This window comes from Diadema antillarum, unplaced genomic scaffold (assembly GCF_040938485.1).
Source record: "Diadema antillarum isolate AM-2024a unplaced genomic scaffold, OU_Dant_1.0 seq00001692_RagTag, whole genome shotgun sequence".
Taxonomy (NCBI): domain Eukaryota; kingdom Metazoa; phylum Echinodermata; class Echinoidea; order Diadematoida; family Diadematidae; genus Diadema; species Diadema antillarum.
Genome location: NW_027272386.1, coordinates 153,312 through 225,400, shown reverse-complemented (window position 1 = coordinate 225,400; position 72,089 = coordinate 153,312). Strand labels below are relative to the sequence as shown.

General features: G+C 37.6%; 2 protein-coding genes across 2 annotated transcripts; both read right to left on the bottom strand.

Annotated features, from left to right (window-relative positions):
• Window positions 1-28,668: 28,668 nt before the first annotated feature.
• LOC139711716 (L-asparaginase-like) lies at window positions 28,669-38,832 on the bottom strand. The gene is made up of 5 exons (XM_071623575.1): window positions 38,757-38,832; window positions 38,053-38,158; window positions 36,289-36,625; window positions 29,549-29,734; window positions 28,669-28,818 (listed from the first exon to the last, which is right to left on the bottom strand). Exons 1-5 carry the CDS (start codon window positions 38,830-38,832, stop codon window positions 28,669-28,671), a joined length of 855 nt encoding a protein of 284 aa, XP_071479676.1.
• A 29,080-nt stretch (window positions 38,833-67,912) lies between these two features.
• LOC139711715 (L-asparaginase-like) lies at window positions 67,913-71,310 on the bottom strand. The gene is made up of 4 exons (XM_071623574.1): window positions 71,157-71,310; window positions 70,024-70,136; window positions 68,794-68,979; window positions 67,913-68,062 (listed from the first exon to the last, which is right to left on the bottom strand). The coding sequence occupies exons 1-4, from the start codon at window positions 71,308-71,310 to the stop codon at window positions 67,913-67,915; spliced, it is 603 nt and encodes a 200-aa protein (XP_071479675.1).
• Window positions 71,311-72,089: the final 779 nt, after the last annotated feature.

Here is a 72,089-nt window from a genome sequence, read left to right as displayed (position 1 = left end):
GAGATTAGCTCTTTTCTCCATCTCACGCACAGCCCTGCGAATCACTGGGGCTTGGTGGCGTAGAGCTTGAAACTCATTTAGTGATTCTATGTCTCAGAGTTGCAATGTCAGGTAGATGGATAAGAACACTTTGCTTTTGAGATAACCCCCCCCCCCCAAAAAAAAAAAACAAACAAACAAACAAAAACAAAAACAAAAACAAACAAACAAACAAACAAACAAACAAACAAAAAGGCACAACAAGTCAGATCCGGAGATCGTGGTGGCCAGTATCCATTTCCATTCATGTTGTTTTCAAAGACGAAGGGCCCGAGAAGCAAACCGTTTCCACAAAGTCCGGCCAAGATTTATTATTCAGCTTTTCTCTACGAAAATCGACGTCATGGTTAAATGCAGTCACTGAAACTTGGTCCCAAGTATACAATTTGATCCATGAGTGTCTAAAAAGAATGATAACTCAGTCATCCATGACCGTGTAATAATAAACAAGATATCATTGGAAAGAGGAGATATGTAGCTTTAAGACCTTAACACAATCTTCACAAATTCGAAATTAAATCTTGTTGCGGTTTTTTTTTTATACGCACTGTATATATATATATATATATATATATATATATATACATTTATATATGTGACCCTGCACCTCAAAACAAACAAAAAGTCGCCAGACATGAATTTTTAATCAAGACCATATTCTGAAAAAGCAGACTTTAAGCTTTAAAATGATGTATAACTCAAATCAAATAGACTCTCCTAACCTATCTAAATATTGGAAAGAAAGCACAAACTCAGGAAAAGTGTGAACTGAGAAAAGAGGCTCTGAAGTACAGTGTCTATTCAAGCGCTTAATCTTTACCAAACCGTGCTGGCTGTGCGATGAATGGGACAAAAAAACAGGAAGTAAACCACAAGAGTAACAACAATGAAGGGATTATCAGATTGAATTGAAATTAAGCGTGCCTCATTAACACATTCTGTCCATAATCAATGCCAACTTTCAAAGCAGTAGCATTATCCTTTCAAAAGTTATTAGAGTTGAAAGTGAAGAGTGTGGACAAGGTTTTTCAGAAATGAAAAAGGGATTCTAAAGACACACCTAATCACACTATTCTACCAAAATGTTTGAGATAAACTGCTACAAAAACACACTTTCCTGCCCGTTTTATGATACCAAATTTTGGCATAATGTAAAAGAAGACCCGCTCTTTCAGAAAATATGAAAAAGCCATGTTCGGCTAGGTTGACCCATTTCACCTATTTCCAGTCCTCACGCAAAATCAGTGTGTGCGACTTTATGTTCGTTTTGAGGTGCACGGTCACATATATGAAGAGTTCTATTGCAAAACCAGCTTGTCAAGTTGGGATATTTGTGATTAAAGCTGCAAAAAAAAAACCAAAACAGAGAAACTAATATTAAGAAACTATATGATATTTTTAATCATATCTTCTCGGATATTCATACTCATGTCACAAGTGAGGTATTACTGGGAAAGGTTTAATTTTGCTCTATCTGATGATGAACTTACTTTGAAACGTTTAAAAGTGGCGCTTTGGTCAATTTGCACTAAAACTCTCCATATATATAATAATAATGATTATTATTATTTATATATACATATGTATACATTATGTATATAATTATTGTAATATTCAAACTGGAGTTGCTCCGCGTGTTGGCAGTACTAGAAATAATAATGTCACAATAGATGGATGTATTAAATGCCAATTGCCTTGATTTTAATTCAAAATTCGAATTTTCGGGGGCCTCCCCCTTCGTCAGGGATGATTAGTTTAAGATCAAGTTTAAGTTTGAGTTCAACTTCATTTTCATTTTCATCAAATAGCGAAAAATCTATACAACTATGCCAACAATGCCATTTAAAATTAAAAAAGATATATAGAATTACGGAATTGTAAAATTATATTAACATCGCCCTATACGATTAATATTGCCGAGGCTTTCGCCAGTCTAAAATCTAATGGCCTACTTTATGCGGTTACTTAAAAATAAATGATAACATAATGATAAATTTACCATAGTAATTTTGTTTTACATCGGTAAACAAATATTACTGAGGTATTTATTACGACATTCATTGGGTGACAAAGGTGTCTTGAAGCCTAGGGTAGAGCTTCTTTAGTCACGTGACTAAGTTTTGTTGGTTTCATATTTCCCATACGATTTGGCGTTAAGTGCATGCTATGCTTTCTCTGTTATTATCTTAAAGGTATGTCGGGAAAATTACGATCGTTATTGCAATAGCCCAAAATTAAACAAAATTAATAAATTGAGGTACATGAAAAATATCTCTTTTGTGTATCATTGCATGTTTTAGTATGTGAATTAGATGGGTGGATGTTGACTAACTCACTTCAAGTGATTCTAAATTTGATTTGTGTTAATTCCAAGATAGCTGACTTGAAGTTAACTCGAAGATTTTATAGCTAACTTGAAGTTAATTCGAAGATGGCTAACTTCAATTTAACTCGAAGATAGCCAACTTGAAGTTAACTCTCAGATAGCTAACTTGAAGTTGACTCGAAGATGGCTAACTTGAAGTTTACTCGAACAATCGAAGATAGCTCACTTGAAGTTAACTCGAAAATAGCTATTCACGAGACATCTCAAGGTTAGCGATAGAGAAGCCGCGGGGGTCCCCACATGTAGTCAAGCATCGTGTGGACAGAACCGAATACTAACTTGGAGATAACGCGTAGTTTTGGGTGCAGTGAGTCTTATCCTCGAGGATAGCTACCTGCAAGGACAAGCTTCATCGTGTGAATGCATATCGTGGTGAGGAGGCCAGATTCTCGGAGATAGTTATCCTCGAGCACCGTCTGAACCTAACTTTTGTTACGCAGTTGCATTCTTTATCAGTTGATGTTATTATGGGAGGTTTCGTCATCCCAATTACACGCCAAATGTGGAGATTATTTAAAACAGTGCACACAAACTTTTAATTTCTGGCCCAGATGTTCTCATAATAACCCTTTAGCAGCTAAAGATTCTGTACATATTTGCCTATTGTACCTCGGAAGTTACAGCAATATTACTCTCATTTCAGAACTTTTAAGATAACCACTGAAAAAATAACTGAACGTTTACTTTTGTCTATTATAAATTATGTTTATTTGAAAGCCTATTAATACTTAGTCGAGTAATTGTGTGTCAAATAAATAATTTTGGCATACTTTTGTTCACTTTTGACCTCTTTCAAATTACGTAATTATATGGGTGAGAATTTTGAACGATGTACAATTGCCAATTTTCGTACCTTATGACATTCTTTCCCTTTGAACACGCCAGGATGATCTAAGAAACCAGATTTTTTCATGTCATCTCAAAGATTGGTAAATTTCCTTTCAGGAAATATATGGTTTGGCTGACTTTTGCCTGATATTTTTCATTTCACAAGGACTTAAAGCGTAAAAATACGGTAAAAATGCTATTTTCACAATAATTTTTGTTTTTCAAACTAATGATGTGCATTTTTAATGGTACGTGGCATCTAATATCTGACCATGTTCTGGATTTAACATACCATGGGTATGTACCACAGAATTATAAGAACTTTATGAGCACGTGTAAAATTACAGAGAACAATTAAAATATCAAAGTCCTAAACAGACGAACGTCCGTGATGCTTTTATTTCTATCGCTGCTGCAAATTCTACTTTGTTGTCCCAACTGTAACGTATACGAAAATTTGGTGTTCCACCTAATGAACATATCCTACAAAAATTGTACGTCTGCTGGCTGTACATGGGACGTAATATTCTTTTATGCAAAATTATACTCAGTTTTCGTCACGGACGTGCTTCCGCTATTTTCTAATAAAGATCGTAGCCCATGAAACGTTATTGGCGATATTGTTCTGAGTCGTAATCAGCTAAGATCTAGCAACAAGATAATATGTTTGTTTTGAGTTTCTGTCCATCCGTTGTCAAATAGGAACCGAAATTATATTTTTAGACGAACCTCCAAGAAAAAAAGAACGTCCGTGATGATTAAAACGTTTTCGAGTGGGACACCATCTTGCTTTGATGGCGAAGGTGCATTTTACCTTTGGCTCTCTAGCCGAGGAGCTGCATGCCATTTTTGGAGCGGACTGAGGTTCGTCCGCAGTTTTTGGACCATGCAATTCACCAAAAACCAAGCAAATAATTAATATTTTCTCTGAAAATTCACCTCCTGATCCCCCTCTGAGCAATACATATGTTGTAAGGATGTCAAATTTCTTATAATTTGCATTGACAATACCTTTTCAAATTTTTGAAAGAGTTAGGAAGGCTAGGTACTCTCTGCCGATTAGTTATCCGTCCTGGAACATGACCCTAGTAGTAGAACGAACGTCCGTGACAATTCCAGCGAACGTCCGTGACGTATGCAATCCCTCCGATAGGGATAACTTGTCTCAAAAGTGTCCTGTATTCTTTAAAACTTTTGGCTCGAATAGCGACAAATAAAGTTTTACAAAGTAAACAATGAGTTTAGAGCAGTAGTTTCAGAATTTTTAAGGCGGTATATGATTATGATGAACAAACAGCTCAAAATTTACTCGCAATTTTACGCTTGTTTTCCTTCTGATTATACAAAAAACAGCTAAACACTTAAAACAAAGTTATAGGAAAATGGAATTTTGCGTAATCTGTAATTTCTTTGCGTTTAAATTTCTTTCTAATGAGGTTCTGGAGACAATTTGTACTGTTACAGGTTCTGAAAGTTTCGCTCACGGACGTTCTGTCCGAGAAAGGAAATTTCTGACCATTACAAATATATCACTGCACATAAGATTAATGTTAGTTGAAAATATTACTAAATCACCGAGCCGCTCATACCCGAAAGTGAATAGCGTTCAGCACTCAATTTACCTGTAATAACGAACGGAAAACGTTTTATTCACGGATGTTCGTTGGTTGAATAAGTGAATGAATTACGTAGTAGGAGAAAGAAGAACAGTGCCACTTTTTAGTGACAGATGCTCCAAGTGTTTATCTTTTGAGTATGGTAGCTGCCGTCTCGAACAGAACACATCCAGTTTTGGTCTCCATAACGGACGTTCGCTGTAATTGTCATGATATCAAATGCCTTAATTCATTCTTATTTTTCTCTTCACGACGATTTTTCTCTCATTCCCTGAGTAGCCTGAACATGCTGCGACCAAACAGAAAACAAAAACAAAACAAAACAAAACAAAACAAATCCGAAAAGTGCTACGCAATCACATTCAGAATAATGACGGAAAAAGTCTGTAATGGGCATGCGTTGAAGAAGAAACGGAAATCGTTTCAAAAGGACGTGGAAGCAGTTGAATGAAAATGACTGAGAAATAGAGAAGGGATCGAGCTCCAACACACAGAGAAAAGAATTGCCAGTGCACTCTCGTTATACCAAATTTCTCTGGAGAAGTTTTTGTTTGTTTGTTTATGTTTTTTATTCATCGAAATGCCGTCACAAGCGAACAAAAATCATGCAGTATACAATTATTGTCTGATGAAAACACACACATCCTCCGCTTATCATCACATGGTGTTGTTTTATACTCATGAATGAAAAGCAATATTCATTTGTAATTTTTTCCAAGATTTTTTTTTTTTTCGTTTTACATTTAAGAAACAGAGAGATCGTCAATTTGTTTGTGCTTTTGGGCTTACTTTGAAAACACATGTTAAAAAAGTACTGATTAAGAATAGGTTTGAGGTTGCACTTTGATACGTTCGCTCTTCCAAAGATTCGTTACTCTGATGTCCAAAGGTCTGTTATTCCAAAATGAAAAAAAAATTGTAGTTAATTCAGGAAGTTTGTTATTACAAATGTTCTTCGAAAAATAGATATTAAGGATCATTATTTTTAGGTCCGTTCTTCTAAAAGTGGAATGGGCCTGATATTCGTTTAGGTGAAAACGGTTATTATGAGGTTTTGAAATTGGAGGATTTTAGTTGTTAACTTGTTTCTCCACATTTGGATAAGCGAACATAATTTTTCATGTTCCTATTAATAAGCCTTTCGGTTAATCTTCGGAGATTCCTATCATTTACCGAATAAATAAGCTTCATAATTATACGAACTCTATCAATTTTCGTATTGACAAACTGTATGAATAACGAGCCTCCGAAATGACGCGCTACAAAAGGTTTGTTATAACAAACCATATTGTGTAATATCGAAGTCACAAACATTCATCCAAGTTATATGGACTTATTGTGTCTTTTTATGACGAAACTTCGCAGTATCGAACCTATTATCATTTCTGACTAATATAATAACACAAATTCTCCTCGGTAACAGTGTGTAACACAAGGAGCAAACACAGAGGGATTTTTTCCTATAACGTATTCGTTTGCCCTCCCCAGCTAAACTTCGTATTTCTATAACGGAGCACATTTCTGTTGTTTTTCTATATTAATTCTTTGTCATAATTTTAGCTGTGACCATGTTCGTTATATAAAAAGCAAATTTTGCATTGTAGACTTTATATAACAAGTATAGGACCTGAATATTTACTTCATGATAACGAAATTTTGATAAATATATTCGTTCTCAAGGATGGACTACGTCACTGAGATTACACGTACGTTTGTACGTTCATTTAGGAGAGATGGAAAATTGTTTTCTTTGATTCCTCAGTATGAGAAGATAAACAAGCTTATATAATTGAGAATTGGTAATATCTATTCAGGATTTTGCAGAGGAGTTTGTTCTCGACATGAAATTGCTGTTTGTTGTGAGTAGAATGCGTTTCCAACTCAAGAGAGCTGCATTGTTCAATATCTTGTTTGTTCCGAACGTCCGTGAGCTACATGCGAACCTCCGTGATGAAAACTATGTTATGTTTGTTGGGTTATAGAGACTGCCCAGATGAGATACATCTTAAAAAGGTATAATATTATTTGGGGGTGAGGATTAAAGTATGGGATAGTGAAATAAGAGGTGAAAATATTGAGTTTCTGTAAAATGCGCGTAAAGTGGAGAAAGTGTTTAGCGGAAGAGCAATATTTCCACAGAAATGACGAATTTAATTAAATCATCAGTTGTCTACCATTACGTACAGGTTAAGAGTACAAGCTTGATATTCTGCAATCACGTACACATGTCCCTTAAGATACTTCGTTAGGATTTTGAACTGAATCAGATTTTTGGAAACAATGTTAAATGGTATTCAAATGTATGTGCAGTACAATTCCTCACGGACGTTCGCTGCTCTGGACATGGTAAACTTCAGCGGTGAATAAAAACTTGTTCCTCTGGCAAAATCCTAGTATAATTGGGTTCATATTAAAGCTTGAGTTATACTCTTTCAGGTAAGATGAATGATTTGGAGAACTTCCTACTTTTTAAATTTTGCCTTGTTTTGGCTCAATTGTACATCGTTCAAAATTCCGACCCATATATTCTTTATGAAAGCAATACAAATAGTTAAGTATAAAACTATTAACAAAAAGCAGACGGGCGGTTTCGGGTGTTTTAGGGAGTAATCTGACGGGCGGTTTCGGGCGCTTCAGTTACTAATGGGATTATATCATTAGTTTATTGGCCTCTATAGTATCGACTGTCTAGAAATTACAAACGCCTGGTCTGTGTCTATAGTATACTCCATATACAGATAGTCAAACGTCAGCTCTTCTTTCACGCACAGCGTTCAGTGTGTAGTTTGATAATCCCTCGTGCATGCAGCTCTGAGAGGATTGCGAACTCAGCCGTGAAGTTGTGGGAAGAACCAGACCGTCTTCTGTCATAGTTGTGGTATCTGACAGGCGCCCCCTCCGGTGACAAGTTGAAAGGCCAGAAGCCGTAAAGGTGCGTCTCCTCACACACGGATATGGCCAATGTCAGTACGTACAAACCTTAGCAAAGATTACCAGAAGACAGACAGCTTATACAGTTTAATTCACACTTTCGTAGAATCACGATACAACACTTCCCCTTGACCATTGTTGACATGAACTGTAAATGATAGGATGTATCATTTTTTGTTCTTTGTTAAACTTTAAATAGGATCGTGGTAGAATACTTCGTCCTGATCGGCTTCACTGTCAATGACAGCATGTATATAAATTTTATATAAAATCGCCAATAAAACTCTTGCTGGTTAGGCATATGATGTTTCCGATGTCAGTTTTTTGAAACCTCTTTCATTCTTTAACGCCCTATCTCATTCTTTCTCTGTTACTTACAGTTTAAAATGAAACAACAATTTGTTTCGAGCATTGCAGTTAATTGCCATAATATTCATTGCAGACGTGAATTAACACGTTGCCTAGGATATATGATAGTAGTGTAGGCAAGATTTCTGAAGGTGCCAGTGAAAATTGACACTCGGGATTTCTTAATTATCCCAGAAAGGGCGTTTTCCAATTTTGGTAGTCAATGATATGTTTGAATTTTAATTTTGATATGACATAATAAAAGGGGGAACAGGCTACATAGAAGTGTCTTATCCTGATATAAACGAGGCTTAAAGGGACTGGGGAGGAGTGTTGGAACCCAAAATGCAAAAGTACTATTTCATGAAGTGAAACAGGCAAAAACAAGGGCCAATGCCTATGAAAGGACTAAGCAATGAAAAAGAATCGATGAAAAATACGGCATTATGAAGATATCTATGATTTTGTGAAGAGCGTTACATGTAACGCTTGTCAAAATCACAGGGGGTCGGCTTAGAGGCTCTCCGTTCAAGTGTTGTTTTTGCCTCCCTCTTTTGTCCGATTTTGGCACAGCGTTGATTTATTGCCTTCTCCTCGGCGAAAAGCAAGCCCAAGATACATCGCCGCGATCGCGAGGCGAAACCCGGGTGCCTGTTCACTGGCTAGCGAGCGTTATCGGTGCATTTCCCGGCATCCGCCCGGCAGCTAGCTAGCACGGGTCCGCTCGAACTCTGCTGGCTGCGTATAGGCCTACTTACCGTACCACTCCCCTTCCATCCACACAACAATGGATCACAGCCGCAGGAGGAGAGCGAGAGATCTGTCTCCATGAAGAGGAAGACCATGAAAACCAGTGACAGAGTATGGAGATGGCGACAGAAAAATAAAATGAAGTCAATCCCAATTCCCCTCAAGACACTAAGGGGCTGAACGACAGAGATGTCATTTCACTTCTGCTGGATCGGTAATAAATTTGTGAAACTCGGAAGACTTCATTCAGTTCAGTGTGAGTAACAGTTAACTTCAGTTACGACCTACAATGTTAGTGTAACATTGCTGATAGAGATGTCACTTAGAGGATCTACACACACTATACTATTGTTATGAGTAGGCCTAGATTAGTAGTTTTGTTAGGTGTCCTATGCCACACCCTAACATGTTTCTATTACGGTAAACTAACAGATATATCACAATTTGCCTGAGATTTTACTCACATGTGAAGAAAGGCTACATGCAGATTCACATAGCCAAAGGTGTACCGGTATTCAGAATGCGATTGAGGTAGTATGGCAGAGACTCCAACTCTCCCGTTTTCGACGGGAGATCTCCCGCCGAAAACCCACTTTTGCAAAATCTCCCGTTCTCCCGTTTGAGATTTAATTTCTCCCGCCCTGGCTCTTTGTCTCCCGTTGGAAAGGATTTCTTACATATTTCTATCGTATGTTGAAAAAATAAGCCTTTCAGATAGCACCAGAGAGCATCTAGAACCCTGGGAATTTCGCGCTTTGCACACATCAAGTTGGAGTCTCCCGTTTGCTAGGGGTTTCAGGCGGGAGAATCTCCAGATCAGAAGGTACTTTGGGTTGGAGTCTCTGGTATGGTAGGTATCCTAGACCAATGTTCTACCACTCCTAGTCCGAGGCCCTTTTTCTCTGCCAATATATTAGATAACTGGAATTTTTTTTTTTTTTTTTTTTTTTTTTTGCGTAATGACATATCCCAAATTTGGCTCAACAGTTCTCTTATTTGAAATGTGCTTCTGGCAATTGCACAAAATCGCTGTTCACATTAAGAAATGGCACGCTAAAGTGTTTTGCATGTAAATACGCGAATTCCTATTTTACCATATTCTGGATTATGTTGCCCTATTCTACCTTCATGTCAAATTATGGGTCTCAAAATGTTGAAATAACAAAGTTACGACACTCATCAGAACTACCGTTTGTTACAAATCGGCGATAGGCGAGAAATCCAATTTTACGAAACGACACTGAATGAGTGAAAGTGTCAGCGAAGAGCTGCGTAGAGTGATCATCTGGTCACTCTCGGTTTTTACAAATAGTTTGTGGAGAGTCAACCGTGTATATGTTGTCACGGCAGCTATGATCGCGGACCAAAAACGTGAATTCACATGTTTGGTAAGGTACCTAATTATTGTCTCCGGTACACATGGCATTGCAAAAATGTTGATTGAAATGTATCTATTGTGCGTATACATAAGTGGCTAATGGCGCATATGCATTGCAGCGCAGTTCACTCAGTCCCTAGTGTAGTGGTTAATGGTGTATGCTTTGTAACACAGTAGGTGCTAGTTGTTGAGAAAGGTCTGTCAGATATTATTGTGGCAAATGTGGGTATCTTTTGTAGGGCAACAGCCAGCATCACATTCAAGGACCATCCTGACTAGGCAGCTCAGTGAAGCCCGTGACATCCCCTCTCGTCAGTTGAGACCAGCCCTCCCAGCTACCGAGCTTGATGTCAAAAGCCAGTGAAATTCCCTCTCGTCAGTTTCGACCAGCTACCCAGCTCGGTGAAGCCAGTGACATCCCCTTTCATCAGTTGAAACCAGCCCTCCTAGCTAACCAGCTTGATGAAGCCAGTGACATTCCCTCACGTCAGTTTCGACCAGCTATACCCAGCTTGGTGAAGCCAGTGATGTCCCCTCTCATCAGTCGAGACCAGCCCTCCCAGCTACCCAGCTTGATGAAGCCAGTGACATCCCCTCTTGCCCATTGAAACCAGCCCTTGCACTGGTACATAAGGTTTGTACAAACTGTCTTTAATTACCTGGTACATTTTGTTTTAATACATCTAGATCCAACAACTTTTTTGAACCTGCAAATGAAAATTAATGTTGATATTTAGTAAACAAAACATCAATAAATTGTTCGATTTAACTCTGTGTTCTCAAACGATGCTGTTATTATTCTTGGTGTAATAATTGATAACATTTTTTTTTTTGAACCCATAGCTGTGGCAGTGGTTAATAAGATTATGGTTGTCTTGATCATTACTTTTAGGGTTACAAGTTATATAGTTTGTACATTGCAGCCACATATAGGCCTCCTATATGATTGTATGTGGAATTACAGACCCCCAAATCCCATGCATGTGGCTGGATTTAAAGACATAGGCCCTATATGAGGTTGTATACATAGGGCCTACTTTGTAGATGCACAATGAGAGGCTGAGGTCATCCCGACGTCATGTGCAGTGTCAACTCATCAAAAATTTGGCTAGGGTCTGTAGGTCTTATTTTCCTATTTGCTATTTAACTTCTACAGTAGACAGTCTATTTCTAACATATTTCATGGAGTTTTCTCTGTTGCAAATATGTGAGCACTACAAGATATAGCTACCTGGTAGACTCTACACTGATATAAATGGGATAGCAAGTTCTGAGACTAAATTTACAGATTGGTGAAGAACTAATGGGACTATCCTAATTGTAAGTCAGTGTTAATGCCTTTCATTGTGTCTGATATACAGATGAACTCCAGTCCAGATGCCCCTGTGAAATGGAAAAAGGACATCTTCGTAAATGCCGTTGCCTTCTCCAATTAGTTTTGGAGGAAAATGCTACTCCGAGGAAAGGACTTGGGTCAAGTTGAAGTGGATCAAAACCTGGTGAGAGTGCTGACAGATACATGTATTGATTTTATCAGAGCCTGGGCAGATGTTAGAAGATAACAGGTTAGATGATGAAGATGTCCTTTTGGCATGCATATTTGGGAATTTTTATGTAAATATCATAAATAAAGTGGGCTATTTTCATTGGACTTTCAGCATCTAACATAATTACTTTCATCAGTACTAAACTTGTCATTGCTTGAATGATAGTCTTTAAAGAGAATATGTGTGTAATACTGAATAGTTAATTGAGTCTATATGAGTACAAATTTCAAGGTGTAGTAAAATAATTTTTCATTGCAAATGTGTAGTAGTTACTACCAACATCAAGTCATTAGATGAGAGAGCAATAGAATGTGCTTGTTGGCCTCTATTGGAGTGGAACAGCTAGCATCACATCCAAGTGCCATCCCAGATATCCAGGATGTTGAAGCCAGTCACACCCCCTCTCGCCAAATAAGACTGCCTCTTCTAGGCTACGCACCTCGGTGAGACCTGTGACATCCATCTCGCCAGTGGAGACCAGCCCTCTCTGCCACCAAGCTCAGTGAATCCAGTGACATCCCCTCTCATCGATCAGAACCAGCCCTCCCAGCTACTTAGCTCCATGAAGCCAGTGACATCCCTCTCGTGTTCTTCTTTGTGGCTGGCAAATGTTTGAAAACTGAACTTTGATGACTTCGATATCATAATTATGTTGAGTGCATCCAAGTGATGGCAATGATAAAAGCTCTGACACCAGCTCTTCCTGTAGGCCTACTGTCAATTTATGCCTTCATTGTGTATAATAGCAAAAGACATGTTAGTAATGAAAAAGCTGCACCTTTGTACCAGGATTGTTGGGGATTCTGATAAATGCACATTGAACATGAATAACGTCAATTCCAATCATTGACTACATTCATGTGATGGCAATGATAACTGATATGACACTACATTTATATCTCTGAACTCTCTATTTCTGTCTTTTCTGTGAGGTAACAACAAACGTGTTAGTACTCAAATGTGTGAATCAGAATGAAACAGTGAATTGATTGCCTAGAAAATTTGTTCTTGCCCCATGTGGCAAGTAGGGAATATAAATCCTGTAAACTCCTAAACTGCATGTGCTTAAACTGTTACTGGAAACTGAAAGGGCTGCAATATCCAGGCGCAAAGTGTTTTGTCCTTTTTTTCATTTGGTCTTTTTCCCCCCGTTGTTTCCCAGGTGTTTAAGTGGTGAAAAGCTACAATTACTCCGTTACGATAAAATATTGCATCAGTGTTATAAAGTGAACTTAAACAGGGCTGTCATGCACAGCAGTGTACATCACTGAAAGGGCCTTTCACACATTTCATTATTGCTCTAATTGTTATTATTATTATTATTATTATTACTATTTTTGTTGTTGTTGCTAATGTTTTTATTACTATCATCATCTTCATAATGATTATTATCCTCATCATCATTTATGTGATCACTGATATCATGCCATGTGTGACATTCAAGTGGCACAGCAGGTCCTACACAATAGCATTGTCCATCAGCATTTTGGAAGACACTTTTTCAGCACATAATTTTGTGATAACTCTATCAAATCACATTATTATGAGGACAATATTTTTGTGGTAAATGGAGTTTGTGCCCTTGTAATATTCATTGCATCTATATTTTATAGCCAAAAAAAGGTATGAATTTTGATAAACAAATGTGTTGGAAGTACTTCAAATGAGATGTTCAGTTTTCATTCACATAGATATAAAAATGCATTGTAATATACATTTTGGTAGGTTCCTACATAATGTTCTACTGATATAATTGTGTATGCTAAAACCCTAAACTGAATGTGTTTTGACAATGCAATATGTAGAAGGTCTCCACACTGAAATAGTATAGTGTTCTTTGTACTTGACGTCATTAAACCATGTGACATTGATTCTTGGACTTTCACTTATTTTTTTTTCCCTGCAAATGTGCAAGTTTTTTTTTTTTAATTTACATGTTATATTATTGTTCTCATAATTGTTCAATATGATAGGAGTAAAATGTGCAGATGCCAAAATTGACTAATGGCAGAATGCTGAGCAGTTTTTTTTTTTTTTTTTTTTTTTTTTTTGGCAAATGACTACCTTACCTGTGTAAATTGGCAATCTTTGCTATACAACTATTTCTATTATGACATTTCGTATTTAAAAGATATAGGCATACATGCAAGTCGTCAGCCCAGATTTGTTATCTCTACACATTGTAGATTTTTAATTTCTTTTATATGTGTGCCAAGCGTGCACTTTTAAATGCCTATGATAATAGCACAAAATGTATCGACACAATTCTTATTTGTGACCACATGAACTTGTCCCTTCTTTTTCTGGTATGCAGATACTCCAGTAGCCAGATTCACACCCCCTGTCATTATTCCACACCCAGTGAACACAAGCTGTTAACATGTTTCAAGTGTTTCTTTTTTTCTGGTTGTAACCGTACAACCGACATTTTTGCTGTCAATGTCTGTACGTACGTAGCTACTCAAATGTGTCACATTTCTTCAAAGGGGAAAATATTCATTCCAGTGCTTCCAGTGTCTCTCCCTGCTTTTTATACAGTTTTCTTGCTGCTTGTACTGACAAACACAGGTATTTTTCTTTGTAAATCATCCCGTGAAATCCCTACCTCAAGACAAAAACTGTACTCGTACTTCAAGCTTGGTTTACGCATAATGCTTGCTCATGTTTTGTTTACAGACATTCCTTTGCCAGCTACTCAAGCATCTTATATAACTCAGCCAGGTGAATGTCGTCTTCTCTCTAAACAGCAAGCAGCAAACAAGTTCAAAAGCAGAGTTTTGTGTCAACAAGTTTATGTAATACCCACTGTTCTGAAACTTTTTCACAATGGCTGAGTCAAATAGTGTGAATGATATGAATAATGGAATTGTTGTTATGTCTGATTATGCACAAGACAAAGAGGATGTACCCGTACATGCCACAAATAGCGAAGAGGGTTATAACCCTGATATAATTAGTTTTTTGAACTCACAAGCTCACGAACTGATACTTGATTCTGATGTAAACGACACCAGTCCTCAAATACCACCCACAGAATACCACATTGAAGACGACATAATTTCATTATCTCATTCTAATCCAAACCAATTTTTTATTTCGCACTTTAACATAAGGAGTATAAACAAAAACTTTGATCAATTCAATATGTTCGTGAGTCAAGTTAAATTTGATAGTCAGGTTATCGGAATCAGTGAAACCTGGTTAAATGAAACATCACCTTCTTCGCTATTTACCATTGATGGCTTCACTCTTTTGACAAAAAACAGGGCAGGTAAAAAAGGCGGCGGAGTTGGGCTTTACGTCACTCAGAATTTGAATTATGAACTCTTAGACGAATTCAGTTTAATGTCTGAAGTTATTGAGAGTATTTTCATTGAAATTAGGGTTCCAAACAGAAAAAGTATTGTTGTCGGTGAAATATACAGACCTCCAAATACAAGCCCCACTGAATTTATTGAATCTTTATCCGTACTTTTAGCTGATAAATATTTGGAGAATAAAAGTTGTTTTATCATGGGTGACTTCAACTTAAACCTTTTAGACTGTCATACCAACTCCGCATGCCAAGATTTCCTCAATGTGATGTTATCCGAGTCCTTTTCACCTCTTATAAAGAAGCCCACTCGAATTTCAGATGTCACAGCAACTCTAATTGACAACATCTTTGTTAATAGTTCTCTTTCCAATATCACGTTTGGTGTAATAGTGTCTGATGTATCCGATCATTTTCCGATTTTCGCTGTTCTGCCCAATGTTAACATAAGTAATACCTCTTTTTATTCGCCCAATTCTGGTTTTCGAGAAATGTCAGAAACTAATCTTAATAGACTTAGGGAGAGACTAGGATCCGTTGATTGGTCAATTGTTAATAACCAAAGCGATGCAAATTTAGCTTTTGAACACTTTTCACAAATATTATCATCCGCATTCAATTCCATTATACCCGTTAAGCCATTTACTCGTTCAAACCGTAAAAAGGTTCCAAAGAAACCATGGATTACGAAATCTCTCCTGAGGTCTATTAACCGTAAAAATGCTCTTTTCTACAAATACCGAAGTGATCCTAACAGTCGAACTCGGTCTCGGTATGTGCATTATCGCAACGTTCTAACATCATCCATACGTTTAGCCAAACGAATGTATTTTTCAAAGCAATTTATCAAGCATAAAAATGACATCAAGAGTACGTGGAAGGTGATAAATGAAGCGCTGAACACTAAAAATAACATCGAACCACCTAGGCATATTATTAATAATGATAAGTACATTGAAGATGAAGCTGATGTGGCAGAAGTATTCAATGAATACTTTGTAAGCATAGGACCTAATCTTGCCAGCAGTATTCCGCATTCAAATACTGATTTTTATTACTTTCTAAAAGACCAGAATCAGCAGTCTCTCTTTTTTGAACCTGTCATTGAAGAAGAAATCAAAGATATCGTGCAAAACTTGAACACTAAGAAAAGCTCTGGATGTGATGGAATCACCAATTTTCTCCTTAAAAACATCATTAATGAAATAGTTATACCATTAACACACATTTTTAATTTATCGTTATCTACTGGCATAGTTCCACAAAAAATGAAAATAGCTAAAGTAGTACCAATTTTTAAAAAAGGACAAAAAGAATCTGTGACAAATTATCGCCCTATATCTTTGTTAACTTCATTTTCAAAACTTCTTGAAAGGTTGGTATATACGCGCACACACAAATTTCTCGAAAAGTGTGAAGTTTTCTGTAACTCCCAGTTTGGTTTTAGGAAAAACCACAGTACGACCCATGCCTTACTCACTTTTATCCATAAAGTTGCTCATGCTATAGATGATGTCTCCCACACTATTGGAGTTTTTCTTGATTTTTCGAAGGCCTTCGACACAATTGACCACGATATTTTGATTTACAAGCTACGACATTATGGTATACGTGGGAAGGCTTTGGACTGGTTTCGAGATTATTTATCAAACAGAAAACAATTTGTGAGTATAAATGGCCGTGATTCTCAGTTAAAGTTAATTTCATGTGGTGTTCCACAGGGCTCCTTACTAGGCCCACTATTGTTCATTTTGTATATTAACGATCTTCCTAGTTCCTCGCCAATTCTTTCCTTTATATGTTTTGCTGACGACTCCAATCTGTTTTTTACACACAGAGATCCTTATACTCTTGTTAACACAGTGAATAAAGAACTTAAATCTGTGCAATCTTGGATATACGCCAACAAATTGTCACTTAATATTGATAAAACTCATTGTATGCTTTTTAGCAATAGTCTTAAAACCCTTCCTTTTCATATTAAGTTTAATGAAACTGAATTAAATCAAGTCAGTAGTATAAAATTTTTTAGGGCTTTTTATTAATAGTGATTTATCTTGGAAATCCCACGTTAGCTATTTAAGTAATATTCTTTCTAAAAATACGGGTGTTCTTAATAAACTTAAGAGTGTTTTTCCAAGTCAAATTCTGCTTAATCTTTATTCTACTTTGATTACTCCGTACCTTAATTATGGTATTCTTGTGTGGGGGAATGCAACTAGAAATCTTCTTGATATACTGTTCCGTATTCAAAAACGTGCCATCAGAAATATCAACCATGTCGGATATTTGTCCCACACGAATGATTTATTTTTGAAAAATAAAATACTGAAAATATCAGATCTGTTCAGTTACAACGTCGGCATATTTATGTACAAATTTTCTGCCAACGAGTTACCGGGTGTTTTTACTAGCATGTTCAGAAAAAACTATTTGATTCATAATTATCCTACCCGCCAAAGTGACGCATTTCACCTTCCACGTACTCGAACAATTTTCGCTAAAAAAACGATAATGTATACGGGCCCTAGATACTGGAATGACCTCTCCCCCGAAATAACAAGCTGCTCGTCCTTATATTCCTTTAAACGTAAATTAAAAGAGTTTTTATTGAGTGCATATTTTGCAGACACTGAACAGTCGTAATGTCTTATGTAATACTGTGGTATGTTATTGTCCAATCAAACATTTTGTCAACACGTTGCAGATTCCATTTAGGGTCTTGCCATCGGGCTCTCTGAATTCATCATTAGCAATTCCACATTCTACTTCGTTTCCCTCTCTTCCTCTTTCCCTCTACCCCTCTCTAACCTTCTATGCAGAGCTTGACGGCAGGCACCAAATGGCTTAATAGTTGTACATGTTACTTTTTGTGTCGTACTGATCATATCCTGGTGAAAGTTTTAATGCAACAATAGTTCATAGTATATATACCAAAGTAGGCTGTATAATAATGATGGCTCGGTCACAGTAAGTTCATATTAATGTATAGTTTGTTTGTTTTTCTTCTTCTTCTTTTTCTTCTTCTTTTTTATTACATAAAATTTGGCAACCTTACATCATCATTCTGGTCTTATCTTCTATCCGTTCTCCGTTTCTTTTTCACAAACACTGATTACTCGGGGCTTACAGCCAAACAAGCTAGCTTTCATGTAGGTCCCGTCATACTTCTCTTTGATCAACCCCATTTCGATTTCGATTTTGACCAGTTATCATTACATGTAATTACTGTGTTATCACCATGTATATTGTTTGTTTTCTGCACATTGTTCACAAGGTAAAAGAACTTGTCTGGTTTCTGTTGTAATGTTCATAAATGAGAAGTATGAAAATAAATGAATTGAATTGAATTGAATTGTATATCACATCACATTACTGTGAGAGCAGTTTCTAAATACATGTAGCACATTTGCAATTAGAACCTGTGCTCATGATGCAACACCAAATGCAAATATACATGCAAAGATGAAAGAAAATGTAAGGTCAGTGTACCCTGGTACACACAACTTCTAATGTAGGTCCCATGTACACATGCAATTTATATGTACACATGAAATTTGTATATGTATGCATGGTAGTATACCGTAGTAACGTAAGTGTAGGGATTTACTTTGAACCATTTATTATAAGTGTATCCCCCCTTCTGTTATAACAGGTACCACCCCTCTACACATGAATATATATATGAACACACATACAGTAGTATTCACATCCACATTCAACCACGCATCCCACCTATCACAGACACACCACATACATGTATCACATGACATTTTCCACTCTTTCACTTCTCACCCATTGTTCCCTGTAATACTGAAATCATGCCTTTAAATAATCACCCACGCCTACACACCATTTACATACCGGTATTATGAATATTTAGTTTTAACCTTTTTTTTCCTTATTTGCATGTTTTGTTATGTTGATTTTGTGTATGAATATTTGTTACAACCCACATTTACATGTAAACCCATGCCAAATTATGTGTAGAATAAACTGGCTACAAGTTAGTTAGCCAGGGGACTCCTTCTAAGTAACACATGTGTGCTGCCCTAGTTTGCTTTAATTGTGATGAGTGCTAGAGAGCTAAGCGAACCCGAGCCCTACATAAGAAATGTGTTAGATTTTTATTCACTGAAATATCAGAACAAGATATTTATACCTGTGTAGGCCTAATTGTTAAGCATCAATTTACCACTGAGGAAAAAATGTGTTCTGATGATAAAAACCTAATCAGGATTCTAGATAAAACTGAGTGAATGTTGTTGGCCTATGTGGAAATAATTGACTTGAACAGATTATTTCTTGTATCTTTTCTCCTTGTAGGTGAACAAGACATATTGCATCATGCATGGTTGCATTGCATGATGAATAAGAAAATGTGTAAGATAGCCTCAGAAATTGTTGGACTAGTTATTAGACTATTACAGGTGTCACATTATTCAGTCTAGAAGACTGAAATGATCTGATTCCCAACATTTTGTGTGTATCTGTGAAATAATTCCAATTAACCCTATTCATAAAAAAAAAGGTAGGCCTAAGCCATACCAATGATCAATTTTCTAACCTATTCAGTGCATGTGTCAGTTGTGAAGAAAATCATCCACATAAATGTTACAACTAAGTCACATTCGAAATTACGAATATATGACAAGTTGTACCGGTAATAAAAATGAACTATTGGTTAGATCCAATGCAAGTTTAGATATAACATGGTACCTGGTACTTCTCTAGCCTACTTGTGTTTCAAATCTTTGAAGAACTAAAAAAAAAAAAAAAAAAAAAAAAAATGGGTTTGCCATGAAGATTGCATTTCTTGACAATGTGCATGAAAAGTTTAAGATATGTATTGAATTACATGACATGTAATAACACAACCCGTTTGTGTTTCATGTAATTGTAATCAATTATTGAGATTTCGTTGATTTTTTTTTTTTCTACGTAGCCCGACCAGACGCCGTGCGAAGCACGGCAGCTTCTGCGTACTGGGCTGTGTCCTTACCCGGAAAAGTTTCTACGTACAGCTACAGGCACAGCCCAGTCGCTGTATAAATAGCCCGGCGTCTGGTCGGGCTACGTAGTACTGTACCGCGTTTACCTATCCCGCTTTCGGTACTTCTCAATGAAGAATCTTGTAATGGAGTTTGATGGCTTTTAGGATACGTAGCCTTCCGAGTCTTCCGACGATAGAACTATCTCTCATAGTATCTTGGAAGAAGGACATGTGAATCAGAATCGGAGGATCTAGGAGTCCTTTGATTTTAGGTTAGCGCTCTCATCAAATGAAAACACAACGCGAACTCATACACTCGTACACAGCATGCAAGATCGTACAGCTCGAGCTTAGAAGCACTGCACACTGTGTATGATGCGAGTTATGGCAAGTGAAGTGCGGCCAGCGCTCGCCGCCGCGCGCGTATTTTTTTTTTAGACGGCACAGATTGGGGAAACTAAAAATCTATCGGGAACCCTATCCCTTAACCAAACCCTAACCCTAACCCTAACCCTAACCATAACCATAACCAAAAACCCTAACCCAACGTTTTTCCCATAGGTTCAACACGCGCCATGCCCCAATCTGTGCCGTCTTAAAAAAAAAAAAAAACGCCCGCCGCGCCCATAGGCACAGCCAGCCGTCAGAGCTAGCTTGCTCTAACTAACGTATGTATAGTAGTTCCGCAGCTCACTCGGCATGTGGGCTTGATTTCGCTGTAAGTTGGCTTGATATTCGCAGTCAACAAGCAGTATTCCGCAATTCAAATACGTATCGCCATCGTATCGAAGGATCTTTTTCCAGAAAAGTATGTTTTGTTTTTCGTTTTTTTAAAACATTTGAGAAGATTCCGATTTCCAAGATATTATGGCACATGTTAAGTTACATATCTACCTTTCATTTTATACCCAAAACACCTTCTCTTTCGCATGTTTTGCACAACCGAACACTCCTCACCAGTCCCTTTAATAATCATTGTGAATATTCGCACTGTCATCCCTGAAGAAGAGGAAGGATCCTCGAAAATTCGGATTATTCATTAAATCAAGATTGGCTATTAATGCATTCCCTGCATTCCTCTGTTGTGACTTTATTATATCCATATTATATATATATATAAGAGATTAAAACCTAAAATGGCATTAAAATGCTTTATCCTGGCGAGGAAAGCGCATGTTTTAGAAACAAGACACCAAACAGGTTAGTCATCGCATTCTTCATCAGCGACCAGGATGCGATGTGATGTTAGATTAAAATCCGTTTCTGAAGCAGGACATACACACAAGGGCATACGTCTGCTCCTGGTCGGACGGATTTCAAAACTTACCTGCTTGTGTGATGGAATACGTCTAGACTGGTAGTTGCTGCCACAGTGCATGGTAACCGTGCAGTGTGTATGTGCGCGTTTGGCGTAGCAACGACGCATCCATGAACTGGTTCCCTCCACGAAGAGCCAAAGATGAAAGGATGAAATCAGTGTTAAAAAACGTTAAGTGTTAAAAAAATCCCTGGTAGCTTTTCAAGGACTTACATTGCCAACGTCATGCTCCGATTTACTATCACGAAGATAAACGGTTCAGAGACCCACCTCATCTTGTCTTTCATTGACGCAAACTCACACCTCCGGCCCCCATAGAGACATCCCAGCCAGTAGTTGTGCCTTGTCCGTGATGGAATACTGTATCAGACTTTCCTGATAGTCAACGGTCTTTCCCGTAGTCAATCAGACTTTTCCTGATAGTCAATCAGACTTTACCTGATAGTCAACCAGCCTTTCCTGGTAGGCACTGATCAATAACGAACAGAAATGAATGAGATTAAAACCTAAAATGGCATTAAAACGCTTTATCCTGGCGAGGAAAGCGCATGTTTTAGAAACAAGACACCAAACAGGTAAGTCATCGCATTCTTCATCAGCGACCAGGATGCGATGTGACGTTAGATTAAAATCCGTTTCTGAAGCAGGACATACACACAAGGGTATACGTCTGCTCCTGGCCGGACGGATTTCAAAACATATAGAACAGACATACATACACACATACATATGATGTATATGATATAGCCGTAGGGAGACACTGTAGATAAAACATTAAGGAGACACTGACCCTAAGGAGACAAATTTGTGTCTCCTTGAATAATTGTTACATTTTTTACTGCTGACAACACTCATTCATGTTTTTTACACACTATTAATCTAGGTTCAGATTGTTAAATATATAATTACACACACACACACACACACACACACACACACACATTAATATGCATATATATATATATATATATATATATATATATACAAAATTATATATATGTGACCCTGCACCTCAAAACAAACAAAAAGTCGCCAGACATGAATTTTTAGTTAAGACCATATTCTGAAAGAGTAGACTTTAAGCTTTAAAATGATGTATAACTCAAATCAAATGGACTCTCCTAACCTAAATATTGGAAAGAAAGCACAAACTCAGGAAAAGTGTGAACTGAGAAAAGAGGCTCTGAAGTACAGTGTCTATTCAAGCGCTTAATCTTTACCAAACCGTGCTGGCTGTGCGATGAATGGGACAAAAAACAGGAAGTAAACCACCAGTGTAACAACAATGAGGGGATTATCAGATTAAACTGAAATTAAGCATGCCTCATTAACACATTCTGTCCATAGTTAATGCCAACTTTCAAAGCAGTAGCACTATCCTTTCTAAAGTTATTAGAGTTGAAAGTGAAGAAAGTGGACAAGGTTTTTCAGAAATGAAAAAGGGATTCTAAAGACACACCTAATCACACTATTCTACCAAAAATGTTCGAGATAAACTGCTAAAAAAACACACTTTCCTGCCCGTTTTATGATACCACATTTTAGCATAATGTAAAAGACGACCCTTTCTTTCAGACAATATGAAAAAGTCAAGTTCGGCTAGGTTGACCCATTTCACTTATTTTCAGTCCTCACGCAAAATCAGTGTGTGCGACTTTATGTTCGTTTTGAGGTGCACGGTCACATATTATATATATATATATATATGTATCATATCATATTCATGAAACAATCTGAACTCAGCCTAAGGGAGACAGTGTATGAAACATTGTCAGCAGTTTATATACCGTACATGTATAATGTAGAGAGAGAGAAAGGAAGAGACGTGTAGTGATACTGCCTTGGGTTTTCCTTTATTCACTTATTAGTTTCCAAAGTTTTTTATGATGTTTTGTTTGTTTGTTTTTAGATAATGAGAAACCTCTCATGAAATATTAAAGAGCATAAAGATTCTAAAAGGAATTCAAAGTTTATTTGATGAAAATTGGTTGTGAAATAGCTGAGTTATCCAAAACAAAGCAATCCTAATAAAAGGCGGGACCCACCTTTGTTTTTGGATATCTCAGCCACTTCAAAACCAAGTTTCATCAAATAAACGTTGAATTCCTCTTAGAATTGCATGCTCTTTAACATTCATAAAGTGGTTTCTACGTATTTCGCACAAAGTTGAATGTTGCATCCTCACCTCAAAAGTTTCAGGTATTCAGAAGGCGTTTTGAATCCAGAAGACAATGTGACCGTCAAGAAGTTAAAAGAAGAAAAGGCAAGAAAAAAGTTACGAATATGATGATGATTACTATTATTTTTATCATCATCATTATCATTACTATTAATATTACAATTATTATTATTACTACTACTATCTTTATTATTATTATTATTATTATTATTATTATTATTATTGTTATTATTATTATTATTATTATTATTACTATCATTATTATCATTATTATTATTATCATTACCAGGCATTTAGATACACCATACACAGTTCATCTATCTATATCATAGCGCTTACAAAAAAAAAAAAAAAAACTAAAATGTACTAAATAAGGAAAATGTATCAATTCCTTACAACTGAGATAAAATATCTAATCACAGGTCATAAACGTACGCATCAACGTGTGATGAATGAAATTGCTTCTTTAACTGGTAGTATGAATTTAACTCTGAAGCAATCCAAATGCTGTTGTTTTTCGATCTGTTGTGGATCGCCAAGCGATGTTGAGTTTTCGATTAATGGCACTCCAATTCATAACGTGAAAGAAAAATCTGAAAAGTTCTTGGGCTCATTGTTAACATTTTGGATGAAGACTAGCGACGCTTTCATGTTTATCAAAGAGAAACTGTCACATATCTTGAACAATGTTGATGAAAGTCATGTCCGAAATGAATACAAAGTAGCCGTGCTGACCAGATACTCTTTGCCTTCTTTGCGTTATGTCCTTACTGTACATGATATGACAAACACCCAGTTATCTATCCTTGACGGAATGGTAACTAAGCAACTAAAACTATGGCTGAAGATACCAACACACGGCGCTACCCCGGCTATTCTCCACAGCCGAGATGGTCTCCAATTCAAAACCATATCTGAGTTGTACAAAGAGTGTCATGTACTAGCACATGCATCCTCCCGTTTGGGAGCTGACAATAAGGTTCAAAATGCTCTGGATAACAAAGTATCACGGGAGTCAGAATGGTCAAAGAAAATGTCATTATGTAATGCTGCAGTCTGTGAAAGTTATGTACATCAAACACAAGGTGTAACCATTGGAAAGACAAAGACTAAGATCAAAGGGATACTCAAAGAGGAACAGAAAGATTATTGGAGATCTAAAGTTGCTCCTTGGGTCTTTCAGGGTGACTTTCTGAAGTTGGTGGAGTTAGAAAAGGGTGACCTTACATGGAGATCACTCATATTTAACCTCCCTAAGGGCGTGTTGAGCTTTATAACTCGTGCGGCTATCAATGCCCTTCCAACGGCAGACAACCTCAGCAGATGGGGCAAAAGGCTAAACACCCGCTGCACTTTATGCGAAAACCACGAAACCCTGTTGCACATTCTCAATAATTGCAAAAGTGCACTGGAACAGGGTAGGTACAATTATCGACATGATAGCATCTTGCAATACTTGGTCTCTTTCATAGGCAAAGTGAAGCCCGACAAAGTTATCTGTCATGCAGACCTCCCGGGACATGACATCAATGGAGGTACTGTTCCGTCTGATCTAACACCCACCTCAGAAAGACCAGACATAGTCTTAGTCAATCAAAGTAGCAAATCAGTAGTAATTGGCGAGCTCACCGTCCCTTTTGAATCAAACATTGACTCCGCTCACAACAGAAAATCTGAAAAATACGCCTCATTGGTGCTTGACATTGAAAACCAAGGATACTCATGTGAGTTAATCTGTTTCGAGGTAGGATCTAGGGGACTGGTGACCAAGGAAAACAAACGTCAAGTCACTAAGCTGTTCAAGTTTGTAAGTGACACCCGAAGAATTCGGGAACATATAAGAACCATATCGAAAATTGCTATTCTTACCTCGTTTGCCATTTATAATGCCCGCAACGAACCCTCTTGGACAAAACCGGCATATCTCCAGCCTGCAATGGGAGATTCTTGGTGTATCTAAATAGTTCTATGTACACACACATACATAAACACCCATTTGAATACACACACCCATACCCACATATAAACACACACACACATCCACACACACATGCACATACACCACACACACTAATTTTTCACACTCACACATGATTATAAACTTACAAAACGCATGCACATACACACACGAGCGGGCCCATGTGCGGACCTATGCATGCCTTATATTCACATGTTTATTTTTGGCGAGTACAGTATAGTAGATTGATCATTATAGGTCAATGATATTGATTATCATCAATAATATGTACCCCTCATTTGTATTGGACATTCTGCGCTCCATATCAGTATATTATTCTGTTATAAATGTGTCTTATATCTGCAATGACGACGAATGGATTTTGTATTGTATAGGTACTGTGAAAAGATTACATATCTTAAATTCTGATGAATTGTTTTTGGCATAAATTGTCAGAGATAATTAGTTAAGTGTTGTTTTGCTTTATGTATTGTATTTGGGGAAGTTTTCATACCTGGATTTTTTCTTTGATTTTTTGTATTTTGTATTAAGAATTTGAAGTACATTTTTTTTTTCCTCAGGCATCCTTACAGTACATGACCCAGCTCCTTCAGAAGGCTTAAAGAATTACATGTTTTTTTCCTGTAAAATTGAACATATTTATCTATAATGATATTCTTTTGTTAAATATGCCAAATAGAAACAATAAAACAGAGGCAAAAGTTTCAGAGGGTTGAAATGAGATGAACCTAAAGATTGCAAAGGTTAAGATTTGGTGGTTTGCTGGCATCTTAGACTCATCCTCTTCCTCATCGCCACTATCATAATCATCATCAACATCATCAACATTGTCATCATCATCATTTTCATCAATATTGTCATCATCATCATAATCACCATCATCATTACCATTGTTATCATCATCGTCATCACTATGAATTATACCACAGAGGTGAGAGGAATACTATATGTATATCATATATTTATATAAAGTAATTATTTGTGGGCCGGTTATGTCCATTTTGATCTTCCCCCTTTGTATTGTTAATTATGTATATTCATAGGATCTATATTTTTGCATTATGTATTTATCATTATGTATATTTTCCCGTTTTTTTCTATAATATTGGATGTGAAATAATTACGATTATGTTGGGTGGATTTAATGCAATTCATTGGTAGTGAATTTCGGTAGATTCGTATAATTGAACGAATGATTAGAGTTATTTGTGTGTGTGTGTGTGTGTGTGTGTGTGTTTCTTAGGTTAAATTTATGCTGATATAAGTTCATTTTAGCGGTTTTTTTTTCTTTTCGTCCTGAAACAGCTGTTCATGTATCATGTTTGTGTGTAAATGTACTTGTATACATGTATATATTTGTGTAACTGTCAATTGTGGTGTGATGGACCGGGTCCACTGTATTTCTTTCCTTGTACTTACCTGCCTGTGGGCAGGTAGTATCCTAGGAATATTCATCACATGCTTTAATTTGCAATTGAAATAAAGTATGTTATATATATATTTCAACATCAGCGATGTATCTTAAATGACACAATGCCACTACAGAGGAAGACCAATATTTTCTTTTAAATTTCAAGAAAAACTGGTTACAATCAGGTAAAAAAAGTAAGTATTTATTCATCAACATTAGATGTGCAGTATCGTACATGTGGCGTCATTAAATCGTGTAGGCCACGGAGTGCGATCTCAGACTCGGGTTGATCCATGAAAGACTTGATATGATCAAGTGTGATAACTCTTTGATCATTATTATGATCAAAGAGGTATCACACCTTTTTATTAGGTATTCAGGGTTTGCTTTTCGTTCTTCTTACAGAGTCGCTCATGTCAAAGCTATTCCTGAATAATGAATCATTATGTATCCTGCGCTTTTGCGCATTCCTACTGTTACCTAACTATGGGTGCGTTTATCAACTCCTTTTCTCGGCAGAAACAGGTTTTCCAAACAGCTTTCAAGGAATTTTTACGAGTTGATAAACGTAAAGCTGTTTTGAAAGCCCTTTCGGAAAGCATTTTAGAAAGCCGCAAATTTGTGGCTTTCCAAACAGGTTTCTTAAACAGGTTTTCAGAAACCTGTTTGTAAAAGCCTTTTGAAGTTGATAAACGCAAAGCTGTTTTGAAACGGCTTTGTAGTATTGTACTGCGGTTACGAACAATGCACGCCTTATGGACCTCTTCTCCTCGGGTCGAATTGCCGGCGCAATGTAGCTGTGCAGTGACAGGCCAGTTATCGTGTTCGCGGAGAGAGTTGATAAACGCAACTATTTTGGAAGCCGTTATGATAAAGGGCTTTGGAAACGGCTTCTGAAAGCCGTTTAAACAGAGGACGTTTAAACGCAGCGAAAGTCTCATGCCGCCACTCAGAAATATTTGAAGTATGTGGTAAACTGGAGCTGCGTCACAGATAGGAAGACAATTGATTCATGTGGCATGGCATCATAACTCGTCACTCTCAAAGGAACATCTATATGTCTTTATGATGGTAGTTGCTTTTCGCCGTCCCTTCTTAGAAAACAAGCGGCACATTAATAGTACAGGGCTTTGTAAAGGGCTTTGGAAAGGGCTTTGGAAAGGGCTATGGAAAGGACTTTGGAAAGGGCTTTGGAAAGGGCTTTGGAAAGGGCTTTCGGAAGCCGTTTAAAAAAGGGGAAAGTTGATAAACGCAGCCTATGTTGGTCGGATGACGAGGAATCTACCAACCATATTACAGGTGGCTAATTCGTTCTGTTCTGATGTATTTTATTTGTTTTTCTTGCTTTTTTGCTCTCTTTTCCTTTACGTTCATTTCCTTTCTTTCATAATTTTTGTTACTAGGTTTTTTGTTTAACAAGACCAACATTTTCATCTAGGGACCTATACATCACAAGCTCTGCTTTTTCAGTAGGTCCCCCACATTTCATGTTTATAAAATTGTCTTCTCTTGTATTCTTTGTAATTACGACGCTTGGTCCAGTCTAAAGTTCAATCGATTTTATCATATTATTTTTGTTTTAGATGTGGAACAATGAAATCAGATCAGATCAAATCAAATCAATTCAAAAACTCCTTGAAATATATGATCAAACTACTGAACCGTCATCTCTCCCCGCAGGCTACGTTTGAGGTAAGCCTCGCGTTCTGAGCCTGTGAAGTTTTGGATGACGTAATCAAGTTTGGTGAGCGCCGCCTCTGGTGTGATGTCAGAGAGGGGTATTACCCCTGCCTCTATCAGGACCTTAATAAACCAAGATAAAACATCGAACAAAATTTGATAAGCAAACTCACGGATCAACAGAATTTAGATCGATCCTGATAAACGCGAATTAAACATGTTTAAGAACGTGTACAAAACAATAACAATGCATGGTTTTCTCATCTTACATAAAAAATCAGAGTCACAAAAAAAAAAAATCTAATTAATTTCTCAAATAAAGTCATGCTCTCAACTCTAGGTTTTGTTTACTAGTGTCTCCTTTACTCAGTAGTCATCTAGGTGAGTGGTCTACCGATCTTTAAAGGCATAATTTACCATTTGCAGATGAAACAAAAATCCAGCATTAAAGCGTCAAAATCGTTCTAAAATGTGCGTTAGGGATAGAAACAGCCAATGTAAAAATTTGAACTAGTTTAATCAATATTAAGTATTGTTAAATATTAAAATGTGAACAAAAGTTATAACAAAAATGTTTCCAGACTTAACCGTATGGTTTAATGAGAAAAATAGTGATATTTCCTTATAACATTATTTCAGGCTTTATTGCAAAAAAATTATATGGTAGGATGTTTTGTGATACAACTGACCTACACATATGCATCAAAAGTGATATCTTGAACATTTTTTTTTTTTTTAATCACTGCTCCGAAAGGAAAACAAGACCTTTAAGATCACTTTTTTTTCTGGCCTGATCTTATTCTAAGGCGGGTGTTAAGCCCCTACAATGTATTTCTGTCAAACCAAGACTTACTTGTCCGGTCTCGTAAGCCGGTGTGACTTGTCCGTTAGGACACTGGGTGCAGTTCACGATCAGTGTGCCGCCCTCAACGGCCTCTTTGATAGCATTCAAGATGTCTTTGCGGTCTGATGGAAAGTTTCCCGCGCCGTACGTCATAAACACAACGCCCTTGATGTCAGTCTGGAGATGTGCCTTCACCTGTTCAATGTTCAATCGTACAAAAACATTTTCAATATTGAATAGACATTCATCAAGCAATTGAATTTGATTTTCACTTCCCGGTTGAGCACACTCGCTAAAGGCAAAGATTTTAAACAATAGATTCTCAACGTTTTTCAAACCCGAGGCCCACATTGGCTCCTACAAACTTTATTGAGGCCCAGTAAGATTGAATATGAATATTCATTTCATTTTTCGCGGCCCACCAGCGAGAGCTTCGCAGCCCACTGGTCGAGATTAAGTGGGGCCTTAGAGTATAAAAAAGAATACACGTCTCAGTGGCGGATCCAGAGGGGGGGCGCAAGAGGCGCACGCCCCCCTTTATTTATCGTAAAAAAAAGAAAAAAAAAAGAAAAAAAATGAAATGAAACCCGGAGGTGCCACCAGAAATATTAGTTGCCCCCCCCCCCCCTCCCCCTTTACAGAATTCCTGGATCCGCCCCTGCGTTTGCGGAATAACCATCATTATTCGGGGTAAGGGTGGCGTGACACTGTCTCAAAATTGACACAAGACGGCAATACAAATATGGACTTTTCAATTATTTTGTGTGAAGTTGGCCCGGAACTTGGTCAAAGCCAATCAGCAGCCGAAGCAAATACGACGCCTACTGAAAGTTACACGATGGCACCCGAACAACACACGAAGGCTACACGAAGATGTGAAAAGGACAAACGAGTCTACATGAATTTGACGATTTTATCACCGCTCACAAAGTTGCTACAGGAGCCTGAAAAACTCCACCATCCATACGATGGCTTAAGTTGCCTTCACGAATGACCCAATGTTTATACGATCAGCGGCTAATTGGAACATTTCCTTTATCCTGTGTTCATCTTTGGTCAATTTCGCGACAGTGACGCCTACATAACGGAATCATATCAGTGATTAGTCTGTTTAATATTGCCTTGGAATTGGAATTAAACAATGGAGGATGAAGGACGGTGCCAAAGTGATCATACATCAAGTAGCCCTGGTTTACAATGTACTGTCTGATTCGAACTTAGGAAATACTACGTTTTGGTATCATTCTGTCCCATGGAGTACAGATCTATGCTATTGACATTGCTGTTCAAGAATGAAATTCAAAAGAGGTAAAAGTTTAACAAAAAATACATTCATGATTTACGAATGTTGGTACATAATATGAATATACAAATGTTTTTTTAACATATCCCCTTTCTTTTGGTATTATATAGGTCTAAATATCCTTACTTTCTTTAAGCGCCAACAAAACCCCAATATGTCATCCCGATTACATCAGTACACATGATAATTATGTACACTTTGAATCACGAGCTCAAGTAGATGTTGTTAGTACACTGCAAAAAGTCCGGTGTTAAATAGTGAACACCGAGCTGGTGTTATATTTTCGGTGCTCATTTATGGTGTTAAATTAACACCTCCGGGTGTCATTTCCAAATTTTAAACTGTTTTTTGAAGAGTTTCTTAGTAACTGCACTTTTTGTTGATTTTTAATTTAAACAAGACGATCAAGAATTTTACATTAAAATACTAGATTTTTGAAAAAATGTGAAAATAAATTTACCCCAAAGTAACACCAGCTGGACCAGGTGTGGTCTCTTATTGAAGCTGGACGGGTGTTAAACCATTGATATTAACACTAACAGATATCAAATCAACACCATGTGGTGTCATTTTTTAATTAACACCAGTACAGTGTCAAAATAACGATTATACAGTGTCAAATTAACACCACAAAGTGTCAGGTGAACACTTTTCAACACCATCACAGTGCATTTTTAACACCTGTGGGTGTGGTCCTTTATTGAAGTTTGATCGGTGTTAGGCCCTAGATTTAACACCCGTGGTGTTAAATCTAACACCGATGTTTTTACAGTGTAATTATTGATGTTCCTGTAGTCACCTTGAGTGTTGGTGCCCACGAAGGCGAGTGGCGGGAAATTCGGGGATCTGAAGGCATCCAGTCTGCAGCAGGAGAATTTCATACTTCGGTTGCCACGGATCAACTTGCCGTTAAAAAATAGAGTGACCTGAATGATAGAGGGCGTAACGTACATCGTGGTTGATGAGTTTGTGGGAGTGTACTTGAACGGTGACGCGAGGGAGGAAAAATGGTCGTATACCTCCCTTGGTGGGTGTTGGGGTGGGGATATATTGTCATACTTTAATTCATTTCGATCATAAATTATCTTCATATTGGGGAAAAATCTATGATCATGCATAGGCTGAAATTTTCATGATCACCAAGAGATATGATTTACGAAGAATTTTGTTCGACATAATTTTACTATATGATAATCTTATATTTTATTCTTATAAAAAAAAAAATGTAGCGTGGGGATTCACGGGAGGCCCGATTTATTCGCTGTCCATCGGGGAACATTCGTAAACCACGAACAGCACCGGTCAGCTGATATGTGCATCGAAGCATACTCTCATCGGTATTACACGGTCCACTCCAGTTGAAATTCTACGGTGTAGATTTACTTATAGCCAGAGAGCTAGCGACTACTCAATTTACCCCATCAAGCCCAAAAGGTTTGACCCCTCAGAGTTGCTGGGGCCACCCTCCTCATTAACAAAATGCGCGTCAGCCTGGTCCCGGAGGGCGGCTTCCGCCCCCAGGGACCCCCCGAAAAGGGTCCTTGGCGGGTGTAATTTAGGGCCTACCCCATGGAGCCCATGAACCAAACTTGGTCTAAAATAATGTCCTATGAGTGTACATCATTAAAAAAAAAAAAAAAAAAAAAAAAAAAAAAAAAAAAAAAAAAAACTGACAAAAAATCTGGTCGGGAAAGGGGTAGCCAGACCGCTAGTTTATAGGCACAAACCCTTGCTGGTTGTTTAGCTGCCTGCGTCAAGACTACACTTTGCCATAGGCCCTGTACTGTAGCGTCTCCCAACAGTCCAAGGGACAGTGTAGTTTGCAGGCACAAACCCTTGTTGGTCGTAATAGGAGTCTGCATGTGCCAAGACTAATACACGTACCACTGCACTGCAGCCTTGAGAAGCTACAACACAGGGCGTATGGGGCAGTGCCGAAGTGGTGCATACAGTAGTCTTGGCGCAGACTCCTCTACGACCAACAAGGGTTTGTGCCTGCAAACTAGGGACAGTGCCAGTTGAGTGCATGTAGTATAGTCTTGGTGCAGACTCTGTTACTCCCAACAAGGGTTTGTACCTGCAAACTACCCGGTATACCCTGGGACCCAGGGTAGTTTGCAGGCAGAAATTGACCAGGCACAATAGAACACGAACACACATACACACACACACACACACACACACACACACACACACGCAGGCACATACGCTCACACATTCCTTCATGTAAATACATACCGGTATGCAAAAAAATGTCACATATAGGGTATACAGACATGATACCTTGCACATGATAAATGTCAGACCTACTTTAAGAAGTTCATACCTTTTGATTATTTTACATGGATGCTATCAATGGACATTTCAGCAGGGACACTAGAGAGAATTTAAAATTTGTGTGAAATTGTGTCATGTTTTACTGGCCACACAGGCTGCTTATCCTATACAGTGTATCTATTATAATATGTATATGCCACAAATAGTTTTTTTCAAATAATGCTAAAAAAAAACCTTCGTTGTCTACTATACAGTATGATGTATGACTTGATGTGTAATTGCCACTGTTAATGGCAACTAAATCATAAGCATGAACTAAATTGTAGCTGTATGTGACTCCCTGAAAGTTTATTTTCTTTCTTCTTTTTTTTTCGGGGGGGGGGGGAGGGGAAGGAGTATACAACTGAGTATCTCATAAATGAGTAGTTGACCAAAATGCTGATATAAAGAGAACACAAAAAAAACAGTCACTGCACATCCTCTGGGCATGCATGCTATAGTTAAACGGGAAAAAAATGAAGCTAGCGTTTCATTCAGTTGGTAATTTGACGTTTCAACTTTGTGAGTAATGTCCAGGGCTAATGGCAATCATAAACTATGTTTGCAGTATGTGACACCACAAGTTGAGTTTTGTTTGTGTGGGGCTGGGGAACTGAAGATAATGTATCTCCAGAAATAAGCAGAGACTCCAACCCCAATCACCTTCTGATCTGGAGATTCTCCCGCCCGAGACCCCTAGCAACGGCGGGAGACTCCAAGTTGATGTGTGCGAAGCGCGAAGTTCCTAGGGTTCTAGATGTTCTGTGGTGCTATCTAAGGCTTATTTTTTTCAACATACGATATAGCAATAAGTAAGAAATCCTTTCCACCGGAAGACACAGACCCAGGGCGGGAGAAATCAAATCTCAAGCGGGAAAACGGGAGATTTTGCAAAAATGGGCTTTCGGCGGGAGATCTCCCGTCGAAAACGGGAGAGTTGGAGTCACTGAATAAGGAGTTGACAAAATTGCTGATGTAAAGAGAACACAAGTTAGATCAAGTTCACACTCTCAGCCTGCATGCTTCAAGTATATTCAAAGGGAGCTATAGTCAATGCTTCAACTTGTTGTGTACTGACCAGGGTCAATGGTAGTCTTTGCAGTATGTGACACCACATGTTGAGTTTTGTTTGTGTGGGGCTGCGGAACTGAAGATAGTGTATCTCTAGAAATAAGGTGTTGACAAAAGTGCTAATGTAAAGAGAACACAAGATCAAGTTCATACTTTCAGCCTGCATGCTGCACGTATATTTAAAGAGAGCTTTCTAGTCAATGCTTCAACTTGTGTACTGACCAGGGTCCATGGCAGTCTTTGCAATATGTGACATCATAATTTGGGTTTCGTTTGTGTGGGCCTGGGAACTTAAGGCAAAGTATCTCCAGAACCCAGAAGTATGCTGAAATATTATTCCAGAACCCAGAAGTTTACAAAAGTGCTGAAATATTACAGCATTCTGTATGTTTTAAGGAAGTTCAGCAATACATGTACACAGTCTATGTAGAACACCATAATTATGTGTAAAGATGTATTATTGTCCAAAACAATGAGGTGACATGCACTACTGAGTTTGAGAATTGATGGATATCATTTCTGATTTTTTTTTTTTTTTGTAATACGTAAAGGGTGGTTTTTTATCAGCCAAAACCTAAAAGAATTCTCATTTTAAGATTTTCAAAAGTATCATGTATGGATTGAGACTTGGAATTTGCATTTTAAATGCAAAAAAAAAAAAAAAAGTCAGAAAAGGAAAAACTCCAAGCTGTATCCGACATTCTGTTATTAACATGAACTTTATCAAAGTTATGTTTAATGCACTGATGATGATATGGTTTACTTCAATGTGTTATACAAATGGCCTTAAGTGCTTCTGTGGTTGGTCTGAAATTGAAGTGTACTCACAATGAAAGGTTTATTTCAGCATTTTCTGAAAAGCTCCAATTGTGTCTCATAAGGTGAATACATAGTAAAGGACAAGTAGACGATGGGGCCGGTAAAACATGATACAAATTCACACAAATTTTAAATTTTCTCTAGTGTCCCTGCTGAAATGTCCATTGATAGCATCCATTTAAACAATCAAATGGTATGAACTTCTTATAGAGCTGACATTTATTGTGTGCACGGTATATCCTGGCTGTAGAACCTATGTGACATGTTTTGTATACCGGTATGTAAATTTTACATAAAAGGAATGTGTGAGCGTACGTGCGTATGTGCGTGTGTGTGTTTTTTTTTTTTTTTTTTTCTATTGTGCCTGGTCAATTTCTGCCTGCAAACTACCCTGGGTTCCAGGGCATACTGGGCAGTTTGCGGGTACAAACCTTTGATGGGAGTAACAGAGTCTGCGCCAAGACTACTACATGCACTCAACTGGCACTATCCCTCAGACTGTTGGGAGACGCTACAGTACAGGACCTATGGCAAAATGTAGTCTTGATGCAGACACCTGAACAACCAGCAAGGGTTTGTGCCTACAAACTAGCAGTCTGGCAACTCCTTCCCCGACCAGATATTTTGTCAGTTTTTATATTTTTATGATGTACACCCATAGGGCATTCTTTTAGACCAAGTTTGGTTCATGGGCTCCGTGGGGTAAATTACACCCTCCAAGGGCCCTTTTCGGGGGGGGGGGGGGGGGGTCCCTGGGGGCCCAACCCGCCCTCCGGGACCAGGCTGACGCACATTTTGTTACTGAGGAGGGTGGCCCCAGCAACTCTGAGGGGTCAAACCTTTTGGGCTTGATGGGGTAAATTGAGTAGTCGCTAGCTCTCTGGCTATTACACAGAGATCAGCGGCAAAGCTGTATACAGTTCGTTACGGGGAATCTCGAATAAATCTGAGCCTTGCCAGCCTTCTCACTCCGTGGTATCCCTTACAGGGTCTTTAATGAAAGGAGGAAATTACACAGAATATCTTTCAAATAAAAGACTAGCACTTTACCGAGTGTGTGATCGGGTTGGGCAATATAAGTTCATACTTTCCTTCATTATCTTGTCTTCAGATTTTGTTTGAAAAACGGTATATGATTAAGTATAGATTGAGATCATTTTTTTTTTTAAGCTGGTGTAATGAAGTGTTCTTAAATGTATTCTGTATCAATGATTATGACCACCTTTCGTCTTCGCCTTACCTCAGCTATCACCAAGCCATCCTCAGGCCGAGAGTAGCTGGCCATGGCAAGGGCGCCCAACATGTTGTTCTCTCCATCGCTGCGGAACTCGGATAGCGGAATCTGCGAGCCAGTGATGACAACAGGCTTGGAGAGGTTGTCGAGCATGAAAGAAAGAGCCGACGCCGTGTAGGCCATCGTGTCCGTGCCGTGTAGGATCACGAACCCGTTGAAGACGGTGTAGTATCGTAGGATATCCTCTGCCATGTGCACCCAGTCCGCGGCGGCGATGTTACTCGAGTCCTTGATAGTCTCCCACTCCAACATGCTGTAGAGAATGTGGCTGCCATCCTGGTTTCTATGGATACCATCACAACGGTGAAGAGTTTAAGCATTATGACGTAATCTCCACAAGACCCTGACAAGTTTACATTATTGGGGTTATCCCACGAGACGGACATCCACGAGTCATACAGCCCACGAGAGTCCATGAGTCATATAGCCCACGAGTCATCTCGACCCATGGGTCCAACATTATAGGCAAGCAAGGCACACGAGTTCGATACTATAGGCAAAAATGGGCCAACGAGTTCGACATTACATCACCGGGTTTAATGTGTCGGTCTCGTGGGCTTTGTTTGCCTTATAGTGTCGGACTCGTGGACCTTGTCAGTGCCTAGTGGCGGAATCATGGGCCTTTAAATCGTTTGCCTAGTGTCGAGTTCATGGGCTGTATGACTCTTGGTTGTCGAATTCGTAAAGTGCAGCATCCACATTATTGGCATCTTAAACGGTCAGAAACATCTGTCGGTTAGGCTCTACAGAAGTCATTCGTAAAAGTGCTTCCCCAATAGCTGTTAATGGTGATAATAATGCCAATGTTTTATAATCATCATTAATTGAATCGTCATTAAGTTATCAGTCATAACGAAATAATTTCCGGCAATGCACATTACATGTTTGATTAGAATGTAATATATGTATTTACCTCACTGTGATTATTGTGTTATCTTGACTCGGAAAGAGTTCAGGGAGAGGTAAGTTAAAGGACAAGTTCACCTTCATAGACATGTGGGTTGAGTGAATGCAGCTATATTCGTAGAACACATCAGTGAGAGTTTGAGCAAAATCGGACAATCCGTTAAAAAGTTATGAATTTTTGAAGTTTCTGCTCAGTCACGGCTGGATGAAAAGACTACTATAGCTTGTGATGTCACATTAGTACAACGATATAAAGAAAGAATAAAGAAAATTCAACATATTTCCATTTTTCTCGCATAACAAAAGAACACTCAACTTCTCTCTTTCAGAAGGCAGGGGGAATAATATTACCCTTAACATACGTCAGTAGCAAGTCAAAGAACTGTGCACTTTATTCAAAAAGTAAAGTTTTGTGAAATTCTCTCTTTATTTTCCTTATATAGTTGTACGCATGTGACATCATTATACTGTAGTAGTCTTCTCTTCCAGCAGTGACTGCGCAGATACTTAAAATATTCGTAACTTTTGAACGGATTGTCCAATTTTCCTCAAACTTTCACTGATGTGTTCTACTAATATTGCTGCATTCTCTCAATCCTTATGTATATGAAGGTGGACTTGTCCTTTAAGATAGGATGACTATAGACACAGTCAAAGTGAAGTTGAATTTATCGAATCCATGGTATGCAGATTAGTATTAGATATCCTCTATTTATTGTCTGAAAAGATCGAAAAATATCAGCCCTTTTTGTAATGACATTGACATCCTTATCAGGTATCGGTTGAGGTATTGAGGGTAATTACATGAGATCAAAAGTGCTGAGGCCCTCGATACTGTCCGCTGGCTTGCCGTACACTGTGGGCGTTTTGCTAATGAAGTCTGGCAAATAGTGTTTCACTGGCACCAAGACTGCAAACACGGAGGAGAAATATTCATTTAGTCAAGGACATCTGTACGACTGCATCTACACACAAACACACACACACACACACACATACACACACATTCACACACATACACACACATACATACACACACACACACACACACACACACATGTATGCATGCATACATCTATGTAATTGATATATTGCATTGCAAACGCCATATTCATGTTTCACTGCTAATACCGCCGTGCATGTTAATTTATATCAGATTGCTGTTGGTGTTGGAGTGCATGCTAATCTATGTAATATCGCTGTGTTTGCTTTATCATGATTTTGTTCAAGTTTTATTACAGTTGGTTGCTTTTCGTTATGTTGATTTCCAAATGCCCTGAAGGAGACCCGTCAAGATGTCGAAAGCTGATGGCATTAAAAACATTAAACTAACGCTACGTCCGATGGCTACTTCTTCCAAAGCGGCACAGTTAAAGAGAGAGAGGGAGAGAGAGAGAGAGAGAGAGAGAGAGAGAGAGTGAGAGAGAGAGGAGAGGGAGGGAGAGGGGGAGAGAGAAAGAAAGAGATATAATGTACTAAGCAGAGAAGAGTGTTTCCTATTGACTCACCTCCATTCACTTTCTTCATCCCAATCGTTCCCCCAGTGTAGATGACAAGAATCTTAGGAGTTTCTTTGGTTTCCATGGTTACACTGTTCACTGCGGCAGTCATCCCAATATTGCGCCTCGTAAACTTACTGTTTAAAACAAAATATCAATTAAAGATACTATTTGAACGATAAAGGTGGTTAATTTTACGTCGACTATCTCATACTCAGTAACTCTTGCGATCTTTATACACAGATTCAATTAAAATGACAACATTTCATTCATTTCATTTTATTCATTTCATTTCATTTCATTTATTAAGTTCCACACATATCACATTTGTGACATACATCTAAAGATCAATGACTAGTAACAGATAATTTGAAAATTCAGTGTATACAGACTTTAAATAATATTTCATGATACAAAATGGATTTAAATCAGTCTAGAGTATGTCACACTCATATTGGATAATTAAGATTATGTGAGGGGAAACCACAGAAAAGCAGATGCTTAATTGTACGGGTAGATCCCCAGAAAAAAGTCAAACATAATCACTCACACACACATACACACACTGCACGCACGCAAGTGCATCTAGATAAGCATGCGTGCACACATAAACACACAACATAGAGAACAGAAAGAGAAAACACCAACAAGACTGTCATAGGGACAGCATCAAGAGAAAATAATGTGGCTGCTTGTGTGATGGGCTGTGGCAGACTAGTTTGCAGGCACAAACCCTTGTTGGTCGTAAAGGAGTCTGCGCCAAGACTACTACATGCACCACTTTGGCACTGTCCCATAGGCCCTGTGTTGAAGCTTCTTGGGAGAGGCTGCAGTGTTAGTTTGCAGGCACAAACCCTTGTTGGTCGTATAGGAGTCTGCATGCGCCAAGACTAATACACGCACCACTACACTGCAGCCTCTCCCAACAAGGGTTTGTACAGACTTATAAAAACAGTTTCTCACGGTGAAAATCAGACTCCACCCTCTACCGCTATGATTGGTTGCTGTCTGATGTCCATCACCATCTCCGGGGGACGACTGACTGGCATGCTTCCATACCAGATAATTGGAAGGCAGATAAGGCAGATATCAGATATCAGAGCATGTCAGTGGATATTCCAACTGCTGCATGATCGCCCCAAAGGTAATACTAAAACAACACTGGCTCCAGACATCAATGGGCAAACACTAAATTTCAATGGATGTAACTTTAAAACTAGATCTAACGTTAGGTGCCTATTTGGATCAGTTGACCATGTCCTCCGCACTCCTTGTCGGTCAACATTACTATACTAGCCTAACACTAGGTTACAGTGTGTTTTTAGTGGAGTACTACTATTGACAATGTGTACCCATCATATTTTTCCTCCTTTGCCAATTCTGTACCATGTTGATGGAGTGACATTGAATGATAAATGGCTCGGGTCATGAGTAGGCTTAACTTAAAGCCAAGGAACACCAAACCCGACAATATAATTTTGGCATTATTTTAAGGCACTTAACAAAGTGTTTTTTTTTTCGTTTTTCTTTGTTTGTTAATTAGTTTGCTCTTCTTTTTCTTTTCTTTTTTTTTTTGTTTGGGGGGGGGGGGGGGAGGGTTTTAAGGCTCCCAAGTCATGGGCCATTCCACAAACAAAGTTCAACTTTGAGTAGACATGTCTACTATACTAGTACTAGATGGTCTAGTTGTCTAACATGTTAGGTTGATGGACTAACTAACTTGGACTCTCATGTGAACAAACGTAAAATGTGATAATTTAAGTAATTAGGTCTATAGTATTAGGAGACCTAGGGCTAGGCCTACATTCTTTATTCTATGGTTCTGATTTTTATGATGGGCTATAATTATAAAACATATTATGATATCGATAGATGATAACTTTCACTGTATCCAGTGGGTTGAAAAACCTCAGTTGTGACTGTGAGGCTTGAAATCTAGGTTGAAATATAATGTGAATGACCTATGCAGGAATCAGACCCAGAAAAGATTTTTTTTTTTTTTTTTTTAAATTACGGTAATTAACCTGTTCACTGTAGAATCTATTACTGGAGGGGTACTATTCCTAACTAACATGTTAGATCTAATGTTAGGCCTTGTACCGGGTACTGTAACAAGTTAGAACTTCATTCTCAAGTTCAATCTCTATTCAAATGTAAGTTCGTACGCATTACATAAATCTTAAATCCCTTTACGGTACTAGTTTTAGTGCTTCTTCCATATCCATGTTATTCTATTTATAATTTAGGGTCTATGTGATAAAACTACATTTCTTGACTGGGTGTACATCTTTTCAGAAAGAAATGAATGTGATAGAAATAGATCTAAATGTGTGTTGTAGGGCCTACAACTTGTACTTGTATACTTGTAATTTTCAATTGATTGCACAATCCTTTTAGTTTTAAGAGTTGACGTACGCTTCTTAGTTGCTCAAACTCCTCTACTGTGAGAATCAAGTGAGTATCTCTGTAAATGAACTTGAGTTGTGACATAGTGTAACCAGCGCTTTTTGAAGGGACATTGGGTCCTTTCGGCTTTATCTTGTTGATAGCCCTCTAAAGAGGAAAGCAATCTAAACAGGCTTGAATTTAGTGTGCAAGTTCTATGTTTTGTACGGGTGCACAAGACAGGCAATTTGATCCCTTCCTCCCACAATCGTGCAGTGGTGACAGTGCAATAGTCCCACTAATGTAGGCCTGTAGATGGTGAAAGTCTGTGTCACATTCCAGTCCAAAAGATTGTACGATAAAGATTGTTGATTCAAAAGATTGTTCTACATTGAGTAGAATGACATGAAAGTTTACCTATGTGAGATCACTCTAGCCTCTACATATTTCTTAACATGACATAAAGGCACAATGTAGTCCCAGTAGCATCACACCATGTTGGTTTCAGGCCAGTCACATTTTAAGGAAATGAAAATTACTCTTTTGATTGAGCACTGTACAAAATAGAGGGCAACAAGGTAAATTTCCCTGTCAACACAAATAGATCCGAGTAACATGATCTAGTGAGCTAGTAGATCTAGATGTTTATATCAGTTTAGTTTACTTTAGATCTGACAGTAGATCTCAACCAACCATATCCCCCACAGCCACTCAGCACACAAGCATACACTACGTAGGTATTTGGCACACCCTAATTTGACCTTAAAATATTAAAGTATCAAAGTAAAATGGTCAACCTAGTCAATCTTGGGTTGTATTTTTCTGAAAGAGCAATGCTCTGTTTACATTATTCTAAAGTTTGAGATCATGAAATACCGTAAATCAGTAATTATGTTTTGAACAGTTTTCCAAGAATGGAGCATTTTTTTGTATAGTATTGGTACACTTAAAAAACTTATCTTCACTCTCATGAACTAAGCTTTTATAGCGATGATACATGTACTATTGCTTTGAAAGTTGGTACTGGAAGTAGCCATGAAAAGAATTGTGTTGGTACAGCATGCTCAATTTCAGCTGAATTTGACAGTCCTTTCATTGCTGTTGTTATGGAGGTTTATTACATGTTACACCCTGTTTATTCTCACATTCATTGTAGGACCTACAGAGCAGAAAGTGCTGAAAACTTGGAACATGTTGAGCAAGCACAGCTTGTTTTTGTTACTCCTGAGACCATCATTCAAGGAAGTGTTGAGAACTTGCTGAGCAGCACCTCCTTTCAGGAAAGGATAGCTTGTGTTGCTGTTGACGAGGCTCACTGTGCTTTGAAATGGTAAGTGCGTACATGTGCCTTATAAATATAATATTTCAATGCAATTATGTAATTAGTATTTAGTGTACCATATGTACCTCATACTACACTGTTCGTATGCCCAAGTGTTAACATTTATACAGAGAAAAAAAAAAAATCTTTCTGTGTGCCCTCAGGATAGGCCTACATCACAAACAAAAACCCAACTTAGGTGATACATCAAGCCAATGATCGTTCATGCATATTAATCATGTGCATATAAACTGGAAGGCAGGGGATTAAGAAGGATTTGTATCACTCAGCTCAGCAAGATTGCTCAGTGTGGACTGCAAGTTTGTGCCCTGTGCTTACACTGTAACTTAGGTTAGATCTTTCATTCTGCGAGAGGACAACCAGATGCAGAGGGTGTGTGCAGTTCCGCCATTATGGATAGAGAGGTGAAGTTATTTTTGGAAGCAAAATTAGGAGTTACTTTCAAGAAGGAACAAAGTCAGGCAATAGCCAGCATCTTGAAAAAACAGGATACTCTTGCAGTACTGCCTACAGGATTTGGGAAATCACTGATATATCAAGCACTTCCAAGTGCCTTTGACTTTTGTCATGGTAAAGACACAAACTTTTACTCTGTTATCGTAATTTCTCCACTTCTGTCTCTAATTGCTGATCAAGTTGTTTCGGCGAGAAAGCGGGGAATCAGCGCAGAACATCTAAGTGCTGAAAACTTGGAACACGTGGAACATGCACAGCTTGTTTTTGTTACTCCTGAGACCATCATTCAAGGAAGTGTTGAGAACTTGCTGCGCAGCACCTCCTTTCAGGAAAGGATAGCTTGTGTTGCTGTTGACGAGGCTCACTGTGCTGTGAAATGGTAAGTGCATGTGCATAATGATGATAATGTTTCCAATGCAAATATATCATGAGTATTTACTGTTTATACCATGTACTTAATACTATGCTGTACGTATTTTCAAGTGTACACATATGTACACAGAAAAAAAAGTAAGTTCACATTTTTTAGTGAAGATGTTGATGAACATGAATAACATATTAGGCCTATAGGCCATTTAATGGTTTATCAATCTTACTTTATAGTTTTAGAAATCCAATGAGAACATTCATGCATTTGTAAAAAACTTATTTTCTCTTCCAAGTTATGAAAGTAAAAAATGCAAATATGATGAGGTTGTTATTTATGTCTAAATGCCCATTTAAATACTGAGAACAAAAGACAAATTTAACATGATGAACAACATGAATCAATTTGGACAAATAAGCATTTGTCCTCTAATGTATTTGAAGCTCTAAACAAAACCAAAGTAGAAAAATGAAATGATTTTCTGTCAAAATCCAAATATAAATGAGCCTGGATAAGATTTGATGTTTTCCCTTCAATTGATGTGAGGCAAGTCCTATGGTTATTCATTGAGATATTTAAATACCTTTCAGCAATTCCTAGATTCACTTAAAAAAGAAGGAAGAAAGGATGGATAATTTTCACCTTCTCGACTGTATTCCAAAAGTCACTTCAACTTTGACTTGACAGATCGCATGCTGCACAACTGTATCTTTCAATTTGTAAACAACACACTTTTTTGTTTGTCATTGTTTATTACAGGGGACAAGAATTCAGACCAGACTACTTGAAGCTGGGGAGACTTCGCTCAATTTTTCCCGGGATCCCTATGATTGCCTTGACTGCCACCGCAACAAAGGCAACACAAACAGAGATTAAGTGCTTACTTCTCATGAGAAAGCCAGCCACCTTCGCCATCCTCCCCAACAGGAAAAACATAAAGCTATCAGTAATCACAAGGACTGATGCCGAACTTAAAGCTTTGTACGCTCGGATTGTCAATGAGTTAAGAAAATTCAAACAGGACACCCCCATAGTCATTATGTACTTCTCCTCTCTGACAAAACTTTCTTCTACTTCTGATGATATATTGTCATTGCTCAGTGAGCAGTGCTCAGTAGAAGAGTATGGAATCTGCAAGAAGTACATCGCAAAGTATCATTCAGAAGCGCCCGAGTCAGCCAAGCTCAGGACAATTAAGTCCCTCCAAGAAGGAAACAATGGCCCAATTAGACTGATTCTTGCATCGGTTTCTTTGGGTATGGGCATCGACAACCCTGCAGTTCGGGAAGTTATTCATGTTGGATGTCCTTCTGATCTGGAGGCGTACACACAAGAAATTGGAAGGGCATCCAGGGATGAAGGAGAAGGGCACGCAATCATGTACATTAATGGTCATGACACATCAAGGAAGCATGTGACAAAACAAATGAAGTCATTTTGCATGAACAAGACAGAGTGCAGGAGGAAGCTACTTTCTAAGCACTTTTCCTCTGATACTAGCATCATGGTAAACCCGCTACATAGGTGCTGTGATATTTGTGCCATAACCTGCATGTGTGACAATTGCCAGAGCAGCACCCCTTCTGCATCGTCAGAATTGGAAGAAATTTCAGAGTGCCCTGCAGATGTTCCCGTTGACAGTGGAGCAACAGTGTCGTCTCAGATCAGAGCTACTATTCGCCATGAGATAGTAGCAAGTGAAGCAATGGTGTTAGAATCGATGAAGGGATCGCTATTCGTGGGAAAACATGATCTTGTGCAGCTCATTTCTGAGCATCAAGTGGAAGAGGTGGTTCAACACTGTCATGCCATTAAGGACACAGCAACCCTGAATCATTTCTGCTCTGGATTGACATTAAAACAAGCCCATTTCATTCTGACTGTCCTATCCAGACATATAGAGTCTGTAGAAATACCTGAATTGCAAACACAGAATGTACTAATTCCTGATGCCCATAGTTCGATTGACATTCCCATCGAATCCCAGGATGAAGAAGTCAGTGGCAGCCCATCTTCTTTGGGAGTGGATGAAATGAGCCTAAGTGACCCGGAAAATATGTGAGTTATGGTAAGTGGAAAAAGCAGCGGAACTCTTGGGGAAGATCTTTGACATTTTAAGATTAACAGATTAATGCTCGGGATCCCATACTTTATGTTATTGTCTTTTGCCATGTTGAATAAGGTTTATTATACAAGATGCAGGTACTTGTAGCAAATTCTTATAATCTCATTCTTCATAATGTAGTATCTAATATTCAAATGGCTACATTAGTCACATGCATGATGCCAGTGACAGAAGTATGCCTATGTAAAAAGTGATATCAATTTCGTGTAACTATTTTAGATGTTATTAAAAATAAAATGACAAAAGGTTGATGAGGAACTGAATACAACTTTATCAAATGTATTGACGTGGTAATTGACATAAAAATCTGAGTTTGGATGAAGAGGATATCAATTCCATCTAAACAAGAAAATAGTTGCAAAAAGTGTTTGGTGAGTTACTCCACATAATTTTCTGCCAATCCTACTCATTGTTTTTAGAATTTGTTATCGATTTCATATGAAAGCATTTGTTACTGTGAACAAAATCCCCTCTTGAGTCAAAAGTGAATATCAGCTATCCAACAACAAAAAAATTGAATCTCCACAGTCATCGCTTTCTTATCATGTGTAAGGTGAAGGTTTGGGAACAGCATGATTTGCATAGATAGTGTGAACCCCCTCCCCCTTTCCTCACAAGTGCACAACGCACACACACACACACACACACACACACACACACACTTTACATGTGTCACTCTTGATTTGCATACAATGGAATTAGGAAACTGGTATGGGTTGCTCCCAGAGTTATCTAACCTTAAACTTGAATTTCCCCCTCAGTAACAGTAACACCCAATCAGTGATACAGCAAATTCTTGAGGGAAGCATGATTTGCATAGATAGTATGAACCTGAAAGTAAACTTTAAGCTGCTGTGTTGAGATGTAGCATCTTCTGCATAGTGAGGCATTCTTTATTTTGTTGTGGTCAATGATGCTCTGGATTTATTTCTTCTGAGGATACATTCTCTTTGCACATGTCATGACATGAGAGGAAGAAATGGCATCTTCTAGTTCTAAGAGGCTTTTTCCTGTAGAGGAAAGCAATTCTCCTACTGCACTGGAAAGTAAAGCTTGTTCTATGTGTGGCACAATTAGTACTGGCAGTCAAAGATATCGTTTTTACTCTCACAGAGGAAAAACTGATCTGTACAACATGCTCTGTCGCATTTCTCCAGATATTGTAGGTGAGATACCACCACGAACCATGCGAGATGGATTTGCCTGCCGGAACTGTCGCAATAAAGTGAAAACTGCCTGCGAAAAAGTGACAGCAATACAAGAACTGATTGTCAAGAATATGTTGCTGACAACCCCTACCCAAAGAGCGTCAACAGCTGCAATACCAGGAGGTCCTCTCCATTCTCATTCTCCAAGTCCAAGGAAGCTCCTGAAGAGAAGGAAGATCAGTAATACACCTGTACGCTCTCCTAGAGTACTGACAGTTTCTCCAAAGCCTCAACAGAAACAAAATGAAAAAAGGGTAATTTTCTTTTTTATTTCTTCATGAACTGCCAGTTTTATCTGTTGGACATACTTTCAGTATGTCATTTTCCCAAATACAATAGCCTGATTATTGCAAACTTAAGGCTGGACGTCACAAGTACACAATTTTTTTTCTTTTGTGGATTTGATCATCACTGTGATCAAGCATGTTCTCAAAAGATGTCAAGAACCATTAAATTTGAATGAATAAGAATGAATGAAAAATAAATTAATGAATGAATTTGTTTACACAATGTACTGGCATTGTACAAAAAAAGTGTCATTGCATGTTTAAATGAAAGAAGTAATTTTCAAGGTACTTTATGAAGAAAAATATGGTTAACTATTGTGTATTAAGAGGAATAAACAGCTACAGATGGCTATGGCGTAAAAGCAATTACCAATATCCCCTCTGAATGCTAAATGAAATGAATATTAGCCAAGTAGGAAGTATATTACATATATCAAATATGGCATCTTTGTCATAGCCTGACCAAAACTGAATATAAATGTTTAGCAAGTACATGTACATGTATGTGGATAAATTGACTCAATGTACACATAAATTCAATTTGCATTTTGCCACAGAAGGAGAAGTCTGCCAGGAAGAGTACACCTAAGTCCACCAAAATGATGTCGCAGCAATCAAAGGAAAGGCTGTTGAAAGAGCTGATAACTACCAGGACAGCATCACAGTTTGCTAGTGTTGTCATGGAAATGCCGGAACTTCGAGACGAGATACAGAACAAAGTCTGTGAAAGAGTGAACCATGAAGTCAGTTCGTATTGCCTGCCGTCAAACAACACCCTGCTCCGATTAAAAAAAGCATCCGAACTGATCAAGTTTTCGTGGCTAGATCTGGGAAACGAATTGCAGGCATACATGCCTGTTGCCATGAATGTATTAATGGCCATCATCCAACAGGGAGGAAAGTGTGAGAGGAAAAGGAGACACCATCTAGCCATAGCATCCTTTGCTGTTGCCACAATGCTGAAAGAACGAAATCAAAACATGTCAGCAGCCCAGATTGTGCTCACCCTGCTGCTTGCCATGGGAAGGACAGACAGTGTGGTAAGTTGATCCTCAATTATCAACACTAATGTCATTCAGATGATGTAAGGGTTTCTGTTTGTTATCGTCACTGGGGTGACAAGACCTCGTATCTGAAATTTTGGTGAAAATTACTTTTTTGGATGAATTGTTAAATAATGGGTTAAGTGGTGTTCTGACCAAATCCCAACTGTCTTACTCCAAATTTAAAGCCACCACAGCATGTCAAAGGAAAAGCTCCTATTCTCTTTAGTGCTTTGGCCACCATGTTTTTTGGCTCTCCTGAACTAGTGAACACTTGACATTTGTAGATCTATACGAGGTCTTGTCGCCCCAGCAACAGTATGCTTGTCAGAGCACTTCTCTATTCATTAAAGGAATCATAAAAAAGTGATTCAGGAATGCTCAAAGTTTTTATCTCATATTTTAAGTATAATAAGTCTATAGCTGAATTGTGTGCTGTCTGCAAACAGCAAAATCACACCTTATCACATTGTTTAATTGTTTTGTTTGTTTGTTTTTACACTACCATTTCAAACCTGTAAATGCTAAACCTGAAGACTGCATAATCATTATACCCGACCAATACATACAATTGTTGTGTGTATGGCAGTATATGGGAATCACTCTGAGTTCAGGTGGCCAGGCAGCTGATTGGTTGGTCTGGCAGTCAGTTGGTCTGTCGCTTTGTTTTGTTGCAAAATCTTTAGCATAAACTAGTTGCAATTTATGACTCATAATCATATGCATGTTATCACGCAGGACATTTTTAATTGATTGGTGAATTTTCAATATATCTGTTGCCATGGCAATTATACTAGAATATGTGGATTAACCAAACTGCTCAATTTTCTATCACTGGAATTGAATTTTGGCATATGACCACTACAGAGTTGATGTGACATATCGATCTTCTTTGTCAATGCCCAACAATGCATTGCCATGGTAATAGTACTTCAATGCAATTTTACGAAAAGTTGCACAAATATTGTGGATTAAACTAATTCCCTCAGTTTTGAACATCTCACTCACCTTTTGGCACATGAGACCACTATAGTATGTTGATGTTCAAACTCAATCTTTCGGGAATGTCTAAGTCTGTGTTGCCATGGTAACAACAATTTCTTATAAATTATCAGTGAATAAAGCTACCTCCCTTGGTATTTTAGCATTTGGTCTTGCAAGACACATTTATGCAGTGCCATGCATTTCTCCAAAATGCATGCAGAAATGCTGTTGATTGAGGTAATTCCCTCAATTTTTTGAGCATTTCCTGACTTGAAATTTCTCACATGCTATCACTATATAGTACATAATTGTGAAAATCTCACTTTAATTCAAAGTCCAAAAATGTGTTGACATGGAAAATAGCATTTGTAATGACATCACACATAAAATGTTGTTGATTGGATTAGATCCCTAGGTTTAAAGTGCTACATTTGTAATACAAGATTTGGCACAATATATGTGACCAGTTTGATTTTTAAAAGAGCAAAATATTTCTGTGGTCAGTAATGAGTAAACATTGTGTGGTAACTTTTACAAAAGCAAACAAAACATACAAAATAACGTGGATTGAGAAAACACACACAGGTTTAGATGCCTAGGGTATTAATCACATTGATAGTCCTATCTATTCTTTTAATTCATGAATTCAATTTGACACATCTATAATGTATATCAAGTGACTGCTATTGTATGAAGGTGTGCAAACTTCAATTCTTGCCATTGTCAACCAATGTGTTGCTATGGCAACTGCATTTTCAATTGGAAATCATACACATTACCAGTGGATATTGCTAAATTCAACAGTTTCAACAAAATGCAGTGGGGAAGTTTAATTCTACAAAAATTCTGTAAAATACTGCAATTCTGTAAAATAGCAAGTTTTGGGGAAAAAAGGTTTAGCCCAAATTGTAAAATATTCTTAGAAAAAGATACATTGTAAACATTAGGACTTCTACTACTTCATTTCACATTAGGGTAATTCCATAAAGTTGGGGCAGTGCACATGTACAGTAGCATCGTGATATTTAAAAAATATACATTTCAGCATAACTCAATATTTTTAATTATGCTATACATTTATTGTTTGTAGGCTTTACATTTGCATTGAGGCCACACATTTTCCTGGAAATTTTGTGGCATTCAGACTCAATTTTGATGAAGTTATTAAACAATATGTACCCGTGTCCTGTAGCATCGTGACGTGTCCATGTACCATCGTGATATTTTAAAATTTGGTCCTAAGAGACAGATTCTAAATGGCAATTAGCTAGACCAAAATTTGATGCAATATGCATCTACAAGATATGAATGAGTTAGCTAAATATCTCGAATTTCCTGTACACAGTTTTAATTCTAAAAGGTAATCACAAAATGTATCACGATGCTGCGTGGTGTCCTTTTTTGTTACATTTGGTGGACACCGCGTAGCATAGTGACACATTGTGTAATTTTCTTGTAAAAGTAAAACTGTGGGAAGGAGAATTAAGATATTTAGCTATCTGACTAATCTAGTAATTATGCATATTATTATTACATCAAATTTTGGTCAAGCTAATTGCATTAATTTGTCTTTTAGGACCAGATTTTAACTATCACGATGCTACATGGACACGTCACGATGCTACAGGACACCGTTACATATTGTTTTAATAACTTCATCAAAATTGAGTCTGAATGGCACAAAATTTCCAGGAAAATGTATGGTCTCAATACTAATGTAAAGCCTATAAACAATATATGTAGCATAATTGGTATTGAGTTATGCTAAAATGTAACACTTTGTGCCCCAACTTCACGGAATTATCCATTAGAATGATTATCATGCTATGAAATAGTATAAACCCCTTGTTCTCAAACTATGTGTTATTGAGATTTTCCTCATATGTGTGTATTGTGAGCATTACAAATTCTAATAATGATTAATATGTCACACTGTTATGTGTCATGTTGTTATATATAGTGAAAGGTTTTTGTGTAAAGCAGGTTCAATTCCTTTCATCATCTTCATTGCTGAGCAATTTGAAGTAAATTTCATCATAATGTCATTACCTGCAACAGCATGACATTTTGTCTTCCATGGCAATTCAACAGATCATTCTGCATGGACACGACAGGCAAACGTACGCTGTATTTCATTTCACCATGACACGCTTTTTAATCAAAGTGCACGCTGCAATGTGTCTCTCCCTCCCCAAATCCACTAAAAGCCACTCAGTAGTTAAATTATCATGCTAATGACTTGCAACTCTACCAGCCAATAAGGTAGGGAAAATAATCTCAGCTGATGCCAATTCTAGCCATATTTTCTACAATATACGGTGTATGGATGTGCCTGATGCCAGATTGTCAAAGTTTACAATCTTACACAGGAATTAATTTACCTTCTCAAAATTGAATAGCAATTTAGTCGAGGGGGTAGATTTTCAAAAAACTAGTGTACACTTCTATGTAATAAAATTGCTACACAAACAATATTTTATATAGCAGTCACACCAAAATGCATAGCTAATTGCTATGCGATACCAGGAAAATTATTCCCTGTTGCATTATAGTTAAAAGACATGCAGAATTTCTAGCATTGAAAAAAGTGTGTTACTGTGTGCTACAAGGTGTGGCATTGTCAAATTGAATTTTCAAAGTCTTTATTTCACCTGTTCAAGGAACCATGAAGTTGACATCAAATCTGTACATAAATGTAATTGCACAAGTTTCAATTTTGACTGCTGAATTGCAAAGGAAAGTGATAACTAATTGTCTTAATGCAATTGATTTCTAAAAAATATACAGGGATTTTCACTTGCTAGTGGATTAAGCTAACTCCCTCAATTTGAGAGTATTTGACTTGAAATGTGGCCCATGTGACCGCTATAGTATGAAGATTATGCATGCTTTATCTTTTGCCATTGTCCAATATTTTGTTGACGTGCTAACACATATAAAGTAGAAATCATACAGACATAGATACTGCAAATTGGTTGGCTCTGTCAGTTTTGAACGTTTGACTTGATATTTGGCACAATTATACACTCAACAAAAAAAGTAAGTTCCCCCCTAGCATTTTTGGATGTATCTCAAAAAGTATTTTACCGATTTTCATAATTCAAATGGAAATGGATATAAGGAATTTTATTACTCATAACATGAGTGGCACATCATTGCCACCAGATATCATTATTGGTGTGAAAAAATGCATTTTATGTCAAAATGCATGGAAACAAAAGTTGCACTTTAGTGATTTGCAATGACTTTTACACAAATAATCAAACAATCACTCATGATTCTGAACATTTAAGCATGGTTTATTGCATATTTTCTATCTCTTTCTTTTCTTGAGCATACAGTGAAGTATGTGATAATTGATATGTCCACCATCCGCTTCAATGACCAGCCGGCATCTCTTCCTCATACTCTTAACTAAAGTTTGTACTTGGCGCTGCTCAATGTTGGCCTATGCTCTCTGCAAGTGTCTTCTTTCACCTTCTTGCTCGCTTTCCGCTTAATGATATCCCAAAGATTCTCCACTGGATTACAGTCAGGGGATCTTGCAGGCCACTCCATACGTTCGATGCCATTTCCCTCAGCAAACTGATCTACAACTTGAGTGCATGATGCAAAATGGCCATAGGCACATTAATGTCATCAACCCAAATTGGAATTACAAATCACATGGCTTCTACCAACATTTTCATGTTGAAAAGGCTATTGTTTAAAAGTATGCCTAAAATCTGTTTAATAGGGAAGCACATTGTACCTGTAGAAATTCCCGAGAATTACACAATTTAAAAAGGTAATTTGCTAACTTACATAGGAAATGTATACAATATGCTTCATATGGCCTGAAGTGCAACTTTTTTTCCCATGCATTTTGACATGAAATGCATTTTTTTACACCAATAATGATATCTGATGGCAATGATATGCCATTCATGTTGAGTAATGAAATTCCCTATCCATTTCCGTTTGAATTATGAAAATCCGTAAAATACTTTTTGAGATATATCCAAAAATATTAGAGAGAACTTACTTTTTTTGCTGAGTGTATATTACCAGTACGGTCTTTACATTTGATGAGCAAAATGCTGCTGTTAATATTGAACAATGAATGTGTTTCCATGGTACCACTTCTTTCGATAAAAAAGAATACAAAATATTGTGGATTGAGCAAATTTCATCAGGATTTAGAATCACATTCAGTGATAGATTTTCTACTTATCAATTCTTATAATATTTGGTAAAATTAAATTGTGGACAAGTGACTGCTATTGCACACTGATATGTGAAAGGGCAAACTTCATCTCCTGTAAGAATTGTCGACCAATGTTTTGTCATACAGTTGTAGTAACAGGACTTTTCAATGGAAGTATGTACAATACATAAATATTGTCATTGAGCTTATGTCTTCAGTCTTTGAGCATTCCCTTTCCCCTGAAATTTGGTATACTCTAACCACTAAAGTATGCTGAACAGATGTGCAAACTCCAACTTCCTTGAATGTCTGACATTGTGTAGCTTTGGAAAGATACCATTTTTATGTAGAATGAAGAACTATTGTGGACGAGAAATCTTCTGTTGATCAATTGCCATAGTAACAGCTGATGGAAAATGATCCGGAGATATTGTGGATTGAGCTTTTTCCTTTTGCACTTTTACTTGACATTTGGCAAAGATAGATAGCAAAATAATTCTGTCATCAATGTTTAGCAATGCATTGCCATGGTAACTGCCTTTCTTTCTTTCTTTTTTATTTCTTTTTTTATTTTTATTTTTATTCTATTTATTTATTTATTTATTTATTTATTTATTTTAGTTTTATTTATTTATTTATTTTATTTTATTCATTTTTTTTGGGGGGGGAGGGTAAAAAGCATGCAAAATATTGTAAATTGAGCAAGTGTCGTGGGGTTAAGGTGTGGGTATTAATCACATCTCATGATAATTCTGGTTCTAGTCTCCAAATGGTATAATTGCTTGTACATAAAACATTAATGAGATATATTGTTTCTAATTATTCCCTTTTTCTGATGTTATTTACAGACATTACGGAGGATGCAGCATCTAAACATCTCCGTTTCTCCGTTCTACTGCCTCGAATTGCTGAAGAAAGTCGGGGAACAAAGTTCAGATGAGGTTGTTTCATGGGTGAGGCACCACCAAGGATTCTCCATCGTTGGAGACAACATAGATGGCATTAAAAGAGTTCGCAGGATGAGGGTAGACCAGAAAAATGTGGACTGGCACTGGTTCAATGCTGTAGCTGTCAAGGACAGGGTTCCTGTTCATCACAATGTAGAAGACCATGACGCCAGATCTAGTTTGGAGTCAATGCCTCCAGCATCATGGCTTCCAAGCATTGATGACAACAGGACACTGAGGGATCACATGATCATCATTGTGGCACGAGTGCTCCTCGAACGCATGCCTGAACTTCAACCCTATCTGATAGATGTTGTACCACAGCATATCCCTCACAGGTAATTAGTCTAGTCTGTAACATGTAAACTACATGCAGCACTATTTATCAAGTATTTTCTCAAGTCATGTTGCCTGCAATACACTCATAGGTGATATGGATCATGGCCTCTTAACAATCCCCCACGATCACTACCTATGTAATTTTCCATAGAATAGAATATTACTCATGAAATAACTATATGGTATTACTAAAAGTACCACTTACGATGGATGACTCTTGCCAATGAAAATTAATAATACTGAAAATAGAATTACAGTCAAACCTGCCTTAGCAGCCACCTGTTTATAGCGACCACCTGTCTACAGCGGCCACTGAAAAATCCCCCTGAGAGAAAAACCCTGTTAAAGACCCTGTGTATGGTGGCCACCTGTCTAAGCGGCCACAAATTTTGTTTCCCGTGGTACAGCTGTGTAGATTTTAACCGATAGAGATTTTAACTATAGCGGCCAAAAACCCAACAAAGCCTTAGCTGAGCCGATAATTCAGTGTGTTTTTCTGCCTTGTAGTCATGCGGGCAAAGTTCTGTGATCGCCACTGTTGCGTTCATCCCTCATTCAGTCATAATAATGCACTTAGTGTTAAGCTTTCTTCACCACAATACGTATACTACAGTGCAACAATTTCATATACACTGGCATGGTTAAATGCATGAAACACACATTGTGTGCATACGTACACACATACATGTACATGTAAGGATACAATTATGATACATGATACATGTAAGCAATGCACACAAAGTTAGATTACCTGTCTATAGCGGCCACCTGACTATAACGGCCACTTTTTCTGTCTTCCTTGTGTGGCCACTATAGACAGGTTTGACTGTATTCAGACATAATTTTCTTGAAATTTAAATCTAAAATCACCTGCATTTTTCTTAAAAATTCAGATTGTTTTCAAATAATGTATGTTTTCTTGCTTCTTGCAAAATTATGACAAGTAACATGCACGTTTGAGGAAAAAAAAAGAATATGTAAGGTATGGTACCCCTAGAATTTCCATAAGAGCTTTTCTTTGAATTCCTGGGCCCCGTTGCAAGAAAGTTGCAATCAATTGCAAATAATTGCTAATTTTGAAACAGCCATTCTGATTGGCTCAGGGTCTGCCCTATTAAGAAGACATGCATGCAACAATGATTTTGATTGGCCAGTGACAATCAGTTGCAAGTTGCGTTTAAACGCAAAGTTTCTAGCAACGGGGCCCTGATGTCACACATGCAAGGTCCTCCACACTTGCTTGCCTTTTTTCCCCTTGGGAGAATATCATGCCTTGTAATTCAATTATTGCATGAATTGTCATATCTCTACATATTTCCTTTTGATAGATATCAGAAGTATGCTGCGATGAAGAGCCAGGCAGTAGCAATGGAGGTGCAGCTCAAGAACCCCAACAAGCTCTCTGAGATGATTCAGATCATGCGGTCACTGTACTCCTGGAAAGAGGATCTCACCACTGATGCTGTAAGGCCATTCAACGAGCTTCATGGGGAGGATGCTACCATCACTGTTCCTCATACTATTCTTTGGGGGGACCAGCTCACAAGGGTCCGGGCCCAATCATCCAAGCAACTATGCAACGAGGGAGAAACAGCCAAGGAACGCCTTGATTCTCTGACACCTGCTGTGCAAGACTGGCATGCCAAAATGCACCTCTATGAGGTATGTGTTATTGTTCATATCATTGTATTGTTGTAAATAGTTGATTAGCTCTTATATGTACAGTATAGGCCTAGGTACAGTGTATACCTCAGATATACATGTACAAATGAAGGATTTGTACCATGCAATGTCTATATATTGCCACACACTAGTAGCTCTGCTAAATATTTATAATTTCTGAGTAAGCTAGTTTAAAAAAAAAAAAGAATTGGAAGGGCATTACTTCACCTTCAGTCATAAAAAATAAACACATGTAACACGTCACTCTGGTTTCTTTGTCCATGATCCAATGATAGGTTCAGTCACAAAGCAGTTATTGCCCAGGTCAGAATCCACAGTCACAAAAATTACATTATAACAATAAGCTGCTAAGTTCAGTGAAAATGAGGAGTAAACAAACTTCTGAGTGTTTTTCATGAGCTTATTTTGGTGAACGCAGCCAAATGTATATGTATATCAATGAATGAGAGAAAAATAAATCATAATTAGTGTGAGCCCTGCCTGAATCACTAGCAAGATTGAACCATTCACTTGTATATTGACATGTGTTGAAGTTTATTGATAAAACCAGGATAGAATTTTTGTTCATTTTGAGTGACTGTGGGTCATGTAGTACCATTTTTAAAAGTGGTACATTTCTCTTGGAGACCAGTTACATGTTTATATGTGTTTGTAAATCTATATTAGGAATATAAATAGTGGAAAAGATTACAAGTTTATTGAACTGATAATCATGGAAATGATAACGCATTTAATTTGTCGATTACCACTATAAATTCTACTAAAATGCTCAAGGTGCTTCTCATTATAAAAATGTAACAAAGATTACTTTAAAATGGATTACAATAACAGAGTGACAATGTATGCATGGGAATGATCACTTTTTTTCTCACATGTAGCATTATTCTCCACATGCACTCTCTGCAGAGTTGCATCACAAAATGATTATTTTACTGTTTGTACATTAGTAATCCAAATTAGGGCAAGGTATAACACATTTTATCATAGTTTTTGCCTATAGTGACTATTACTTTCTATATCATTCAGTTTTGAGTCAATATGATAAAATGTTTCATGGTACTTGTATTTCACAATTAAAGGGCAAGTCCACCATCACAGATATGTGGAATGAGTGAATGCAGCAATGCTTCTATTTTTTTCTCTTATTTGAATCAAGTACATTATAATATATATATTGATGTTTTCTAAGGTAATAATGGAAAAAAATTTCATTCTAATTCATCCTATCTTCACGGTTCTTGTGTAATAGAAGAACAGTATTTTATGTAGTTTATTGTTTATTAAATTCTTAAATTTGGCCTCAAAAGTTGGGCGATACTTGAAAAAAAAAAAGGTCATAAAATCATGCTTTGCGGAATGATCATGCGCAACTTCGAAAGCAGGGGGGGGGGGGACCAAAATGCGACAAGTCAAGAAAATGAACACTTTGCAGAAAAAAGGCAAACAAACTGAATTCTCATTTATATCATTCTACGTATGTGGCATCATCCACTGTAGTAGTCTTCTCATCCAGTACTGACTGCGCATATACTTTAGAAATGGTCCTTACCATGTGTACATTATTTTCTTTCCTTTCATTTTTATCATTAGGTATGGTACAAGCGCCATCTTAAGGAGAAATCTGCCGGTGAGCGGGGAACTGTAAAATACCTACAAAACATTATTCGTAGGTACAACCTGCCCTCAGCTCCTAAAGTGAACATGAATGCTGTCCAAGACTTCATCCACACAGTCACACGTGCACATATCGTGGCAGCTGCACTCCACTACTTTGGAATGGAGAATCTAACTGCAACACCATCACAGCACTTCTCACCATCGGGGGCCCCTGTGACTGTGCAGAACCAAAAGGAGTTCCTCCACACCAGCATTGGAAACTTTGTTGATCACTACATCATGCCAGGTGATGATGAATCTGATGGAAGTGATCACGTGTTTGCCTACCACTGCAGCCTTCTTCACATGGGTGTCTTCTTAGCTGACTTCGAGGATGCGATCAAAGAAGGGGATGGAATGCGTGTAGTCAGGGACTGGAAATTCATGCTGCTTTTTTATAAAGCACATGGCAACTCAAACTACAGTGTTGAGGCTTTCAATCTACTGGCCCAGGTGCAGGCAACTCTTCCACCCAGCACCCGGGAACAAGTCATTCACAACAGATTCTTCAACAGCAGAGGTAAACCCAATAGCTTTTATGATTTTATTTATCAAAGTCCATAAAAAAACTGAAATAATGTGATTCTTTTCTTGTTTCTTTTGAAGGAAAATTCTCTGATAATTTTCTCCTATTCCTAAATAGTACTCTTCATGGTATTCAGTTTCAATGACTGCCATTATTTCTTTTTTTTTGTGTGTGTGTGTGTCAGTGATCATAGGGTACCATGATCAAATCAGTTGCTGGGATTTGTGTAGCAGTGCTGCTTTTGTTGTTATTATTTTTGTGGGGGGTGGGCTGGCGAAATCAAATTTTGTCAATTTTGTGAACATAAAAAAAAAAAAAAACCATTTGTTCTCAATTAGTGTACATTTAGTGATGGCTTGAAAGTTTATATCATTTTTCTGACTTGAACCTATTTATTGTTTTGTTGTTTTCTTTTGTGCCTAATATTCAAAATTGAAAATTGATAATCTCATTTCTTATTGTTTCATTCCTACTGACAGGAGGTACTGGGAAGAACAAGCCTTTGGATCTGCATCTAGAGCATGAAAACAAGAGGATGAAGCGAGTGTTTGACGGAATGGGCGCAAATCTGACTGAAATGAACGTTAAAAGGGCATCAAGAGCCACTCCTTTCATAAGTGCACTTGAAAGAGAATATGAAAAACACACAAAGCCAAGTAAGAGAAGGGGTAAGGTAAAAGAGGTCAATGCCAACAAAGATGAGGACATTATTATTCGTGAACTGAAGAATGCACATGTCTTTGCAATTATGTCCGATCGCCAGTACAATGACTTCAGGGGATTCAAGAGGAATCCATTTTCTTCTCTGTCAGGACGCACACTGGACAAGTGGCTGAATGGACAGAAGAAGAAAATGTTGCAGAACTTGACATCATGAGAAACAAACTGTCGATCACCTGTGGGTCTGATCCAAAAATCAGAAATCATACAAAGTTTTGTGAATCAAAGATTTTGCTCAGTAGTGTTTTGAGCATATGAGTTGTAATTTGGGACTTATCATGGCTGTATTATATTTTTGTGCAAGACTTTTTTTTTGTGATTTTAAGTATATCTTTTTCCCAGCAATGTTTTTATACAAACACAGAATATGTGCATTGACCCAACTCCCTAAGTTGTTTTTTAAATTAAGTTTTTTTTTTTCCCCAAAAAACTTTATCTCTAGTCATTGTGAAGGCATTGTATCAGTGTTTTGTTTTTACACTGTGGACTGTCTTGTTTGCTCAGTTTTTGAGCATTTGACTTGCAATTTGGGACTTGGAATTGACTGTGCTTTGTTATTGTGCAGTACACTTTTTGTGGTTCCCCAAATGTCTGTTACCACAAGAGCAATATTTTCAAACAAATATAAATGTGTACATTGATTTAAGCCCCTAATTTTTTTTTTTTTCAACCGTAATCCAACTGAGGGACTTGAAACCACTGGGAGGAGGGCCCTTTTGGCCCCCCCCCCCTTCAGATCTCGGTCGTGGATCACGTGATCCCTGCAAAAATTTGCACTAAGGTAGAGGTCAGTGTAATCTACAAGACTGTATAGTTAGATTTTTCAAATTTTAATTTATGTATTTTTTATTGATTTATGCTAATTTATGCAAAAATAATTTTTTGCCCATAAAAAAAATTGAAAGCTACAAGACTTCTAATTTTCGGTGAACATGTTCTTTTCAATATCCTCAACAAGAATATTGAAGCAAACTTTCGGCGTCATAATAATTTCTTATGTATTTTATTGTTTATTGAAATTCTTATGTATTTCTTTGTTTTATACTTTTTGTTTTTGTTGCTTGTTTCATCAGAATTTGTCGCAGAAACTTTTTAAAGCATAATCAGGCTAAAAAAATCATTATCAGCCATTGAAAGTAAAAATACTTATTTTTATAACAATTAACATTGCATTTATACACAAAATCATGTCTTTGAGCAATTTTTCGGTTGACAAATTTTGTTTTCAGAGGGGTGTGGCTTCAAAATGGTATGCCTTGGAGTGACAAATTTGGTCTCAAAAGTTGTGTGATATTTTGGCCTTGAGATTTGGCACATGTGACCACAAATGTGTGTGGAAACTTTATCTCTTGTCATGGTAACAGTTTTTTTTATTCAAAATCGTGCACATTACCAGTGGATTTAGCTAAATCCATCAAGTTTAAGCAAATTACTTAAGATTTGTTACTTATTCGTATGATAACAGCATCTCCCCCCCCCCCCCACAAAAAAAAAATGTACATTTAAGCCTATTGTGGAGTGAGCTTAGCCCCTCAGTTTCTGAGCACTTGATGTGAAATTAGATACGTGTGACCCCTTCAGTATGTTGTTGATATGGAAACTCAATCTCTTTTGAATGTTGAATACTGCATTGCCATGATTACATGGCATTTTTTTCCCGAAAAACAATGCAAAAATATTGGAGATTGAGCTAGCTTCCTCTGTTTTGGAGTACTGTATTTTACTTGATAGTGGCACATGTGACAGGTATGGTACTTGTGCAAGCCTCGTCTTTTGTCAATGATGAACAGTGTGTTGCCACAGTAGCAATACTTCTTTTTTTTTTTTAATGAGAATAATATGCAAATACAAGTAGTGTGGATTGTGCTATCTTTCTTAGTTTATGAGTATACAACATAAATTTAGCACATGTGATTACTGAGGTTCAGATATATTGCAAAACATGTCTTTTGTCATTGTCGCACATTGCCATAGTAACATTTCTTTTATGGAAAATGATATAAAATATTGTATATTCATCTTTTGTCAATGTCAAATGATGTGTTGCCATGGTAATTTGTTTTTGATGGAAATGTAAACAAAGTGTTTTAAATTGAGTTAGCTCCCTCTGTTGTTAGCATTTGACTTGAAATTTGGCACACTTGACTTGTAAGATATTTGCCATTAATGAACGATGTATTGCCATAGTAGCAACATTTTTTTTTTAATAAAAAAATCCAGAAACATGGATTGAGCTAACATCCTCAGTTGAGGGAGATGTGTATCACATTGACCTGGTTATAAACGTGTACAAATTACAAAGTTTTGCTATGAAAAAATGCATGTGAGCTTCTCATTCTCTTGCAATGTAGATTTATTTTGGAGGTGAACAGAATTGATAAGCTCAGCAGTTGGGTGTGTTAATAGTGCTGCTTGCATAAAACTGAAATGCAGCACCATCAGTAGAACATATTAGTGAAAGATATAGAGAAATCACATGATTTGTTCAAAAGTTATGCATTTCTGATGTTTCTGATGTGCAGTCACTGCTTCATAAGAAGATTAAGATACAGTTTATGATGTTGGCATGCATAAGCGATACACAGTAACAATGATATAAAGAGAATTCCACAGAATCTCAGGATTCTTTTTTGATAAAGTACATACTTTCTTGACTTGTTACTGACATACAGTAGTAATATTGTTCCCTCTGCTTTTTGAAAAAGGCAAGTCTATAAATGCTCATTTGTCATGTGAGGGAAGTGAGAATGTTTTATTTTATTCATATTTTCTTAACATCATAACATTTGTGACATCACAAGCTGAAGTGGTCTTTTCATTCAGCAATGGCAGCACTGACACTTCCAAATTCAGAACTTTTGAACGGATTACTAGTACCCAATTTTTATCAATCTGTCACTGGCGTGTTCTAGTAATGTGATAAATACATTGGTCTACAGGTTCTGCATGCATATGTTCACTTTAACTATATCATCAAAATATTTTATGCCATATTGTGTGAAGCAGTTTTCATAAAGCCAATAACACATAACACTGGTATGTCCTGCTTGGTCACTGCTATTTGGGAGTAAAAGGATAGAGATAAGATACTTATGCACAGTAAACATAGTCATGAATGTTATTGATTAATGGAGCTATTCAACATTTTGAATGAGAGTGTATATTTTCCAGGACAATTCAAATATGAATCTTAGGTAAGATCATTTTTACTTGAATTTATCGATCCTTGCAGGTCTGGATAGTTGATCTTGTGTCTCAGCTCCTTTAAGCCCATGATTGGCAAGTATTTTGTTGACATTTTAAAAACTTCGAGTTTGATTTATGTTAAGTATTATAAATCTGCATGTAATACAATAATTACTAGTAACTTAAACATACATATGTCTGTAGGACAAGGATGTAGGCCTGTGAGGTGATCTTTACTTGAACAAGCCCAATATGTTACATAAATCATCAAAGTTCGGTTAATTGAACTTGATGTGAACTTGGTAGTCAGGTGACACACATTGTGAGGTGAATAAGTTTTTATGTCAGCTCACATTCATAAACATGTCAGAAAGAATGTCAAATGTGTTGTGAAAGCATACAGATAAATGCTGAGAAAACTAGATTTTGGGCTCATAGAGGCATAGGTTTTTATATCTTAATAAATATCTGAATTTAGACTGTACAACAGGCTTGTAAGCCTTCATGACATTGCAGAATCATGAAAGAAGGGGTTAAATTTGACACATTGGATGATTATGCATACCAGAGGCCAATGAAACTACTTTGTCTACATGAAAGGTAGACTTATGTGATCATGAAAGAGAAATAAACAGAATTTTGTTGATTTCTAGTCATTCATTTGAGCTGTTTTATGTGAATGGAGAGTATATCAGTTTACACAGAGACTGAATTATTGAGTAGGCCTAATTCTTTCATAAAGAGATTCATTGAAAGAGAGGTTGAAAATGGAGAAAAAAAAAATGTTTCTCATGACTTTGATATTAGGTCGGCCTATTTGATGATAGAGAGCAGATTATAGACACAAAGAAATAAAAAGAATATCTGAAGTGAGAGCTAGATTAGAGAAAAGCAAGAAAAACAGAAAAATAGAGATGACGAGTACAAGAGAGAAAAGAAAAGTAGAGAGATGAAGAGTAAAACAGAAAAAAAAATAGAGAGATAGAGAGTAGTCCAAGAGAAGAGAAAGGAAAATAGAGAGATAGACAATAGAAAAGAAGAGAAAAAATAAAAAAAAATGGTCAGTAGAAGAGAGAAAGAGAGAGGGAGAGCTTTTTAAACCTTTATAATTTAGTAACTTCACCATTGGAGTTGTAGATGTTTGCCATGGATTGAATTACTGAAGTAGCATGCACGTTCCTGCGCCAAGCCTCAGTGCATAAAACTATACAATATAATCAGGGGGTGGAATAAACCTCCCTGATCATAACTAACAGCAGACAGGAGCATCCCTCACCCCAGAAAGTACATTCCAAAGTCTTATGTAACAGATCAAACCACCACCTGGCTTTCTCCTCAGGTTGATCTTTATCTCAGTGGAGGTCAGCTAGGCAGCCCAGATTGAACCTGTCAATCACGGTTGCCATGACAATCCTCTCAGAGCGAAGCTCCGCCTAATAAACATGAAAAGGTGTTTATGGACCCAAAGGTTGTACAAACCCTTGTTGGGAGAAGCTACAACACAGGGCCTATGGGACAGTGCCGAAGTGGTGCATATAGTAGTCTTGGCGCAGACTCCTCTACGACCAACAAGGGTTTGTGCCTGCAAACTACTGCAGTGTAGTGGTGCGTGTATTAGTCTTGGCGCATGCAGACTCCTATACGACCAACAAGGGTTTGTGCCTGCAAACTAGTGGCAGACAGCCACAACACAACCCAAGCAACACACACGTCTGCCAAGCAGACAATAAGGCTGAGAGGTCATAACCTATCCAGCTAGCATCGTGCGACTCTCTTGTCTTCATTGTCACAGATAATATACATACAGTTGTAGTTACATGTATAGTGACATTGTACACATATACATAATTGGTCTAGTCTTTGTATCTACATAGCCTATATAATAACTTTTGAAAAAAAAAATCATCAAATATCTATAACAACAGGGAAACCTCCTGTTAGTATAATTCAAGTAGATAGCTCCCTGTAGCTGTTTGATAACGTCCTACAATTTGTCATCAAAATTACTTTAATGGCAGTATAATGCTACTTTGTTACTGGCATTCGAACACTGCACTTTTCGATAGTATTATGATTAATCAATATATATATATATATATATATATATATATGAGATTAAAACCTAAAATGGCATTAAAATGCTTTATCCTGGCGAGGAAAGCGCATGTTTTAGAAACAAGACACCAAACAGGTTAGTCATCGCATTCTTCATCAGCGACCAGGATGCGATGTGATGTTAGATTAAAATCCGTTTCTGAAGCAGGACATACACACAAGGGCATACGTCTGCTCCTGGTCGGACGGATTTCAAAACTTACCTGCTTGTGTGATGGAATGCGTCTAGACTGGTAGTTGCTGCCACAGTGCATGGTAACCGCGCAGTGTGTATGTGCGCGTTTGGCGTAGCAACGACGCATCCATGAACTGGTTCCCTCCACGAAGAGCCAAAGATGAAAGGATGAAATCAGTGTTAAAAAACGTTAAGTGTTAAAAAAATCCCTGGTAGCTTTTCAAGGACTTACATTGCCAACGTCATGCTCCGATTTACTATCACGAAGATAAACGGTTCAGAGACCCACCTCATCTTGTCTTTCATTGACGCAAACTCACACCTCCGGCCCCCATAGAGACATCCCAGCCAGTAGTTGTGCCTTGTCCGTGATGGAATACTGTATCAGACTTTCCTGATAGTCAACGGTCTTTCCCGTAGTCAATCAGACTTTTCCTGATAGTCAATCAGACTTTACCTGATAGTCAACCAGCCTTTCCTGGTAGGCACTGATCAATAACGAACAGAAATGAATGAGATTAAAACCTAAAATGGCATTAAAACGCTTTATCCTGGCGAGGAAAGCGCATGTTTTAGAAACAAGACACCAAACAGGTTAGTCATCGCATTCTTCATCAGCGACCAGGATGCGATGTGATGTTAGATTAAAATCCGTTTCTGAAGCAGGACATACACACAAGGGTATACGTCTGCTCCTGGCCGGACGGATTTCAAAACATATAGACCAGACATACATACACACATACATATGATGTATATGATATAGCCGTAGGGAGACACTGTAGATAAAACATTAAGGAGACACTGACCCTAAGGAGACAAATTTGTGTCTCCTTGAATAATTGTTACATTTTTAACTGCTGACAACACTCATTCATATTTTTTACACACTATTAATCTAGGTTCAGATTGTTGATAATTACACACACACACACACACACACACACACACACACACATTAATATGCATATATATATATATATATATATATAAAATTATATATATTATATATATATATGTATCATATCATATTCATGAAACAATCTGAACTCAGCCTAAGGGAGACAGTGTATGAAACATTGTCAGCAGTTTATATACCGTACATGTATAATGTAGAGAGAGAGAAAGGAAGAGACGTGTAGTGATACTGCCTTGGGTTTTCTTTTATTCACTTATTAGTTTCCAAAGTTTTTTATGATGTTTTGTTTGTTTGTTTTTAGATAATGAGAAACCTCTCATGAAATATTAAAGAGCATAAAGATTCTAAAAGGAATTCAAAGTTTATTTGATGAAAATTGGTTGTGAAATAGCTGAGTTATCCAAAACAAAGCAATCCTAATAAAAGGCGGGACCCACCTTTGTTTTTGGATATCTCAGCCACTTCAAAACCAAGTTTCATCAAATAAACATTGAATTCCTCTTAGAATTGCATGCTCTTTAACATTCATAAAGTGGTTTCTACGTATTTCGCACAAAGTTGAATGCTGCATCCTCACCTCAAAAGTTTCAGGTATTCAGAAGGCGTTTTTAATCCAGAAGACAATGTGACCGTCAAGAAGTTAAAAGAAGAAAAGGCAAGAAAAAAGTTACGAATATGATGACGATTATTACTATTAATATTACAATTATTATTATTACTACTATTATCTTTATTATTATTATTATTATTATTATTATTATTATTGTTATTATTATTATTATTATTATTACTATCATTATTATCATTATTATTATTATCATTACCAGGCATTTAGATACACCATACACAGTTCATCTATCTATATCATAGCGCTTACAAAAAAAAAAAAAAAAACTAAAATGTACTAAATAAGGAAAATGTATCAATTCCTTACAACTGAGATAAAATATATGTTTTCAACATCAGCGATGTATCTTAAATGACACAATGCCACTACAGAGGAAGACCAATATTTTCTTTTAAATTTCAAGAAAAACTGGTTACAATCAGGTAAAAAAAGTAAGTATAATTCATCAACATTAGATGTGCAGTATCGTACATGTGGCGTCATTAAATCGTGTAGGCCACGGAGTGCGATCTCAGACTCGGGTTGATCCATGAAAGACTTGATATGATCAAGTGTGATAACTCTTTGATCATTATTATGATCAAAGAGGTATCACACCTTTTTATTAGGTATTCAGGGTTTGCTTTTCGTTCTTCTTACAGAGTCGCTCATGTCAAAGCTATTCCTGAATAATGAATCATTATGTATCCTGCGCTTTTGCGCATTCCTACTGTTACCTAACTATGGGTGCGTTTATCAACTCCTTTTCTCGGCAGAAACAGGTTTTCCAAACAGCTTTCAAGGAATTTTTACGAGTTGATAAACGCAAAGCTGTTTTGAAAGCCCTTTCGGAAAGCATTTTAGAAAGCCGCAAATTTGTGGCTTTCCAAACAGGTTTCTTAAACAGGTTTTCAGAAACCTGTTTGTAAAAGTCTTTTGAAGTTGATAAACGCAAAGCTGTTTTGAAACGGCTTTGTAGTATTGTACTGCGGTTACGAACAATGCACGCCTTATGGACCTCTTCTCCTCGGGTCGAATTGCCGGCGCAATGCAGCTGTGCAGTGACAGGCCAGTTATCGTGTTCGCGGAGAGAGTTGATAAACGCAACTATTTTGGAAGCCGTTATGATAAAGGGCTTTGGAAACGGCTTTTGAAAGCCGTTTAAACAGAGGACAGTTGATAAACGCAGCGAAAGTCTCATGCCGCCACTCAGAAATATTTGAAGTATGTGGTAAACTGGAGCTGCGTCACAGATAGGAAGACAATTGATTCATGTGGCATGGCATCATAACTCGTCACTCTCAAAGGAACATATGTCTTTATGATGGTAGTTGCTTTTCGCCGTCCCTTCTTAGAAAACAAGCGGCACATTAATAGTACAGGGCTTTGTAAAGGGCTTTGGAAAGGGCTTTGGAAAGGGCTATGGAAAGGACTTTGGAAAGGGCTTTGGAAAGGGCTTTGGAAAGGGCTTTCGGAAGCCGTTTAAAAAAGGGGAAAGTTGATAAACGCAGCCTATGTTGGTCGGATGACGAGGAATCTACCAACCATATTACAGGTGGCTAATTCGTTCTGTTCTGATGTATTTTATTTGTTTTTCTTGCTTTTTTGCTCTCTTTTCCTTTACGTTCATTTCCTTTCTTTCATAATTTTTGTTACTAGGTTGTTTGTTTAACAAGACCAACATTTTCATCTAGGGACCTATACATCACAAGCTCTGCTTTTTTAGTAGGTCCCCCACATTTCATGTTTATAAAATTGTCTTCTCTTGTATTCTTTGTAATTACGACGCTTGGTCCAGTCTAAAGTTCAATCGATTTTATCATATTATTTTTGTTTTAGATGTGGAACAATGAAATCAGATCAGATCAAATCAAATCAATTTAAAAACTCCTTGAAATATATGATCAAACTACTGAACCGTCATCTCTCCCCGCAGGCTACGTTTGAGGTAAGCCTCGCGTTCTGAGCCTGTGAAGTTTTGGATGACGTAATCAAGTTTGGTGAGCGCCGCCTCTGGTGTGATGTCAGAGAGGGGGATTACCCCTGCCTCTATCAGGACCTTAATAAACCAAGATAAAACATCGAACAAAATTTGATAAGCAAACTCACGGATCAACAGAATTTAGATCGATCCTGATAAACGCGAATTAAACATGTTTAAGAACGTGTACAAAACAATAACAATGCATGGTTTTCTCATCTTACATAAAAAATCAGAGTCACAAAAAAAAAAATCTAATTAATTTCTCAAATAAAGTCATGCTCTCAACTCTAGGTTTTGTTTACTAGTGTCTCCTTTACTCAGTAGTCATCTAGGTGAGTGGTCTACCGATCTTTAAAGGCATAATTTACCATTTGCAGATGAAACAAAAATCCAGCATTAAAGCGTCAAAATCGTTCTAAAATGTGCGTTAGGGATAGAAACAGCCAATGTAAAAATTTGAACTAGTGTAATCAATATTAAGTATTGTTAAATATTAAAATGTGAACAAAAGTTATAATAAAAATGTTTCCAGACTTAACCGTATGGTTTAATGAGAAAAATAGTGATATTTCCTTATAACATTATTTCAGGCTTTATTGCAAAAAAATTATATGGTAGGATGTTTTGTGATACAACTGACCTACACATATGCATCAAAAGTGATATCTTGAACATTTTTTTTTTTTTTAATCACTGCTCCGAAAGGAAAACAAGACCTTTAAGATCACTTTTTTTTTTCTGGCCTGATCTTATTCTAAGGCGGGTGTTAAGCCCCTACAATGTATTTCTGTCAAACCAAGACTTACTTGTCCGGTCTCGTAAGCCGGTGTGACTTGTCCGTTAGGACACTGGGTGCAGTTCACGATCAGTTTGCCGCCCTCAACGGCCTCTTTGATAGCATTCAAGATGTCTTTGCGGTCTGATGGAAAGTTTCCCGCGCCGTACGTCATAAACACAACGCCCTTGATGTCAGTCTGGAGATGTGCCTTCACCTGTTCAATGTTCAATCGTACAAAATTACGTTTTCAATATTGAATAGACATTCATCAAGCAATTGAATTTGATTTTCACTTCCCGGTTGAGCACACTCGCTAAAGGCAAAGATTTTAAACAATAGATTCTCAACGTTTTTCAAACCCGAGGCCCACATTGGCTCCTACAAACTTTATTGAGGCCCAGTAAGATTGAATATGAATATTCATTTCATTTTTGGCGGCCCACCAGCGAGAGCTTCGCAGCCCACTGGTCGAGATTAAGTGGGGCCTTAGAGTATAAAAAAGAATACACGTCTCAGTGGCGGATCCAGAGGGGGGCTCAAGAGGCGCACGCCCCCCTTTATTTATCGTTAAAAAAAAAGAAAAAAAAAGAAAAAAATGAAATGAAACCCGGTCCAGAGGTGCCACCAGAAATATTAGTTGCGCCCCCCCCCCCCCCCCTTTACAGAATTCCTGGATCCGCCCCTGCGTTTGCGGAATAACCATCATTATTCGGGGTAAGGGTGGCGTGACACTGTCCCAAAATTGACACAAGACGGCAATACAAATATGGACTTTTCAATTATTTTGTGTGAAGTTGGCCCGGAACTTGGTCAAAGCCAATCAGCAGCCGAAGCAAATACGACGCCTACTGAAAGTTACACGATGGCACCCGAACAACACACGAAGGCTACACGAAGATGTGAATCCGAAGGACAAACGAAGGAAAAAGAGATGTCTACATGAATTTGACGATTTTATCACCGCTCACAAAGTTGCTACAGGAGCCTGAAAAATCCACCATCCATACGATGGCTTAAGTTGCCTTCACGAATGACCCAATGTTTATACGATCAGCGGCTAATTGGAACATTTCCTTTATCCTGTGTTCATCTTTGGTCAATTTCGCGACAGTGACGCCTACATAACGGAATCATATCAGTGATTAGTCTGTTTAATATTGCCTTCTGGCGTGGTAATGAGGGTGATGTTATTATCGACTATTGTCTCAAACGCACTGTTTCGAGGGTGACATTATACCGACTATTTCCCCGAACTCACCGTGTCGAGGGTGATGTTGGGATAGATCCAAAGGAGATCCACTTCGGCTGTCATGTTCGCCTTCACACTGAACTCTTCACCAGGTTTCGGTTGACGGACATTGGTCCAGATCACTAACCATGATGGAATGAACGAAATAAAAGATGTCACATTGGAATTAAACAATGGAGGATGAAGGACGGTGCCAAAGTGATCATACATCAAGTAGCCCTGGTTTACAATGTACTGTCTGATTCGAACTTAGGAAATACTACGTTTTAGTATCATTCTGTCCCATGGAGTACAGATCTATGCTATTGACATTGCTGTTCAAGAATGAAATTCAAAAGAGGTAAAAGTTTAACAAAAAATACATTCATGATTTACGAATGTTGGTACATAATATGAATATACAAATGTTTTTTTTTTTTTTACATATCCCCTTTCTTTTGGTATTATATAGGTCTAAATATCCTTACTTTCTTTAAGCGCCAACAAAACCCCAATATTTCATCCCGATTACATCAGTACACATGATAATTATGTACACTTTGAATCACGAGCTCAAGTAGATGTTGTTAGTACACTGCAAAAAGTCCGGTGTTAAATAGTGAACACCGAGCTGGTGTTAAATTTTCGGTGCTCATTTATGGTGTTAAATTAACACCTCCGGGTGTCATTTCCAAATTTTAAACTGTTTTTTGAAGAGTTTCTTAGTAACTGCACTTTTTGTTGATTTTTAATTTAAACAAGACGATCAAGAATTTTACATTAAAAATACTAGATTTTTGAAAAAATGTGAAAATAAATTTACCCCAAAGTAACACCAGCTGCACCAGGTGTGGTCTCTTATTGAAGCTGGACGGGTGTTAAACCATTGATATTAACACTAACAGATATCAAATCAACACCATGTGGTGTCATTTTTGAATTAACACCAGTACAGTGTCAAAATAACGATTATACAGTGTCAAATTAACACCACAAAGTGTCAGGTGAACACTTTTCAACACCATCACAGTGCATTTTTAACACCTGTGGGTGTGGTCCTTTATTGAAGTTTGATCGGTGTTAGGCCCTAGATTTAACACCCGTGGTGTTAAATCTAGGTTCCGATGTTTTTACAGTGTAATTATTGATGTTCCTGTAGTCACCTTGAGTGTTGGTGCCCACGAAGGCGAGTGGCGGGAAATTCGGGGATCTGAAGGCATCCAGTCTGCAGCAGGAGAATTTCATACTTCGGTTGCCACGGATCAACTTGCCGTTAAAAAATAGAGTGACCTGAATGATAGAGGGCGTAACGTACATCGTGGTTGATGAGTTTGTTGGAGTGTACTTGAACGGTGACGCGAGGGAGGAAGAATGGTCGTATACCTCCCTTGGTGGGTGTTGGGGTGGGGATATATTGTCATACTTTAATTCATTTCGATCATAAATTATCTTCATGTTGGGGAAAAATCTATGATCATGCATAGGCTGAAATTTTAATGATCACCAAGAGATATGATTTACGAAGAATTTTGTTCGACATAATTTTACTATATGATAATCTTATGTTTTATTCTTATAAAAAAAAAAAAAAAACTGTAGCGTGGGGATTCACGGGAGGCCCGATTTATTCGCTGTCCATCGGGGAACATTCGTAAACCACGAACAGCACCGGTCAGCTGATATGTGCATCGAAGCATACTCTCATCGGTATTACACGGTCCACTCCAGTTGAAATTCTACGGTGTAGATTTACTTATAGCCAGAGAGCTAGCGACTACTCAATTAACCCCATCAAGCCCAAAAGGTTTGACCCCTCAGAGTTGCTGGGGCCACCCTCCTCATTAACAAAATGCGCGTCAGCCTGGTCCCGGAGGCGTTTTTTTTAAAGACGGCACAGATTGGGGCATGGCGCGTGTTAAACCTATGGGAAAAACGTTGGGTTAGGGTTTTTGGTTATGGTTAGGGTTAGGGTTAGGGTTGGGGTTAGGGTTAGGGTTAGGGTTAGGGTTAGGGTTTGATGGTTAGGGTTAGGATTAGGATTAGGGTTAGGTTTAGGGATAGGGTCCCCGATAGATTTTTAGTTTCCCCAATCTGTG

Excerpts from the sequence above, each read along its gene's own strand:
- LOC139711715 (XM_071623574.1), bottom strand. The coding sequence starts at position 71,310 with ATGTACGTTACGCCCTCTATCATTCAGGTCACTCTATTTTTTAACGGC. Across the intron at positions 70,137-71,156 it reads CGTGGGCACCAACACTCAAG|TGATCTGGACCAATGTCCGT; the intron begins GTGACTACAGGA and ends CATCATGGTTAG. Across the intron at positions 68,980-70,023 it reads CCAACATCACCCTCGACACG|GTGAAGGCACATCTCCAGAC; the intron begins GTGAGTTCGGGG and ends AACATTGAACAG.
- LOC139711716 (XM_071623575.1), bottom strand. The coding sequence starts at position 38,832 with ATGGAAACCAAAGAAACTCCTAAGATTCTTGTCATCTACACTGGGGGA. Across the intron at positions 36,626-38,052 it reads CTCAGCACTTTTGATCTCAT|AAACCAGGATGGCAGCCACA; the intron begins GTAATTACCCTC and ends TGGTATCCATAG. Across the intron at positions 29,735-36,288 it reads ATGGCTTGGTGATAGCTGAG|GTGAAGGCACATCTCCAGAC; the intron begins GTAAGGCGAAGA and ends AACATTGAACAG.